General features: G+C 39.9%; 5 protein-coding genes across 7 annotated transcripts in view; 3 read left to right on the top strand and 2 right to left on the bottom strand.

Annotated features, from left to right (window-relative positions):
- Positions 1 to 3970: 3970 nt before the first annotated feature.
- Positions 3971 to 23231, bottom strand: ppp1r13l (protein phosphatase 1, regulatory subunit 13 like). 3 transcript variants are annotated; one of them, XM_080890257.1, is made up of 13 exons: positions 23009 to 23231; positions 12389 to 12452; positions 12157 to 12278; positions 11224 to 11779; positions 10634 to 10726; positions 10432 to 10520; positions 9706 to 10066; positions 9156 to 9616; positions 8897 to 9034; positions 8186 to 8319; positions 6045 to 6211; positions 5206 to 5399; positions 3971 to 5081 (listed from the first exon to the last, which is right to left on the bottom strand). In XM_080890257.1, exons 2-13 carry the CDS (start codon positions 12423 to 12425, stop codon positions 5046 to 5048), a joined length of 2388 nt encoding a protein of 795 aa, XP_080746383.1. In that variant the 5' UTR covers positions 12426 to 12452; positions 23009 to 23231; the 3' UTR covers positions 3971 to 5045. The 3 variants fall into 3 exon arrangements, with proteins under 3 accessions (XP_080746383.1, XP_080746381.1, XP_080746382.1); XM_080890255.1 differs by having other exon boundaries at positions 12389 to 12469; positions 23009 to 23230; XM_080890256.1 differs by having other exon boundaries at positions 12389 to 12469; positions 23074 to 23224.
- Positions 23232 to 23798: 567 nt separating this feature from the next.
- On the top strand, positions 23799 to 26148 carry opa3 (outer mitochondrial membrane lipid metabolism regulator OPA3). The gene is made up of 2 exons (XM_080890259.1): positions 23799 to 23956; positions 25356 to 26148. Exons 1-2 carry the CDS (start codon positions 23815 to 23817, stop codon positions 25682 to 25684), a joined length of 471 nt encoding a protein of 156 aa, XP_080746385.1. The 5' UTR covers positions 23799 to 23814; the 3' UTR covers positions 25685 to 26148.
- Positions 26149 to 27225: 1077 nt separating this feature from the next.
- hnrnpul1 (heterogeneous nuclear ribonucleoprotein U-like 1) lies at positions 27226 to 35833 on the top strand (the record flags this gene model as incomplete). Its single annotated transcript, XM_080890254.1, has 15 exons — positions 27226 to 27463; positions 27684 to 27971; positions 28295 to 28505; positions 28605 to 28678; positions 28971 to 29110; positions 29463 to 29562; positions 29649 to 29761; positions 29945 to 30211; positions 30401 to 30523; positions 30641 to 30769; positions 32820 to 32988; positions 33698 to 33961; positions 34180 to 34328; positions 34418 to 34621; positions 34933 to 35833. 15 exons carry the CDS (start codon positions 27226 to 27228, stop codon positions 35047 to 35049), a joined length of 2586 nt encoding a protein of 861 aa, XP_080746380.1. The 3' UTR covers positions 35050 to 35833.
- Positions 35626 to 42357, bottom strand: rasgrp4 (RAS guanyl releasing protein 4). Its single transcript, XM_080890258.1, has 14 exons — positions 42062 to 42357; positions 41821 to 41955; positions 41517 to 41658; positions 40431 to 40604; positions 40179 to 40295; positions 39331 to 39606; positions 39157 to 39237; positions 38786 to 38890; positions 38547 to 38656; positions 38286 to 38436; positions 38151 to 38187; positions 37663 to 37794; positions 37365 to 37558; positions 35626 to 36900 (listed from the first exon to the last, which is right to left on the bottom strand). Exons 1-14 carry the CDS (start codon positions 42229 to 42231, stop codon positions 36793 to 36795), a joined length of 1932 nt encoding a protein of 643 aa, XP_080746384.1. The 5' UTR covers positions 42232 to 42357; the 3' UTR covers positions 35626 to 36792.
- An 11339-nt stretch (positions 42358 to 53696) lies between these two features.
- Positions 53697 to 60948, top strand: part of ryr1b (ryanodine receptor 1b (skeletal)) — a 63451-nt gene continuing 56199 nt past the window's right edge. The window contains exon 1 of the mRNA XM_080889102.1: positions 53697 to 54008. Coding sequence (XP_080745228.1) covers positions 53961 to 54008 — 48 coding nt within the window. The 5' untranslated portion in view covers positions 53697 to 53960. The remainder of the gene's footprint in view (positions 54009 to 60948) is intronic.

The following is a 60948-nucleotide window of genomic DNA, read 5'->3' as shown; positions in this document are numbered from 1 at the left end:
CACTGAATCAACTGCTTGACTGACGCAGCATCTTAGTTTTATTTGTTGTATTCATAGCAGACTCAATCCCAGTGGATTAATGGATGTAATCTGAGTGTGCTCCAGGCTAGTTGGTGATGTCATCCTGACTCCTCTTCTTCTTGCTTGTCTCCTTAGGGAGGCCACAGAAAATCATCTGCCTCCATCTCATCCTATCCCCAGCATTCTCCTCTGTCACATCTACCTTCTGCATGTCTTCTTTCATTACATCCATGAATTTTCTCTGCATTCTGTCTTTTTTTTCTATTCCCTAGCAGCTCCATCTTCAACATCCTCTATCCAGTTAATCTACTATCCCTCCTCTACACATGTCCAAACACTCACAGCCTTACCTCTCTGACTGACCTCACCTGTCAGTCTGCTCATCACCACTGCAACCAGCAAGGGTCTCAGAGCTGATCCCTGATGTAATTCCACTCCCACTTTGAACCCATATGTTACTTGTACACACCCCACCACTGTCTTGCTGCCCTCATACATGTTCTGTATCACCCTCAGTTACTTCTCTGCCACTCCTCACTCCCTCATACAGAACCACGGTTCCTCTCTTGGCACCCTATTATATGTTTTCTCTAGATCCATAAAGACACAGTGCAACTGTGACCTTCTCTATACTTCTCCATCAACACTCTCAAAGCAGACATCAGATCTGTAATGCTCTTTCTCAGCATTAAGTCACACTTCTGCTAGCTGATCATCACCTTCCTTCCATCTTTTTGATAAAGGGTCCCAACAACTCTTTTATCAAAATACATCTGAGGATCTAATGCGGCTGAAAATATTCACTAACTCAACTTCTTCCTATAATGGAGTTCAACAGGCACCTTCCCAAATTAGGTTTTCTCAACTGTATCATATGATTGGATATTTAATATGAAAAGGGATATTACACTTTCACTGCACATCCTTCAATTCATGATTGTCTTGTTGTTTTTTATCCATTCCATTTATGACCCTTTATGCAGCATTACCACTTCATATTTATGTGACGTCATGCCAGTAGGGAATTTCTGCTCAGGCAGTGAGGGCAGACAAAGGGAACGGAGGAAGAAGGGGGAGGAAAGAGATGAGGAATGAGAACAATATGTGTTAGGTTGGACCTCGCTGGAGTGAGAGCTGAAGTGAAATGCTTCCCCGTGGGAGAGAGAAAGTGAAAAGAGGACTTGCTTGTCTTGTAAATAAAAAATTTGTAAAAAAATGTGAAAGAATGGATGGGGTGACTGAAAAAATAAAGGACACACATAGGTAAGAGAGACGATAGTGAGAGAGGGTTGTTCCTGGTTTGGAGCAAAGGAGATATAGGTTGTTGTAAGAGAGGGTTTTTACCACTGCAACCCTTGCTTATAGCTTCCTCTGACGTACTTGTCGTCCTGAAGGCCTGAATGATTTATTAAAGTGAGGAGTGGCAGAGAAGAGGGCAGCCAGGCGAGCTCTGATTAACTAGGGGAGCAAGGGAGGACAAGCACTCCTCTATTATTCATTACTCCACAGGAGCACAGAGTGGGAACACAGGAAGAATGGATGTGGTAGGGAAAGAATGAAAGAAAAAGGCGGAGTGGACATATTTGCATGGATCTGTCTGCTCACCTCAGTGTCTGATTGAGAAAGAATGCAGAAATACAGGCACATGTGCGTGCATGCATGCAAACAAGTCCACATGCCAACAGACACTAACATGATGTCCCTTGAAGGCAGTTGGCTGGCTGTCACACATAATTTTCACAGAATACGAGAAGACGTCAGTACAGTTCTGATAGCTGAAAAACAGATATGCATATTTGTTGCTGCACTGTAGTGCTAGAAAAGCAAATGTATACTCGTTTGTTGTTCTTAAATAATGAAGCAAAGCGTTCCCCAAGTTCACGCTGAAGATGCTTTCCTGCCCTAAGTCACCCAAAAGACTAACAAAGAAGGGCATCTGATTAATACCTCAAAGGTAAAAACATATAATATTGATGCCCTTTGGGTCAACTGGTTGCTCTGGTTGAAAACTGTGTGTTTGTGGGTATGTGTGTTCTTATAAATGATTTTATACTTTTTTCGCAAGTAAAAGTGATTTATTCTATATATTTTTTCTCTTTTGGACATTATCGGAACAGATTTTAGATTATATCTGTTGACTCAACATACTCTCAATCACTCAGGGTATGAATCACATTTTTCATGGCTAGTTGCTCTATAGATAATCGCTACATTTCTCCGCAAACAGAAAACTGCCTGCTGTGTCGTTTTACACCTTTTATGTCTCTTCATTTAATTTTTTCATCCAGTTCTAACATTTATTGTCCCTATTTTTAGTAGATTTCCTTCAGCTTTCTACTTCACTTTGTGACAGTAAAGCTCACTTTCTCTCTGTGTGATTACGTTCTTATATGTCTGCAGCAGTAAAGGGCCAGCCTGCTATGTCAAGTAGTGTTGCCAGACACCGATTGGGAAATATGCTCTCTGAGAAAGCCAGCTTGTCTGAAACCATTATATGTGTGTGTGCAGGTGTGCCACACTCCTCCGACAGCAGGCCACGGCACTAACAGTTCATTTTGGTCCATCGTGGTTATAATGGGGTTTAAATGAGGCAGCAAATGAGTTCTGCTTGAAGAGAATTACTGTTCTGCAAAGAAGTCTTCACAACGTCAGATGCAGTTCTTTTACCAGTGCAGGTCTTGCAAAGAGATATGGGTTTGACTGAAGACTTGTGATTATATGCAAAAGAAAAAAAGGGGGTTTTAGACTTTTCAGAAACAGAAATTACTGCAGAAAATGTTGTGCTTTGTAAACCAAAGCATTGGCTGCAGAGGAAGGCAGTGTTTAACCATTAGGTTCAAACTTTCAGATTATAATTACTACACTGAACTGTGCTGGGTTTAACAATGATGGGGACTATTAGTTTATGTGACAAGAACTCATTATTTATAAAATAGCAGTATCAATTTTAAATGTAAAGAACAAAACAAAACCGCGATTATGAAAACTGATGAAATGGCTCAACTTGCTCATCAGCTTGCTGCAATTTTATCTTTCTAGAAACCAAAAGAGTGAAACAGCTTACAACAACATCTTACCTCATTGAGTTGCTGACTTAAACAGCTTCTTGTTTTTTAATTTAAGACGAAATGATTTTTCACTGCATCATGTGTTCCTGCTCTATACCATGGCCTTCTAGCTGAGTTGAAGATCTATTTCAGTGAAACATTATGTATTCTGCCACAGGCCACTGGACATTTCAGTTCACTTAAATCACCTGAATTATTCACCAGACACACAGCATTAGATCATCACAGCTGTGTGTGTGTGAGAGAGTTAACAGTGATGCTGTATATCCACTAACTGTATGTCATTATTATCATGTTTGTATAATCTGCATAACATGAAACATTTAAAGAAAACAGCAGTCAGCTTCAATCAGTGTTGGCAGTAATTGTCCTCAGGGATTGTGTTGAAGAATACAAGCGTTGGTGTTAATATCAGTGCAGATAGTCTGTAGATCAAAAGATGCAAATCAGAGTTAATTTAAAAAAAAAAAACCTGTTCATCATGCGTGTAGCTTTTTCGGTAATTACACTTATTCATAAGAATACAGTTAACTAATTCATTAAATATCACAGCAGTCCTGTGGGTGCTCTGTGGTGTAAAAGCAAAAAGACTGAAAAAGATCAGGGAAATGAATGCAACTTCAAATAAGAAGAAATAAAAGAAATTAGCAGATGTTTTTCCATGTATAATGTACAGTGTGGGATAATGCTGCAGACCAGCCTTGAATGGTGCTTTGTCATATATTACTATATACAGTTTTTGCTTGCAAAACATGCAGCTGTTGAAATACTTAATAATACAATGCCATCTGTTGGTCAGTAAGGGACATTTCAAAATGGTATTTTCAAGTAACAAAACTCCAAATACAGCACATTTTAAAGAAAAGGCAAAAACAAAAACACGATTTTCATCTTTTTATTCAGTATTCAAAAATTTGATCACTATGTGCTCCGTAGAAGCCTAAAGGTTAGATGCACAGAGGGCCCTAGTAACACGTGAAACTTGTGTGGAAACAAAAAAATATATAATAAAACCAGTTTTTGTCACCACATGCACTACACCACTGTGAGTACACACACAAACACATCCACCCGGAAAACACTTTCAAAAAAGACACACTTATTTAGTGAGCATAAACATACAACACAAACCTGAAGGCAAAAAGAAAATACTGAGGTTGAAAATACTATGGTAAACCTACTACCACTGTAATGATAGGAGAACACAACTCCTGACATTCAAAAAAAATCACAGATATTTCAAGAATATTGTTGTTATTAGGATTTAACAGCCACTGTAGCCAGAAAAAGTTACAGTTAAATACTAGTACTAATATCTGAGAAACTATTTGCAAAGACTGTGATATCTGAGTACATTTCTGAAATATTATGTAAAGTAAAACATTCCCTGCTAACTGCTCTCTTTTACTGTGGTGCTTCCTTTCTGCAAACTTTTCCAGGAATGGAAACTTAGATTTTACTTTGATTGAAGCAAAGCATTTCTAAACTGAGCAGTCACAAGATTTCACACACCTGCCATGACTTTGCTGATAAGTTGACTGAACATCAAAAGCCAGTGTTTGCATTCTGATTAGTAACCTTACCAACTTTTTACTCATTGTATGGTGAACCCTTGACTGAAGCCTAAGTAATCCGAACAACATGGACCTTCACCCCTTTGTAACATTTGGATAGACAACAAAACTTGACTATCTGTTATAGAGTTGTAACATAGATAATTATTCTACAGCCAAGCCGGTACAAACGTAAAAAGATTTATCCTTGTCAGTACAGCCAAAAGGAGTATAGAGACTTCCCCTTTGCCTCTCCTTCCCTGACAGATCACAAAAAATCTTTTAGGTCTGCAGTCTTTTTATGGCCGTACAGACAGTTTGTTCAACTAAAAGTCTGAAGCTATAAAGCATCTGAGAATATTCCCTGCATCAGTTTGACCAGACCTGATAATCAGGATGCCACTTAACACAGAGATTTCGGCCGAACCTTCGGGAAAAGCTAGAAAAAGAAAAAACAAACATGAAAACAATTAAAAGTCATGTTTTGTTGCAAAATGAAAATCATGAAATCAGGAGAAAAGGACTGAATTGATGTTTTCTTTATTTAGAAAGTGGTGTCTTACCCCAAAGTAGTTGTTTGGAACAAAGCCTTCCCTGCCACACAGTGAGGCCCACCACCAGTCTGACCCCTCAGGTTTCTGGAGGATGGTGACCATGTCTCCGTCTTTAAAGCTCAGTTCATCTGCTGCCTGAGCTGGGTAGCTCCACAGAGCATAAAGCACTCCGCTGTTGTCCACCCCCATGGCCTCCTCCGCAGCTGAAGAAAGAAAACAGGATACATATAACTATAAAAACTGCTGTACCAGAAAGCAGTAGTTTGGAATAGTGTTCATTGAGAGGCTAGAGGTCACTATATTTGCTTTTGATTTCATAATAATTAAAGAAATTATAGTTCACTATAGCTTTATTTTAAAACGCCACCTTAAAGTGTTCCTACGCTGTATTCTTAAAATCATTTTTTAAAAAAGAAAGAAAGAAAGAAAGAAAGAAAGAAAGAAAGAAAGAAAGAAAGAAAGAAAGAAAGAAAGAAAGAAAGAAAGAAAGAAAGAAAGAAAGAAAGAAAGAAAGAAAGAAAGAAAGAAAGAAAGAAAGAAAGAAAGAAAGAAAGAAAGAAAGAAAACTTGTAATCCTCCTAACATTTCTTTGGGAGTAGATTTTGAACAAAACTATTTAATTATGATTATTATTTTTCTTACTATTATTTATATTACAACATACAATATATATACATATTCTGTACATGTCTGTGAATGGCTGAATGCTATTTAACAAAACAATTGACACTGAGGTTAAACATGCAGCATATTACATCAGTAGAAAATATCATATGATACGTTATAAGTACTATTTGACTAATTAAACAGTTCATAGTACAGTTTACATGTGGGAGTTGTTGTCTCACCCCTCAGGAAGGTTTCACACTCCTCATATCCAGGAGCATAAGGGTCACACTTCTGGGAGGCAGTAGCTCTGTCTCTTTCTGTAACGGCCATGACGGCAGCCCCACTCCTCACCAAAAACTCACAAAGAGGACGGTCATTACAAGAGGCTGCACAATGAAGAGGAGTCCTGTGGGCCACATAAAGAGCTTTAATTATGTTGTATTTATAGATATGGATATATCCGTACACCGTCTTCCAGTTCCAGGGCTTTGGATACCAGGATATAACATTATATTAAAAAATAAAACATCTATTCCTTTGCAACTCCTTCAGATCAACTTCATCAAATGATAACTTAGACTGAAAAACCTTTATCCTTGTCAGCACAGCCAAAGGGAAATATTTACAAAACCAAAATGCAAAAAAAGAAAAGTTAAGCACACTACATGTTAACGTTTTCTGTATGACTTTATCAGACTCTCATGTCATTATGGTCGAACTATGGCCCACTTTTTTTTTAGCAACGTTGCTTGAGGTCATTGAGCTTTGCAGGCATTCATTTATGCACAGTTCACTTACGGTTCCACCACAGCATTTCAGTGAGGCTAATTCTTTTCTTTTTCAACCAGTCTGTTGTCGATTTACCAGTATGCTTAGAATCTTTGCCCTGTAGGACGGATGACCAAGTTTAGTCAAAAAGACTTCACATCTGATTCTAGAATACTTTTGTATATAAAGAAGTTTACAGTATACTCAAAAACTACATGTTGCCCTGGTCCTGTAGCTGCAAAATCAGTCCAGACATTACCGCTCCATCACTGTGTTTGACAGTTGGTATGAGGTGTTTGTGTTTGGTTTTCACCAAATGTGAGGTAGTGCATCTCCACTTCGGGCATGTCTGCCCAAAAAGACATTCTTTAGATATTAAAGATATTCTTTAGAGAGCTGTTTACTAATATGTGCATGGAAATGTTCAAGTATACATTTCTTTTGTGCAAAAGTTATGTGTATACACAAAATTAATATGGAATTTATTAAACATGAGAAAAGTGGTCGATGTTGTAAGACAAAAGTCTACGCATCTATGGCAAGAAAGCAGGGCCAACTGAAAATGGAAACAATTGCACCCAAAGAGAAAGCCAGAAAAGTTGAAAAAGCTTTCCAAAGTTAGGCCTTCATCACTTTGTTCTAACTGTGTTCATACATTTTGAACCAATTTGGTATAAAAGACTGATTTGGCATGATATGTTTGAATGAATTTGTGTGCAGGCATTCTTACTAAATGAGAACCTTTGTTCCAGAGGCCTTGTGATTTGTTCAGATGCAGGTTTTCAAACCTAAGCCATGCTGCCATGTTATTTTTAGAGAGAACAGGCTTTCTCCTGGCAACCCTTCAAAACAATCATACTTGTTCAGTCTTTGTCCAATTGTACTGCCATGAACTGTAACATTTAACATGCTGAGGAATGAAATGTAACATTTAACAGGCTGAGGACTGGTGTATTTTGAATGGTGCTTTTTTTTATCTCAATTTTAATTTGTCTTAACATTGACGTTGGGGTGAATGTACTGGAACATTTACTGGCAGCTGTCTTCAATGTTTTCCTTTTGCGAATACGGTAATCTTTCTCCTAGTAGAATGATGGATTTCATCTTGTTTGGAAATAGCTTCATAACTCTTTCCAGAACAGTAGGAAACAATAATTGCTTCTCTGAGATCATTGGTGCACGCACCTGAATGCACCAGACCTGCAAACTACCAAAACCTCTGCTTTTATAGAGGTGGTCACACTTATTGATGATCAGTTAATCAAGTGTATTTGATCAGCAGCTCCTGTGTGCTACTTACCCTCTTAAGCCTTATGGAAATATTAAGGCTGTATTTAATTTTTCCTTCTGCATTTTGGTTGAGTTTTGGTTAAAAAAATAATAATAACACTATGCCATGTAATGTTCATCTATCCAAATGTAAGACCAATTTTATGTAAATCTTTTGAACTGAAATAGGCTGTACCTTTTGTCCACATGGCTGTGCAAACAAGGAGTAATGTTGTGTTCTGAAATAAGTTATATGAACTAGTTACACAAAGGCTTTTACAGGAGACAAACATAAGAGGAAATAAGAGAAAGAGGATGTATACAACAGTAAACAAATATTTACCAGCCATGGCTGTCAGGTGCACTGACATTAACTCCAATCCGAACCAGGAAGTCCACGATATCGTGATGCCTAAAGCAGACGGCATTATGAAGGGCAGTGATGCCTTCTTCATTTGGTTGGCTGGGATCACTCATCTTGGAAAAGCATTTTACACACAGTAGATTTGTCAGATTAAATGTGATTTATTTCCACCCACCATTTAAACAAATTGCAGACATAAAACAAATAAGATTTGCATTTGTTGTAACCAGTTTATCCACTCTGACATTCGTTTAGCATGACTGTCAGCATTTCTTTCTAAAATAGGAGTTGAAGCTATTGTGCTGACTGGAAGACTCAGAGTTGAGCTGAAAAACAGAACGCATACTCAGCATGTGTTCCTTCAGAAAACTAAAGTTAAACATAAAACATTTTTTCACAATTTTCAGTACTTCTTAATGTCTAAATACGGCACTGGAGCAGGAAGTCTGTCACTTCACTGTTGCAGTCCAATAAACTGTATTTAGGCTGCTGATGTAAACTAAAGAAGTGGAAAAAAATATATATAACTATTATGGGCAGCCCTCGGAGATCATGCTATTTTCTTGAAATACATCCAAACCTTGCTGCCTGCACAGTTTATGTCTGGACTTTGCTAAGTGAAGTTCTCTTTAAATTCTTAACATAATTAAGCTAGCGATAGAGATAGAGAGATAGAGCTAGTATACATACCTCCTGGACAGCTTTCTGCACTGTGTCCAGGTCTCCAGCTAAAGCTCCATCAAGTACAAGCACCAGCGGGCTAAGCCGAGCCCGCCTGCCAGAATTTTTGCGCTTTCGATTAGGTAGGCGCAAAATTGAACGGTAATTCTGCACAAAAAACAGAATATCAGTTTGTATAAAGCCAAACACTTGGCTGCAGAAGATTGCATTCCACCTTTTAAAACATTATACGCTATTGTTATAATTGTTATTGTTGTTAAATACTTACTTTGTCATTTTTAATGAGAGTGGGTGTCTTAGGTGGAGGGAGAGGGGGTAAAGCACTGTCCTCCCCATCTGATGAGCTGCTACTCTCACTACCTTTGTCCGCCTTGTTATGGTATTCCTTGCGAAAGAGCTTGTTGATAAGATGTTTGTACTGGTTTGGTTGGTAATGCGAGGGCTTCTTCAGGGGCTTTGAAAGGTTCACAGAGCCCCTCCTCTTCAGGGCTCTGGGAATTTCTGCCCTGATGCGCAGGACCTCCTCTATGACAGGGGTCACATGGCTCTGGGCATCAGGCGCCACCACTGGTTGCAGCGTGGTGGGGCTTAGGGGCCGAGGAGGTTGCTGATTGGTGCCCTCGGTCTCCACACTACCCTCTGATATGGCAGGATTCTCCAAATTTACAGGATTCTGCTGAGCAGATACCAACCGCTCTAACTCTGCATCTATATCCGCTGGGTTCAGCACTACAATCATGGATAAAAATCACCATTTATAAGACAGAGATTCATAAACCATAGTGAGGAAGTGTTTGCTAATGTAAAATGTGTTTTACCGTCACTGTATAGAGCTGGCTGCCACAGCTCAGGTGGCTTCAGTTGTGGCTGAACTGCAGGAGGCTGGAAGAATTCCTTTGGGACGGGTACAGCAGGTTGGTAAGGTGACATGTCACTTTGTCCTCCAACCACTCTGGGTTGGGGGGCTATCATTGCTCCCCAATAAGGATTTTGAAGGCGCATGATGACAGAAAGAGGAATGGGTTTATGCTGGCGGGACTGAGTTGAATTGGGAGGAATAGAAATACGGGAGATGGGCTGAGACTGGTAAGGGGAGTGAGACTGAGATGGTGGTACTGCAATACGTGCATTACGGGGGAGGGATCCACTGGAAAACTGAAGAGTATTAGAGAGACGATCCTGTAACAGAAGAAACAAAAAAGGGACACTTTTTTTCCTTTTATTTCAATGGAGGAAGTAATTTGGGGGGTTTTCGTGTTCTTTTTCATTAAACTGGACATTTTTCTGTCCCACAGAAGACAAAAAATGCAGCATTACAAAAAACATGCTCTGAATTGAGATCAAGATTTTTAGGAAAGGTGCATCCTGTTCACTAATGTTGGGATCAACTTTTTCTTATCTATGAAAAAACAAGGAAATAGAGTAATTTACATATCTGAAGTTTCTCATGAACTGCAGGGAGTCTGGAAGCAGATTCATTGGAATTAAAGCGTTGAGATACACAAAAGCCATACAAACAAGTTTCATCTTGTATTACAATTTACTTTTATGGGGCTTGGAGCTGGAGAAGGGCCATCGAGGTTGGATTCTTTCCAATTTGGATTTGGCATAGTTGACCGCAGCCACTCTGTCTCTGCAACAGCAAGGTTAAAAAACAAAAAGAACAACAACAAAAAAAACTTGCTTAGATTAACTTGCAGAGACTCATTCCAGAAATTCACTTTAAATGGTCATAAAACCACTAACTGTCATAAGTGTGATGAGGCTTCCTTTCATAAGACATGTCCAGATCTGTCTCATTCCACTTGCCAGGACTCTTCTGCCATTGCACAGCCTCGTCTGAGATTGTGGGAGATAAAGCAACAAAAATATGAGCAAAGGAAAAACAAAAATAGAGCAAGTGTGCTAGAAAGTTAATAAGCTTACAGACCAGTATTATTTTTTATAACATTTTCATGCGTTTGTTTTTTATAACTGAAAGAACACTGTGACACGTCTACTTTTAGATTTGCTTTCATGTTCAGAAAGTGAGTCTGTTTTTTATCTATTTATCTATCTATTTTTTTTTTATCTTGTTGACTAAGAAGCACTTTTTCAGCCACACTTTAATAACATCTCTACCCAACACACCCCTTTATTTAATCAGACAATATTTGAATTGTTACATCTCAAATCCTGACTTATATCCAGATATGTTGAGGTAATTTAATTTGACTTGTTGGGTAGTTGCTCACCTAGTTTCTTAATAAAAATGTATTAAAATTACTACAAAGGTAATAAAGTAAAATGAATTTCATGATAATTAAGTTTAAATGTCCTGAAAATGAAAACTTTACCTTGTTGCCTGGAACTGCTAAAATTTCTGGGAAGCGTGCTGGACATTGGATAATTGGCAGACAATGGAGAAGGGCTTCTGTCGAATCGAGGCGACCTTGGACGCATCTGGCTGCTGTCATAAGGTCTGAGCAAATTGGAATGGGCTGAAGCTGATGGTTCCAAAGTAACAGCCTTTGAGTTTGGAGCAGGGCTTCTATCAGTGGAGCTAACTGAGCTTCGTGGGCTCTTGTCATAATGAGGCAAAGAATTATACTTCGTGTTTTGAGCTGAATGGCTGTAACTATGGTGGACGATGTCAGATCCAGCTCGGACTGGAGCATGTGCACTTCTTTGGAGCTTTGGGGATGATAGTGGGCTTGGTGGGAATACGGGGGAGGATCTGGTATTATTATTGTTAGAACTGACAGAGTCAATGGGACGGAGGGATGCTGAGCTTGTGGAGTAAGCTGAAGAGCTGGGAGATCCATTACTGCTGCCACCGGATGCCTGTTTAGTAGTGGAAGTGCTGGAAGACCAACTGGACTGAGGCTGCTCTCTGGAGATACTGGAGGTGGCCTACAGAAAAAAAGAGATATGGATATCACTGCGTTTTGTTTTGTTTTAAACACAAACATGTCAACATGTTTTTGTTGGCATTCAACTACATCTGTACAAGGGTGTGTTTGAAAGAGTGCAAGTGAATTTGAATGAAAGTTTTTATTTTGGTCTGTGTTCACACATTTACAAAAAAATCAGGACAAGGAAAGCCCCTCACTGGCAAATTTAATTTAGAAACAGAGGAAAGGAAAAAACAAATAAATCAACCACTGCCTTGATATTTCCACCCATGTTGCACACTTTGAAGGACTACAAAATGTAACTATTATAAACTAGTGCAAATTAACAGCTAAAAGAGGGAAACTAGTACTACATGTGTGTGTATGAGTGAGTACCTGTGACTTAGACTCTGTGTTGTTATTGCTGGTGGAGGCCTCCTGCAGCAAGGAGTTAAACTCTTTGGATAACTCGTCTGCTGTAGCGAGTGATGCGCTCAGATCATCATTCATGGTCTGGACTGAATATAAACCGCAAATGTACAAAACTCAATTAGCAGAGGATATTATTCCCACATGTACAAATATACACAGAGCCAAGTGGAAAAGTTAAACATTAGTGGAAACTCACACAGCATGCTGCTCCCAAAACTTGTTTGAGAACTCATGACTCATCAGATAGCAATAACTTGCTCCTGAAAACAAACGCCACCTGTTAGGACAGAAAAAAAAATCCAAAAAACAAAACACTTCCATCAGCTTACAAGCTTTTTATCATCTTTTTAGAAGAATTAACATTTTACAGGAAATGTTTCTCCTAATACTGAACTACACACAGACTTCCTCGAACCCTAATTCACTTTAAATCAACCTTGAAAGTTAGGTTTCATGCAAGATTTACTTTGCTTAGCTCTTCCCTTTCAGCTCCAAGCTGAAATTACCTTCAGGCAATTTCCAAATAAGCCGAATGCCTGTCATGTCTAAACAAGTCACAATTTCCTGATTACTGAAAGTTCAAAAACAGAAATATGACATAGTGCACAATTGCAAACATTTATAATGACGTTATAGACATTTGAGCGCCCTTTTAAGTGCTGGTTGCAGGTGTTCATCATACCTACTGACTCAACCAAGTTATCTGAGATACCAGGTGCTCAAGCTTAACATCACTTATGACTTATGTTGGAGTGTCAGTTTCAGACAGACAGGCCAGACAGACAGGTGCAGCACAGCTTCAAGTGTGTGACAAAGTATAGTAATACTAACAACCAGAGAGACGCCGATGCAAGCTGGGCTATTCTGTTAATGAGTTTAAGCCAATAAAAAAATACGAACAATGAGCTGCGCAGTAATAACCACTTTGCATAGAAGCCTTTGCAAAGGCTTTTTTGTGTATACATTTGGATGCACTACAAAAAGCTGAGAGTCACCACTGCATGTTTCTCAGTAAACTTAAAACATACATTTATAGTGCATCTTCAGCCTTTAGGTCCAGTAAATATTGTTCATGCAGTAGAAATCTTATGAAGACCCTTTAGTTCATGACATTTCTAAAAGTAACTCTGTCATGTTGAAAGCTTAACTTATCACCCTTATCTAATAATTTATATTGTGAGTTCCAGCAGATTTCCTTTGTGGTTTACGGTTCTTTGTATAGTTAGCCAACTACATTCTGCAGTAGGCAAGTAGATGTTACATGAGCCGCAATGGCTGCTTTCCAATCCATAGCTAGTATAAAGCTAGAATGACGGTGAAATTTGATGTTACTAAAGAACATTGTTCAAACTAGTTTACAGTAGTAAGGTGCCAAATTAGTGACACCTTCAAGAAGCAAGTCCTGTCAGTCAGCAGCCTACCAAAGAACATCAAGACATTTGGACATTTATTTTTGAAGTATTATAAAAATCAGCTTTTATTTCAATGCTCAGTAGACTTCTACCAACATCTTTGCTGTTGCAAAAGTCTCTCCTGCTATCCAGGACCTACAAGAGTTATAACCATGGAACCCAGTTTGCCCTGCAGGCAGTGCAACAGTACTGTAGACTGTAACACTATACTGCAAACCACCCAGTTTTACCTGTCCTTACCGTCCTATATTCAGTTTATTGCGACATCCCTAGTTTAGGCATAATGGGGGGAAAAGGTTGTGACAGAGGACAGATTTATTGAACCTCCTCACTTTCACTCAGATGCTGTTTCCTGATACTTTGATTTTTATTGTGTTAGACTAGACACAGATTACACATGTACATGACGATGAAAATGAATTTAATACGCATAATGTGTAGGAAAAAATATAAAACATTTTTGGAAATGTTCCTCGGTTCACTTTTAGTGGTTTAAAGGAGCCAAGCCACTTCCACTAGTCATGAAGAGAGATGCGAGATTGAGCTTCGTAGTCCCCGGTTGTTTAATATTGTTGTGTTTGTACATAAAGAAACCTTGTCTGGACCAATCTCAACCAGCATTGGTTATGCACACCCTACTCTACATAATTCTGATTAATTAGAATACCAACTGAAAATTAGCCCTGGCCAGAGCAAACAAGGGTTATATGAAGTAACCAATACTAAATTTACAGCAGAATCAGATAAGTGTTATTCATACTATTTGTCATGCTTTGTAGCAAGAACTTGTCACATCTCAGTCAGGCCTGGGTGCAGGCTCACATTCCTTACTCCTCCCAGTGAGACATTCTCACACATTAGCACACTTGAACGCTTACCACTGTCAACAGCAGCTCACACAAAAAGAGATTGCACTCTTGGTGACTCACAAAGGTCAGGCTGATCACTCATTCACTGAACTCTCTCTTTACTGCCCAGGATTTTATTCACCCCACCCTTTTTCTTCCTGTGAAACTCTGCATGCCGTTTGGCACCTTTGCTATTTTCTCTTGATTCCGACAATTTTGGCTTTGTGTTGCCAGAACACTTGAACTTCACTAAAACTAGAACGGAATCATAATTAGATGTTACGTAATTTATTTTTAGATGCATGTAAGAAGTCAAGTCAAGTTAAAGTTTATTTTTCTAGCCCACATAGAACAACCTTTGCTGACCTAAGTGCTGTACAAGGTTACAGAAAATATACACTGGACAAATCCATCACTAAATCAACAACAAATATACACTGAAAATGATCAAGTAAGACAAAGTAAACAAGACTGTATTTGCATAGAAAAGCCAGGCTACGCTGCTCAACTAGAAGTGAAAACAAGCAAAGATAAGCAATTTTTTTTTAAACAGTGTTTTAAAATGATTTAAATCAGCGGTCCCCAACCCCTGGGCCTCGGACCGGTATTGGTCCGTGAGTCGTTTGGTATCGGGCCGCGAGAGTTGAGGCTCAGGTGTGAAAAATATGGTTTTCAGGGTTTTTATCGGTTTTCAGCGTTATTTTGTTATCGTTTTTATCGTTAACTCGGTTTTCCTGGGTCTTTTCACGTGTGTTATGAATAAATCTTCTTTTTTTCAGTACCGGTACTAGTTTTACTTTGTTGTATTTATCCGCGACACCTTAAAGGCCGGTCCGTGAAAATATTGTCGGGCATAAACAGGTCTGTGGCGCAAAAAAGGTTGGGGACCGCAGATTTTAATTACTCTTTTGGGTGTGTTTACGACATTAACTTTTCTTATAACTTAGTTTATTGCAAACTAATAAAGCACATTACTGCAGTTAATATAATGACAATATTGAATTATTTCTCTCCTTTCACTTTACTTTTATTTTGTGTTCTATCATCTTCCATGACATACCTATCATAATAACATTTAGATTCTGGATTTGCCTTTGTTTTTGTGCTATTTTAGTGTTTGTTTTGAGATAATCTCTTTCATTTATTTCTCCTTGTTTGTTTCTTTTTAATCACAATAGGTTTCATTTGTTTACTTAACACTTTTATCTTATGCAAGTGTATGAATCTAAAAAAATAATAAAAAATCTAGACAACTCTGTGTAAAGAAAAAAATGTTTTTAGAAGTGAAGACAGAGATATATAGTCAATAACTTTGTTTGTTGGAACAGCCAATATCCTTTCAGTTATCACATATAGTATCTCTTGAGGCAATTGTTCCACATTTTAATAGACGTGCTACAGTAAATAAAGATAGAAGCATATGCAAATATGGAAGCGAAAAAACATCAATCATCTAGACGTTTAAAGTGAACTGACAGCTTGTGGCTACTGCAGCTGTGCTGTCGTCTATTTCTGGTTTTGTGTCATGGTTAGTTTCTTGGAAAACCACATTTTGATTTTCTTGCCAGTGCTTAGACTAGAATGTAGTACAATACAGCAACAATTAGCTCTTTCAAGTGGTGAAGCCAACATAAAAGCCACAGGAATAAAATATAAAATGGCACTTGACAAAACTACTGTCCCCAAAACTACTGGCAGTGCAAAATGTTAAAATTCTGTTAGGACACCCTGAAAAACAGAGAGAAACTATGGGAAGCACAATGGAAATTTAGAGATTAAAGACAACTAGAAAGCGAAAATTTCTGAAGAAATTTTAAGTGTGCCTATGCCGCCGCTAATCAGTATAGTTTGCCATTCAAACAGCTACAGAGAGCAAAACTCAGCAGAGCAGCCATTCTCCACCATGAACTATGGTAAAACCAAACACCGCTTGCGCCTCACAGATGACAGCTTACAGTTTTGTGTAAAGATGAGGTGACTTCGTACAGCCCCAATTTGTAGACGCTGTGCGCAGAGGTTCATAAGCAGACCCAACAATGTTTGCATGAACACACTTTGAAGCATTACGTTATGGACCACTTTTCACACATAGTTGCTGTACCTACACAGCCGGCTGTAGCTTTTCATCTCATAGCCCGACACATACACCAAAAAAAAAAAAAAAAAAAAAGCAGAGAGAGCACAGACTTTACACCTGAGAGGCGTGATTGCAGATGCCGCTGAGGTGGGTCCACCTCCCCTGCAGCGGCACTGCAGACCACGCCCTGCCACACACATCAAACACGTAAAATAAATATTTATGCACTTTTCATTCACTTTGTTTTTTGTTATTTTTACAGAGTGTTCTGAATGATTAACAATGGTCTACAGCCAATCTTGTGTATTATTATACAAACTTTGGTTGTAAGATTCAGATAACTATTTAATAAAAGCTAAATATTTTATATGAGAGTAAGAAAGAAAAGTATATCTTTGTCTCATACTCTCATCAGACAATATATGAACCTCTCAATAAACAAAATATATGCTCAGCTTAAATGACAAACCGCTATTTTACACAGTGGAACACTTATTTTTAAACAAAACCAATGCAGTTCGCCACTGACAGTGCTTACCTTTGCACATCACAGTAAACACTGAACTACGGTGTCCTGCAGAGGACAAATGGTCAAAATTGCTAAAATTTACAACATATATGCAGCTCAACAGCGACACCTTGTGACTTATTCCAGTCACTACCTTACATATACATAACGTCTTACCTGACATTCAGTTCACCGGACACTCATACTGAATCACCAGCCCATATAAATGAAAAATAAGTCCAGCAGCCAACCAAGAGTCATCACGAAAGACTAGGGGTGACACGACAGCGTGAGCGGGCCTGGGTGTCAGCCAGCCCAGCCTGGGTGGCAGCCAAGCCGCCCTAGCCAGCTAGCCGCCATGCGGCGGTGAAACGAGAGCGTGAGCCGGCCTGGGTATCAGTCAGCCCGGCCTAGGTGTCAGCCAAGCCGCCCTAGCCAGCTAGCTGCCATGCGGCGCTAGCAGTAACATCGTGAGAGATATGGGACTTCTTGATAAAATATGGGACTTCTTGATAAAACGAGCAGATATTTGAAGTTTACACCCCTACATTCTCGCCTGAAAATAGGGGAGGCTGTCATAAAGTTCAAAATCAGTAACTTAGCGCGCACAGCTGTATAGAAACTCCGTCGTGCTAGCTAGCACGCAGTACAGTTATTGTAACTGTCAGCACAACGAAAATAAACTACACCTAAACTCGGTTTATATCTGACCCAAATAGAGTGCAGTTAATAACGTCTTACCTGAAATTCAGTTCACCAGCCGCCTGCTTCTCCTGCATTGGGTTTCCCTTATCCACGATTGAGCTCCGCGTTAGCCACCACCGGTCGATCGGTGTTTCTTTCCCGCATACGAGGGGAAGAGACATATACCGGTGGCTAACGCGGAGCTAGCTAGCCACCGGTATATGAACAACTCAGTTATTTTTTCCACATCGACCAGCATCATCGGCCCATATAAACGAAAAATAAGTCCAGCTAAGACAAAGACTGTTTGCGGAGCGATCGGGGGTGAAAGGAGTTAGAGACGCCTCACTGAAAGCCAAGCCTGGGTGCTTTTGAGCGAAGCGGCGCTAGCTAGCCGAGCTAGCTAGCCGGCCGGCCAAACTAGCTAGCCGGCTAGCAGCAACATCGTGAGAAATCTGTTGCTAATATGGGATGTTTTGACAAAACGAGCAGATATTTGACGTTTACACACCTACATTCTCACCTGAAAACCGGTCGATCGGCGGCCGCCTCACATGTTTCTTTCCCCACATATGAGGGGAAAGAGACACATACCGGTGGCTAGCTAGCTCCGCGTTAGCCACCACCAAACAACTCAGTTAGTTTTTCCTCATCGACCAGCATCATCGGCCCATATAAACGAAAAATAAGTCCAGTGTGAAACAGTCGCTTGGCGAGCGATCGGGTGGTTTAGCGAGTGTCAGCCTCTTAAGTTTAAGACAAGCCCGGCTGCTTTTTAAGCGACGCGGCGCTAGCTACCCAGCTAGCGTCAGTACACAGGAACTACTTCCGGTAGTTATACAAAATAAAAGCGTCCACAGGGACACAGCGGCCGCCTCGCATTACTCCCGACATACCACTAGAGTGAGCCAGCACACCACAAATGAAGTTTTCTTGTTCTCCATTCATTTCAATGGGAAAAAACTTGCATTAAAATATTCATATTTAAAAAACTATAGAAGTAATAAACACCAAAAGTCATAGCAACTCATTCCAGCTCCAGCCGCACACAATGATATATCATATGTGAACCTTGTCTCAAAACTGTGGGGCGAGTTAAGGTCCAAAATTTCAGGCGGAAAAAGAATAATAATAATAATAATAATAATAATAATAAATCCGAGCAATAGTAATAAGTGTGCCTTCGCATAGGCACACTTAATAATCATTAGCTTTGCAAAATGCTAGGGTGTGTCTAACCAAGACTACGAGCAGTCTCTCCCTTTCCCACTCCTTTTAAGTCTTTCGCTAGAAGTTCATGATTACACATCCAATTCTTTAGTTTTATCCTAACTACATATTTCTATCTAGGTACTAATTTCCTGCCTGTTCTCTTTCACAATTGTCGGTCCCTCCTTCATATCCTTCCTCCAGAACTTTGGCTTTGTGCTGGCAGAAAACTTGCAACAGCATGATAAAGCATTCCCTTTATACAACTTCCCTTTGTGGCCTGCTTTTCATTTTTGTTTATCATAAAGTCCTAAAGCAAACATTACCTGTAAGTCATCATCAATGAACATACATTTCAATTGCTCTTGCATAGTAAGATTTTAAATACCAAGGCCCTATTTCAGGAAGCCGGTTTAGAAAACTCAGAGTGAAAAACGATACTCAGGGTTGAGTAACCCCGAACTGTCCAACTCGGAATATTCGGTTTCAGAAAGGCTGATAACAATTAGTTCAGTCAACGCTGAGTTGCTTTAACCCCAAGTTAAGCGCGCGCACGAGGATACATAAAGCCCTGATTAGTGGAGCACAGATTAAGCAAGTCACCATGGAGACGGAGGGAAATAAGGCGCGGTCAATGTATTTTACAGCGCTTGAGGCCGAAATTCTGATGGCAGCATATGCCGATAACATGCAAATTTTGCGGAAAAAAAGTAACACAGCCTCAGCTGCAAAAGAAAGGGAGCATGCATGGCAAAACATAGCCGACAGAGTCAATGCGTGAGTGTTAATTTAAACATTGATCTAGGGATTTCCACCCATTCAACACGTTATTTTATTATATTTATTTTATTTTTTATTTTATACATTTGATTTTGTGATGTGATGTGAGCGCAGGTGCAACCCAACAGGCCCCAAACGTTCCTGGCAGCAAGTAAAAATGAAATATAAAAATATAGTCCAAACAGGTAAGGTGTAATTGTATTATGAGCCATAGTGCTTGGTCTGTTTGTCCGATGTAAATCGATTGCAGTTAGAGGCTACATTAATTTCCCCTCTGTAAGCACTTATTGAAATTATCTGAGCACATACAAGTACATATTTGCTTACTCTGTATGCTCAAATGTGACCCGTTATAGCCAACAGAACAAAAAGCGGAGGCCCGAAAAACAGGTGGGGGTCCTCCACCACCACCACTCACAGAGGCTGAGCAGTTGGCTTCTACATTTGTGATAATGTTGGCAGCATCACATATGATCTTCACAGTGCAGAGAACACAAATTAGCATCCATTACTATAATGAAATAATTTGTTAGTTTGAAATGCTACAGGGAACTATGTACCTGTACATTAATGCTGTGGAAAGACTTCCTGTTCACATAGTCTCCTTCATTTACTGAAGGAGCAATGATTGGAATGTGAGTGCCATCTATACAGCCAATCACGCCTGGGAACCGTGAGAATAAATGTAACATTTAAGTAGTAGTTCAAGTATCACCACATCATGAATTAAGTTTCGTTCATCCTGATACCTGCAATTTTGTGGAATCCCTCTTTGATAAATCTTGTGGGTCTGTGACCGGGGAACACCACAAACGAGTACAGGAGACGTTTCAGTGCAACTGTAACATTCCTGACTGCCCGACAGACGGTAGCCTTGGAAACGTGCTCAGCGTCACCAATATTATACAGAAAGCTCCCGTTTGCAAAAAACCGAAGTGCAATACGAATAATATGTACAGAACTGAGAGAATGTCCGTGATGTGTCACATGAGCAATATTAGGCCTGAGGATGTTATTCAAATAAATTATAGATTGTGCTGAAAAACGTAACGTTCACACAGGAAATCATCAGGAAATGATAAAATGTCCGAACGCGCTCTAATCACTCTCTCCCGGCGGAGAGCTCTGCGGAGAATTTGGGCTTCAACATCTACTGGCTCTTCAAGGAAGGGGCACGCCATGTCTGACACTTCCTACAGTCAGGTTTCTGACTAAGAGGCGGAGAACGTCAGGGTTAGTTGAAGTAAACCTGCTAGGGGGCAGGTTAGCTTCACGGAGTGTGTCGTCATAGTAACTCACTCAGAATTAATCTAAACTCGCTTTGTGAAACCGAAAACCCAGAGTTTTCGTTAACTCAGGGTATACTTACTCAGAGTTTGCACTAAACCGGCTTCCTGAAATAGGGCCCAAGAGTCCAAAGTCCAACATCCAGCATAATGTTTACACTGGCTCATCACTGTTTCATGTAGTAAGAATGTTTGAAAACATGGCGAGAAAGGAGAATAAACCCAAGGATAATTATGCAGATTCATGTGGGAGGTGCTGTGTAATTACTGTGAGAATGACCAGGAATCTGTGTTGCAGAATTCTGAGATCTTCATGCACTGATAGGCTTTATCATTATCTGAGATCTTCATGCACTGATAGGCTTTATCATTAGTATTAGCATTCTTGCATCAACAGATACCGGCAACACTTGAGCTGTTTATGTGAAAGGTCATGTCAAGGCTTGTAAAACTAATTTCAAAAACCGCTATGACTTTGTGCTGACCTAGTTACATGAGAAGTTTAGTTAAATTTGACTATGACCCCATGCTGACATTAGACTAATCGTAAAGGGCTCACTGATTAAAACATGGCATGTACTTGGATAACAGTGAGATAACGAGTTGGAAAAACCCCACCCAAAGAACTCTGTTTTGTTTTTTTACAGTGCTTTCACCTGCACAGCAGACTTAGTTAGTCACTGAAAGCCAAACCTACATAATTACACAAACAAGAGTTCACACTAATACGCTCTATTCACGATAGCAACTGTCACTTCCAAAGACTTTACACAATACATGACTATTATACTTCTCAAGCTTGGGATAAAAGCAGTCACTGCAGACACAAGAGCACATAAACTATGGATAGACCAGAGACATGCTGAGGTGATGATTACTAATCCAGAACAAGAGTATATCTTTCCTTCCTTTTGTCCCATAATGTGGACAACTGTTTTTTAGCATAGCCTCGTGTCTCTGTGGTGGTAATTCATTTCACTTCTAGCATAATACTGTTCTCCACAGCATATGACACAGGAATCTCTCAGTGCTATATGACATTTCTGGGAAGTTACATGCCAGATCCATTCATCCAATGCCTGCTTTGTAACATTCTCAAGCTGTGGTGCAAAGCAGGGCCACTACCAAGAAGTAAATATCAGCTGGTATATGCGTATGTACATGAATTCGACCACAATTTTCTTTTTTTAAATTGCTGAATTCTGCTTGGTTTTAAGGATTTTTTGCAACAGGTTGCAGCAAGTACAACAAATGCAGCCAAACTTGTTTTGATAGAGAAACCATGTAAAGCACACGTTCTGGATAAATACCATTTCATCCCTGTTCCAACAGGAAGGTTTGCTTTGCTTGTAAATTAGAGTTGTGTATAGATCCAACATGCAGTTCAATTAAGCAAAAAATTGGCACAGTTGAATTTGTGATGTAAAATTGACTGAAATAGTGGTTATACTAACACCAAATGTTATGAATGAATTTCTTGCTTATCCTAACACTAAAAACAACAATTAATACATTTCATCCCGGACCCAGTGTAGTAACAATCCAATAATAATGCACATCAAAAAATAAAAAGAATAGAAGCACAAAACTGATAGAAAAGACACCCTGGATATTGTGTTTCTACATAGCTATATTAGACTATATATATATACATAACTGTAAATAAACGATTGTTTTACTGGTTGCACATCAATGTCCAGCCAGCAGCTCGCTTTTGCACTTCAGCTTTTCTTTGTGGTTTTGGACAGAGTGGCATGCCAGGCACGGTTGGTAACATCTGATTTTCATTACGGTACACGCTCTTCCTCAAATAGAAGAAACCTCACAATCAACTAGAAATGAAAGGAGATACGCTGTGAAAAAGAGTTTTCATAACTTCAGTTGAGGTGCGAACAGATAACTAATCCGACGCTGCACAAATCCGTAATGCAGGCACCATCTTAAACCGCAACTTAGTTTTCGACCATGAAGACGGGCAAACTTGCATTACGGAACAAATTAAAAGTTCATACCTCAACAAATCAGAGCCTGTCCTTTTGTCCTAAACTGAAGAGAAGAGAATGCGTTGCGTCCAAACCTTCTTGTCTTCCTGAAGTTGGGATCAGCCTGAGTCGCTCTCTTGTGGCGGCGGCTCCAGACATTTAGTCATAGCTGCGTACCGAGTTGAGTTATTTTGGCTGATAGTCCAGCCCCTCGGCTTTCTTCACTGCTGTAACCCGAGCCAGGTGTTCCTGCCACAGCTGTTCCAGGTGAAGTATATAATCCGTGAGGGAAGAGTTGCGTATTATTTAGTAAATTGCGGACAGGTAATTGTCGATTTTTTTTATTCACACCCTCACTTTTGAATAGATTTTTTTTAGTTTATGAACTGTGTTACATGCATAATAATAGACTATTGTTTTACACAATTATGTATTTTTAAAAACATATAACTGTATTAATTTGTTGGGCCTATAGGCCCATCATATACTTCCGATACACAAGTCTCTCTCATTTTAAGAAAAAATAGAACCATAAAATAGTACCTTACTTTTGTTTATAGTTTATAATGCTTGTGCATTGTGCAATAATCTAACATGCACCAATGCAATATGATGCCACGCAAAAAAATTGTTTTTCATTTTATGAACTTAATTAATTACATATTCAGTTCATTTTTAAAGAGAAAATTAATGTCAAACATCAATAATGTTATTTAAATTGGGAAAGATGGGACCAAATAAGTAAGGAAATCAGGGCGTTTCAGTTCACGAGACTTGGACACGTGGTCGGATTTGTGACTGGGCTTGTCAATCAATTGAGAAGCGTTTCCGCCAAGATGGTTGTTGGTGCCTTTCCTATCGCCAAGCTCCTCTACCTCGGAGTGAGGCAGTTGAGCAAGCCTGTGGCTAACCGGATAAAAGCTGGAGCCCGGAGGAGCGAGTTCTTTAAAACTTACATTTGCCTGCCGCCGGCACAGAGTGAGTAATTTGAGCTAACGGCTGCTAAAGGCTTAGAGTTCAGTCCAGTCACCTCTGACGGTTGATAAGCATGGGGAGGCGCAACAACCAATGATAATGAACCTGAAATGACTGTTATCCAATCATCTTTCAAGATATATTTCTTCGACCAATAGCAGCCAGGCAATGTGTAAAGGGCGGGTCTTGTCTGTCATTGAAACAGATTGTATTAGCCTTTGCTATGAGGGCACGGCAGGACAATTGTTGTCCAAACGCCCTATTCAGAATGTGACACTGACTTTAATTAGACAGAAATATGCTAAGTGGACACTTAGCTCTATTGTTTAGTCATTCAAAATACTTCCCAAGTAAAGATTACTGTGTATATCATGTTGTGTTTGTTACTGTGTGCAAATTAAAAAGAAGTCACAGTTTTTCTTTAAAGATAGCAAATTTAAGTAAATTAATGCATCAAATCGAGCTTTTATGAAAAGGCGCTGCAGAAAAAAGGGCACGGTATTATTTGTTGACTGAGTAGATAAAATGCAATTAAAGTTTGATTAGATTTAAAGGTGGTCTTATCTTCATATATGATGGCTGAGTGAAGCAGAAAGGATTTTACTCCGAATTGTGAAGGTGTAGTCATACTTAGAGCTGTCAAGGGGTGGAGGAGGGCCAGAAGCAAGAAGGTGAAATGGAGGACACACCAGCTTTTGAGGAGTCTGAGCAGGGGCAAAATGACAACACACAAAATTTGTTATGGACAAGAAATATTATGTAAGCTAAGGCTCTGAGGGATTTGGCTTCTCAGTTGCTATACAGGACACCAGTGACTGTGAAGGGATTCATCTTTACGTGGCAGCCTTCTTGCATTCTGTTTAAGAGACTTCTCACTTTGCAGGGGGCTTTATTCTTTTCCCACTTATAACTGACATCAAGATAATTTGTCTCCTTGATGGACTGCTGAATCTTGGAGAGTCTCTTGAATTATTAACTAGTAAATGTGGATCCTAAGTCATGTGGTGACCACAGATATACGGAAGAATGTTTCAGTTTTAATGAACCTGGTTGCCTAATTTCTGTGTAATGTACCAAGAGCACCACTGATTCTGTGGTTTTGGGCAGTGTTGTCCTGTTTTCATGTTTTATTCTAAAAAAAATTCTAAAAAATTTCAACCCAATTTCAGTATGGTATTAAGGCTACTTTCTCAGCTGGGTAGAAGATTATAATAAATCAAATCAAATCACTTTTGTAAATGATAGTGCAATGATGACATGCATCTTTAACTATAAATGCAGTTTCTCCTGTATTCACAACCTTTGACCAGATTAGCTGATCCTTTTGATGAAAAATTGAACAGGACCCAAACATATTCAAAGTCTTCTTTCCTTATATACTGTATGCTCCTTGTTCCAACAGTTTATCACTGGATTGAGATGAGAACAAAGATGCGGATCATGGGCTTCAGGGGAGCCACCATTAAGCCGCTGAACGAGGAAGCGGCAGCAGAGCTGGGCGCCGAGTTACTGGGGGAATCAATCATCTTCCTCATTGGTGGTGGATGCATGGTGTTAGAGTACAGCAGACAGGCGGCTAACTCTCGCCGTAAAGAGGAAGAGCTGAACGAGACCCTCATAAGCCTACAGACGCAACTAGCAGAATTATCCCTAACGACAGAGACTCTAAGTGCGCAGCTGAGAGAGGTCAACAGGCAAATGCTGTCATTTCCTGTTCCCACCAAAAAGTAACAAATTTAGTTGTTTGCTATACAGCAAGGCACAATGTCGGGTTGTGGGATGAAGGAGTGAGTGCAGGTGTACATGTACAGCCTCATAGCTTTGAGCTGGGTGGAAGAGGTTGATATAAGTATATCACTGCAATGCGGATTTGGGTGCTATTGTTTGCTCGTGTTCTGAGCAACTAGTTGTAAAAAAAGGAATTGCTATGATATTCATAGTGAATTTCACTGGCTGACCTTGTATGTTCATTGTAAAGTTGACTGAGTGTATATAAAAACTTACAGTACAATAAAGTGGTGACCTTAAAGTTGATATATACATATATATTTTTAACAGCTTCAGCATATTCCTTTATTTGTAATTCAGTGATCCTCGTAGACCTTAATCACTTTGGAAATACTGAATTATATGATTTTTTTAAATACTAATTATGAGTTACTATTAATGGAAAAAAACAAAAAACAAAACAGAACCAGCTCATATCACTGGATAGTTTTTGAGAGAATCTGCCCCTGTACTGTCCATAAAATTCCATGTTGTAATTGCTGGTTTTTAATTGGATATATGGTGACAATTGGAAAAAAAATTGAAATAAAATGATATGTTGGCTGTTGATAGCGTTTTTGTTATGTTTAATACGAAACAAGAGAACAAAACTGAAAGCACCTCCAGAGTGGATAATGTCCCGCGTGTCTTCACATTACTGTAAAACTACAGTACCCAAGATGACGTCAACTTAAACACTTCCTGCTTTGGAACGCTCCAAGTGCTTAACGCGTATCATACAGAACTTTGTTTTTTTCATCTAAGATTATATGGTACAAATTAGTTAATGGTAAACTCGCGCTATTTGGTAGCTCAAAGAAGTGCACCCCAGTGTTTTTGCAGTAGAATAATAAATTCAACCAAGCGGCTCTGGTTAACTTCCGGTTCTGAGTTTGGGCCACTTTGTGGCGCCAGGGGGCGGTAGCAACTCTTTCAGTCTTCTAACACGACTTGCCCGCGCAACTTGGGTGAAAGGAGGTAGGCCTCAACCTTGTTTTGTTAATATATTCCGCTTTAGTACTAAACTTTAAGCGGACTGCACAGTTCATTTTCTCCTGGACTTGCGTGCAGACATAAAGTATGGGTCGCAGCTTGCTTATTGTCTGAGTTAAAGTTTCTTCCCTTGCAGCGGCTGTCGGTGCGTTAGCTAATGCTAGGCTAAGAAGGTTAGGCGCTCAGCGAGATATTTAGATGAGTAATAGCATTAGCATCTATTTTAGGAATAGTTTTGTCTTGCAAAGGGTTGTATTGGTAACGGCTGCAATAAAACACGAGTTTAATTATTCACAGACGTGTAGTGGAACACTGTATATTCTTACAGAATCTGTCCAGCGTTGCTAGCTTAGCTAAACGGCTAACGCAGCCTATTTGGCTGTGGGCACGGTGCCGCGCAGCAGATAACATTTGAAAGTTATAGGCAGTGTTTTTAGCAGTACCTGAACATTTCCTCCCAATTTTTGTAGCAAATAAAGACAAGAAGCACCAAGCAGATATCCAAAATCACAATGAGTGTTGACGTGAAGAAACTGAAAGTCAATGAGTTAAAAGAAGAGCTCCAGCGCCGTGGCCTGGACACCAGAGGCCTGAAGGCAGACCTCGTAGAGAGGCTGAAAGCCGCTCTGGAGGCTGAAGCTCAGGCTGATGCTGGCGAGCAAGAGGATAAAGGGGATCAGCAGCAGGAAGAGGAATACGGTGATGACTACCAAGACAATGAAGATGAAACGGATGCACAAGAGCAGCAAGGTAAAGTATTATTTCATTAAACATTTCACTTCCATGAAACTAGTTTTATTACGTTGTTTTGGACTTTGATCCAGTTTCTGCCCTTTGCTGATATTACATTTTAAGCACTTCACTGTACTTAAGTATAAATTAAAGTTTCAAAGTTGGGAAATGTCAACAAACTTTTCACTTTACAAACTTTAGAACACCTAAACTAAGTTTAAAAATTTTACATTTCCAGATTCAGAAGCAGCTGAGGACTATGGTGGTGGTGATGAAGCTGAAGGTGATGCCCCTCAAGATGAAGATGAGGGCCGAGATTCAGGTGGTTACTATGAAGAAGAGGAGGCAGAAGGTAACCCCTACGAAAGTCAGACTCCTTCAGACTCGGGTCACAATGTGCCCGACTTCACAGCAGATGAGGATATTCAGAAAACTGACATGATGTCTGAGGAAGAGACCAAGCCTGCAACAAAGGAGGAAGTGGAGGAAGAGAATGAAGAGGAGGAGAATGAAGAGAATAGACAAGGTAATGTTTCATTACTTTTATTACTCAGTTGATTTTTATAGTCTTGTATTAATCTCTGATGGCACTGGTTGAGAATAGAAACGCTTTTCAGAGATTCAAGTTTTACTGCTATTTACTGCCGACATGCAGAGGTGGCACAATGACACAGTGATCTGCTTAAACTAAATGATGCTAAAGGTAGTGTAAAATTTTCCTCATGGACTTTGGCCATACAGTAAAGACATGTAAACCCAACACTCAAACTGCTCTCATACCTAGTAGAAAAAATTCAACAACTTGTTTTCATGTTAAAATGTGTTATGTTTGTTCATGTCTAATTATAGAAGTTAAAGTAGAGGTCAAAATGGAAGATGAATCTGAGGGTGCAGGTGAAAGGCAACAAGATAATCAGCATGACCAGCAGCATGGGCAAGATACCGCAGGCCAGCCAGAGCAAGTCAAAACTGAAGATGAGAGAGGTGGACACTATGGACGTAAGAGGCCGTATGAGGAGAACAGGGGCTACAGCTATTATGAGCACCGTGAGGAGAAGAGGTGGGCTTCTACATGTTTTTCTAAGTTAACTCAACTGTCTACACTCGGAATGGATAAGGCAAAGTGTATGACAATAAATACTCTGGTGTTATTGTACAGATCCCGAACACCTCAGCCTCCTGCTGAAGATGAAGAGGAGAACATAGATGACACTCTTGTTACAATTGATACATGTAAGTATGGTACATTAAATAGTGTGTGAACAAACTAGTGTCAGTGTGCTGTCTATGGTTGTTTATAAATATCAGAGACAATAGGAAGTTGGACTGTTGTAGCAGACACAGTCATTTATTCACTACATGCTTTTGTTGATGGATTACGTGTAACCTTTTAAATATATGTATGCTCTGCTCTAATCTACAGTGATAATTAGCGCCCACTATTGCTGCAGAGATGTAGACTACCATCTTATGACTGATATAGATGAAGTGTTTGATGCTTTGTGCTTAACTCTTTGGTTTTCAGACAATTGTGATTTGCACTTCAAAGTTTCCCGTGACCGCTACAGTGGTTATCCACTGACCATTGAAGGCTTTGCTTACCTTTGGGCTGGGGCACGAGCAACTCATGGAGTCACCCAGGGACGCGTGTGCTATGAGATGAAGGTAAATGGATGCGTTTGTCTAAAGGCTTAGTAGTTTTAAAGCTAGACAGATGATTCGTGCTGATGAGGTCAGACCTATTTTATGAAATTTTACCAATTTGGTATTGGGGAAACTTTACTATTAACAAGCATTATCGTCAAATGTAAGAATAGCATTAACCCTGTTGGCCTTTAAACCAATGTAGCTGAAAACACAATTTTTATAGAAGCTCTGGTTAACTTTTCTTTTGTTTTGTTTGTTTTTGAAATAATGTCAAGTAATCCTTCTGGTTCACACACACACGCACGCATATATGTATTAGGCAAACAAAAATCTTACTCTGATTGTGTTTGACTTTTGTTTTTTTTTAAAGATCAATGAAGAAATTCCTGTGAAGCACCTCCCCAGCAGTGAGCCTGATCCCCATGTGGTCAGAATTGGGTGGTCTCTCAACCACTGCAGCACTCAGCTTGGTGAGTGAAGCATCTGTCACAATACTCAACATGATGTTTGCTCGGTCAACTAATAAAACAATTGTTTTAATCCTGCAATGTTTTAGGCGAGGAGCCATTTTCCTTTGGATATGGAGGAACAGGAAAAAAATCCGTTGACTGTAAATTTTCAGACTTTGGTGAGAAGTTTGGCGAAAATGATGTCATCGGTTGTTACATTGTAAGTAATTGATTCATTTTCTCTAAAGCTTATCACATAAGAATTTCACACATTTCTTTAATAATGTATTCTTTATTTTAGTTATTGTGTTTTTATTCAGTAATTATGGTAGTAATCTATCATAATGCTCGCATTTTGCATATTTTACAAGTTGAGACGTTTTCTTTGCTTTGTCACTTTAAGGACTTTGACAGTGGTGACGAGGTGGAGATGGGCTTCTCTAAGAATGGAGTGCATTTGGGTGTGGCTTTCCGGACAACCAAAGAAGCCTTGGCAGGCCGTGCCCTGTTCCCTCACGTCCTGGTTAAGAATTGTGCGGTTGAGTTCAACTTTGGACAGAAGCGAGAGCCTTACTTCCCCCCACAAGAGGGATACACCTTCATCCACAATCTGGAGATGGAGGACAAGATCAGAGGTACTAAAGGACCTGCCAGCAAGTCTGAGTGTGAGGTAAGTTAGCAGTGAAATTGTACTATACAGTACATGAGGTTTTTGCCCCCAAATCTTCTGTTGTTTTGGGGAGACTAAATGCTTGATTGTTAATTGGAAGTTAGCCACAATTTGTAAATTTAATTGTAAGCAAAATAAAAAATTGATGTAGCACTGATCAGAGGTTTTTTGTTTTGTTTTCCCCCCCAGATTTTGATGATGGTTGGCCTCCCTGCCTGTGGAAAAACCACTTGGGCCTCAAAGCATGCAGAGAGTAACCCGGACAAGAAGTACAACATCCTGGGCACAAATGCTATCATGGACAAGATGAAGGTTGGTTTTGTTTGTTGTGGGGTTTTTTTTTCTTCATTACATTGTGAATGTTGGTTCTGTTCAAAGTCTTTATTTATTTTCAAACAAAGATTTTAAAATGTATTCCTTTTTCTCCAGGTCATGGGTCTGCGCCGCCAGAAGAACTACGCCGGGCGCTGGGATGTTCTGATACAGCAGGCCACCCAGTGTCTGAACCGGCTGATTGAGATCGCCGCCCGCAAGAGACGCAACTACATCCTCGATCAGGTACTGCCCCTCCAGTTACACTCTGCTTTAATACTCACCACAGTCAGTCAATGTGCCCTGATGATCACTCTCTCTCTAATGGACTATTTATTTATCTTTCAGGGGGTCTCTGTGTATTATAGAGTAGAAGAAGCATTGATCTCCCTCTTGTCACTTGCTTGTCATGCATTGTAAACGAAAATGATTAATGGCTCTCATAAGTGACAGAATATGTTATGTTTTCATCCCGCAGTATATTGCACTTGCTATTCCCTGTCATAATACAGTATTGTTTGTCTTGTGAATTTCAACAATGTACAAGTAAACCATGACTTTGTAAAGATGTTGAGAAACAAGTAAGCTCTGACTGGTGAGTAAGAAAAACACCTTCTGTTGCTAATTTAATAAGACAGAGTTGATAGCTTTTTAAAAGCTATTTTTTAAGTGAGATATATGGAACTTTTGAGTGTGTTTTTTAATAAATTGACCCCTAAGGTAAGTACTGACTAACAGCCTTTTAGATTTTCAGATCTTTGAGCTCAGGAAATGTGGGAAAAAGGTAGGTGGGTCTGATGGTGGACTGTGGCTTTTCTGTGGAAACTGTGAGTATTTGCAGGTAGGTTATATATGTGTTGTCTGGAATGGGACAAGAGCTCGTATGAAGAAAAGGTGAGTAAAGGTAAGTCTGAGGGACCCATGAGACTAGCAAGCGGTTTTTGAAGCAGCATGCTGTGGTAAATGGTGCTTTTCGGACATGTTTATATTCGATAAAAGTTGTAAAGTTGGCACTTTAGACACAGAGTGTTTTCTTTGAGGTATGTGATTTCTTTGTGTGTATATTAAGGAACCGAAATCCTATTTTTTCTTTTTTCTTTTTTTTTTCTTTTTAAGCTTTTGGCATATATTTAAAGCTAAATTGGTTACTAATAAGAACTTGTATAAGCTTCTCACTGTTAAATTGTGAGATCATATTCATTACAAATTTAACTGACATTGGCATTACTTAGTTGTTTGTTGGTCAGTGGAGACCCCACTGAGTTCTGCTGGATGAAGAGAGAGATTGTTTGAAGTTAATACTGTGAGCTGTTTGCTGTTTAAAGTGTCCTAACCGCAAGTCTTCTATTTGAATGTCATAGCATGGCGCAGTTTGATAATTGTGCTTTGGCAGTTTTAATGTCACCTAAAAGCCTAATTTAGATAAAGCGTAATTATTAAGTGTTTGTTATTTAGCTGTAGTCCTGATTTGAAACGAGGGTTTTTGAAGCATTTTCATTCGGTTTTGAGTTCTTACACAGGCAGCAAGGATTATGGAAAAAAATGTGATTTATAATGTGGCTACATTTGACAGTTGGCACTGTCATCAAAGCAAAATGTAACCATGAGTCGTTCCTGCTGATCAGTGCTATGGAATATTTTGGGAGAAAAATCTAACAGCAGTAGTTTATAATACTGAAATTAGGTTGTTCAGAGCAAGATATGAAATATTTATGTATTTGCTATTCCACCTGGTGACTACTGCAAACTATCTCTACATTTATAATCGCTACATCGCAATAGAAGAAGAATTAACTGAATTGAAAATCAATTCAATCGAAATGGTAACTGTAATATACCTTTCGGTATTGTAACTGTTCATCTAGGGCATATTTAAGTTCTTTTAATGTTTGAGGTAAATACAAAATACTCACAGCTTCTCTCAGTTACTGCTCTGCGTAATTGTAGCAGTGCTTTTGAAGCATATTTACAATCAGCACATAGTCATTGAATGAACACAGAATTGAGTGCGCGCATCTTGGCGTTGTCTGACAAAGCAGAAAGTTTAGTCAGCACGGGGTCCCTCTATTTACAATAACTTTCTTTAGCAGTCACTGGGTACCTGGACGCACAGACCGTGAGGTAAGTCTGTGGAGTGACGAGAGGCCAATAGTACCTGAGTAAAAACGTAGACTGACGTCCAAGCCAAACCTCTCTCACTTCATTATTGCAGGGTTCCAGCTTCCTTCCAGTGGAAAGCCATTACAAATAAACAATAACAAACAAGCTTCTACTTCTTTCTTGTCACCATTGCTAGACAAATGTTTATGGATCAGCAAGGAGACGAAAAATGCGTCCTTTTGAAGGTTTTCAACGCAAGGCTATTGTAATTTGTCCCACGGACGAGGATTTAAAAGAACGAACATTAAAGCAAACCAATGAGCAGGGGAAGGATGTGCCCGATCATGCTGTGTTAGAAATGAAAGGTAGGAACGCTGTGGAAACAATAAATAAAACACCAGATCTACTTTTTTTCTATGTGTTGTCTCTAAAATCAAACTTGGAAGATGCCCCCTCCCCCCTTCCCTCATCATAGCCTTTGGCCAGATATCAGACCTGGATATTTTTAAAAAAGTCAACATGAATCTGATTCTTATTTTTTGCCCTGTATCTACCACTTGCCATTCAGCTTACTTCTGATGCCCTGCAAACTGAGATTTCGGCTTTGTAATAGAACCAATACTGCGCAATTGGCTTCCATGAAACGAATGTTTCCAAATGACACATTTACATGCATATGTTTTTGTAAGTTAATTTGTAACACTCTCACATCAGCTGTCCTTGGTTTGCAGAGCTGTTTCCTCTTCTCACCAACTTTTTAGTTGTCCTTTGTCCCCCTCCCCACCTTTACTGAAGTCTCCCTCCTCTCCTGTGTCTGTTTAAACAAATGTTTCCTCCATGTTCCCTTGGAGGTAATTTTTGTTCCCTTTACCCTACCATCTGCTTCATTATCTGCTCTTAGTTTCTCTGATGTACTTTTCCCCTGTACAATAGTAATTAGTTTTCATTTTGTCTTCCGGTGGTGTGGCTGCTTTGGTCTTCACTACAACCCCCTCCCCCTCTTTCTCTCTCTCCCATCCTTTTTTTGCTGGATGGGCTGTCTCTTTCCTGTGGTCATCACTGCCACTCTTGAAGCCAACTTTACTCTCCCTGAGCCTTGCGACTTCCTGGAGGCAGTGACGTACGTCGAGCTGCAGCGCGACGAGGCTGAAAAGTTGATGAAGCAGTACAATGAGGAGGGCCGCAAAGCTGGCCCACCCCCTGAGAAACGCTTTGATAACAGGTCTGGTGGGTTCCGTGGCCGCGGAGGTGGTAGCTTCCAGCGGTATGACAACCGTGATGGAGCTCGTGGCAGCTACCAGAACCGCAGTGGGGATGGAGGCAGTGGATACAGAGGAGGTAAGAACTCTTAAATATTATTTATTTTTTGATAATTTCAAACTAGAAAGTTGGAACTTTCAGGTTAACATATTTTTCCTGAACACTTAATGATCTCAGTTTAACAAATGTTGCACCTGCTTTCTTCCTTTGACTTTTATGTTGGCACAGCATTTTTGTAAAATAAAATTGTTCAATAAATGTCTGTAGATATTTCATCTTTTTGTTGCGTTTTACAGGCTACAATCGTGGCAGCTATAACCAGAACAGGTGGGGCAACAGCTACCGTGACGGAGGCTCTGATGCACGAAGTGGATATAACCGCAGTCAGCAGTCAGGGGGAAGCTACAGAACTGCACCCTCTTACAACAAAGGAGGATACAACCAGGTACTTAATATGATTCATTTATGGATAAAACACCATAAATTATAAAATGGGGGAAAAAATTATATCATTGTATTCTTCTTCACCCTCAGGGCTACAGCCAGAGCTACAATCAAGGGTACAACCAGGGCAACTACAACCAGAATTACTACAGCAACTACAGTCAGTACCCAGCATACAGTCAGAGCTACAGCCAGACACCTGCCACTGGTCAGACGTACAACCACCAGCAGCAGCAACCACAACAGCAACCACAACAGCAGCCACAGCAGAGCTACAACCAGCAGTATCAGCAGGTACCACTAACGTCCATTTTTGGCCCTATGAACTCAGGCCGTTACTTCAATAGAGCCCAGTGGCAGAAATCCTAATGAATTCACTTTAGTAGTAATCGATCTGATGGTGGCCAAGTTTTATCCAAAGTTTTCACTGTAGAAAAACTGAATCACAAAGTTCACAACTTTAAAACAGTGTTCAGCCTTTTCTTTCTTTCTTTCTTTCTTTCTTTCTCCACCTTTAAGGCTTTGGAAAGGGTTTAATGATCATGAAGTATCTCAAACTTGTAAACATACTTTTAACTCTAAATGCTTCTTGCTTTGATTTACAGTATGCTCAGCAGTGGCAGCAGTACTACCAGAATCAGAACCAGTGGAATCAATATTACAGCCAGTATGGCAGCTATCCTGGACAAGGCAGCCAAGGCTCATCTTCTGGTTCCCAGTAGCTTCCTTCCTGCATCTGTACCTGCATCCACCTGTGTCCTGAACACCTCTGATAACTGCAGAAGATTGATTTTTGTACAGTCCCACATTGTGTCTCCAACCATAACATCCTCCATCTGATTTAACACAGTAGCCTTCATTTGCCATCAATCCGTGTACACCTAAATTACATACAGTTTGATGTCTTTTCATTATTTTTACTGAATTAAGTCTTATTCTAAGCAGTGACCGTGAAGTGGTAGATGATAGGTATCAAGACATTTAATGAATGTTATTGATAATGCATTCAGTATGGATGTATGAAATCCACATTTACTACAGATTGAAGAGGTAATTGTACATTTCATAGTGTGAAGAAGGCAGGAAAAGTACAGCAAACCCTGAATACTTTTGCTTGCTTTGAGAAGAACAAAATGCATGCTTTTTACATCCATGACCCTGTCCTGTCTTGCTTTTTAATTTTCAGTTACCGATTTTACATTTTATTTACTGCAATAGACACCAAGCATTATGAAACACGTTTTTTAAATAGGTGTTGATGCTGTAGTATTTAATCCAGTCTTTGATTGAGAAAAATATTTTGCCACTCTTGACTAGTTCTATGTGCAGGGTTGTTTTTTTTCTTTTCTTTTTTTCCATCCCTTTGTGATTGCGCATTTTGTCTTGTAGTTTAATCCTATTCTTTTCAAACAATTTGTTTTCTACCTGAAAATGAAAATCAGATTTTGATCAGTTACGCAAACTGTCTTGTCTTTATACAATAAATGCAGTTGTATATGCCTGTAATTGTTAATGTCCTTTTGTTCCCCTTCAGTGAAGTCAGACACAACACATACTGTCTGATTAATCATTGATATGTTTTTCGACTTTTTTTCCCAACATTTGTAAGTCATGGACAAAACAAAAGGAAGCGTTTAGCTAAAAACCATATGCCAAGTTTGGACCATATGCATGTGCAGTCAAAAACATTGGGAAGGAAATGAACATTTTAAACTGTAGTCATGATGGCCGATTAGGCTTAACAAGCTCCTTTTGCTATTCAAATGGGCAATATAGATGATGAAGTTTCAATAACAAATACTTTGTGATTTTCCACTAACTTTTTCTGACAGCTTAATTGAGTAAAAAACATATGAAATCCAATATTGCCATTTAGAATTTGATGTGCAAAACTCTACTACCAACTGGGCTAACAGATGCTAAGGTAAAACTCGATAATATAACTTTTTGACACGCGATAAATTGATACATTAGCTGTTTGTATATCAAATATCCAATCAACAGCCAAATAAATAACAGTTAAAATAGTTTTCCATTCTTTCCAAATTGACGAGTTGTCATATAGCTGCCAGTGTTACAATTAACCACAGTTTTGTTGAGGTTAGTGTTAATTTCCTACCCTGCATGTGTATATATTGTATGATCAGGAAAAGCCTGCCTATAGGTTGGCATAAATTAGGAAGTAAGGTGGTTTAGCACCAGAAAACCAAGGCACCAGTTCAAAACAATACGAGGTGTTCCTCAGTAGGAAAATCCATGTTTCTGAGCCGGATAACCAATAAAATAGCAGTGACAAAGATCAAATGAAAAACATCACACAACCATGCTTGAAACACAAATGAGTCCTTTGCTGGCCTTCTAAAATAAGTGGCCAGTAAATAGTATCAGTTCAACACGAGTCAGACACAGCTTTGTCCAAAAAATGTGTTTGTGTCTGTGCTTTGTCCATGTGGGGAAATGAGTGCTCAGTCTGGCTCCCTGCTTTTGTCTTTGTACAGATGCAGCTCCTCCATCTTCTCCTGCAGGAAGGAAACAGGCATGGAGCAGCGGGTTCTGTGTGGTAGAGTGCTGACCTGGAAAACAAATGTCAAATTAATCATAAAGAAACTAGTCACTGTTTGTTTTTCTCATTTCACAAAGTCTTGCAAAGTGTTTTAAACTGCACTTGTAATGCTTTAACTCTGAAAGTAGTGCCTAAAATATGAGGTAGTAAAGTCTCAGCAGTCAGATGGACAAGCTGGACACAAAAAAGGATTATTTTGCTGTTTTATAACAGCATGCATGAAAACGACAGTAGAGGGAGTCATTCAAAGTTGTACATATGGAGTCCAAGCTCACAGTATTCTTAACGGAGTTATCATTTTGTACTGTGTCTGGTAGCAACTCAAAGTTTTTAATCTTAAATGAATCCTTGCTGTATTATTTCATTATGCAATCATGGCATTTTTCACATATAAACAGGATCACAGAGAAGAAAAGGTTAAGAAACACTTCCTTTCTGAATGATCACTTTGCAGGAACTTGCACCATTTCTCACCTTTCTCAGTGATGGACGAGAGTGAAGGTGGTTTCCCTTTTTGTCCTTCTTCTCAGGTGTCCAAACTCCAGGATCCGTCTGAGTGGAGCGGTCGGACAGTACTGATTCACTGGTGTTACTTTTCCAGTCAGATGTACCCTTATGGTGCTCTGTTTCATTACTCAGGGGAAAAACAAAGGTCTCCTCTTCCGAACCTGACCAGAAAAAATAATAATATTAAATAATAATTTTAGAGACTTTTTACTGACAGAAGACAGTGTGTGCTTTGCGGACTGTATATGAAGAAGAAAGGACGCACTCCAGCTGTTGCCCTTGGTTCTTAAATCAGGTGCGGGGGTGCATGGACAGGACCCAGTCGTGTTTTTGTGTTTCTTCAAGCACTCAATACCCACCAGATCTCTACAGTGTCTGTGGCAGTTTATCCCACAGTCTGGAAGACAGAGAAAATGTTAAGCTTTTAAAGCACTACCACTTTAAGGATTCGTTCACTCAGATTAAGAAAACGTTTTGTGGATTATCCAGAGTAATCAGACCATTGTTTTTGGAACAACATAGCCTATTTCAGTGTTGACGTGTAATTTTGTAATGCTTTTAGCGTTACAAACTAAATTACTTCAATAGCAGAGGAAATGTCAAGAGGCCACATGTTCAGGGAATTGTCCTCTTAAACTCTGTCTTATTCTATTGGGCAAATTCTTGCTCAGATCAAGCTGATTACTCTTGACAGTTGATTAGAAGGTTAAGATCTCTGATCTTAGAGGTTTATTTTTGTGTTTCTGAGCCTACCTTTACAGTGGTAGCCCTGTTTGGTGACACCCCATAGCTGCAAGATATGACAAATTACAATTTGACTAAATTTCTACAAAACCCAAAACAATGAGAAAAAAGAAACAAACAACAAACAAAGCTAATGACACTCACAAAGCCTCTACATATATCACAGAATGTTGGTCGTTTGTATGTGGTTTCATGGAAGTTATGCGCGTCATTGAAGTTGTACCCCAACTTGGCACATACGGACATTCCCCTCATGAAGTAAGAGGTGATTTCTTCACGGCTGATTTGTCCCTCCCTAGGCAGAAAATTTTCCAAAGTGCAACATAGATGTAAGTAAGTTGTCCTTTCTCTGATTTGCATTTAGGTCATGACGAGAGGCCCGCGTGTGAGCTGCAGCTTCCTCACCTGTCAGTTTCTTGAGTACAGAAGGAGAAGGGGAAGTTGGCTGCTATTTTTTCAAATTCCTCCAGCGAAATGTAGCCATCCTGATTGTGGTCATAATTCTTCATTATGGACTGCAGGGGGCAACAGAACGATCAGATATTCAGTTCCACTTGTCAAGGAACAGTTTGCTAGTTCTGCTTTAGGCTGCCAAGTAATAAGGAAGTGAGAGACATCAGGTTGTTGCAAAGTCACATACTCACATCCACCATCTGTTTGACGTGTTTAGATATGGTGTCGGGGTCGAGCCTGGGGGTGACTCCTGAACCCCACTCTGCCACTACTGGGGGTTTAACTGGAGCTACAGGCTGTGGACAAACAGATGCAGCAATGAGACACGAAGACTGTCAGACAAGCAAAAATGCACACACCCACCACATAATACACTTCCCTAACGTACAGCGCTTTGATGTGGCTAACTTTGATGTATTTAAGCACTGCGTCTCTGCTTTTGTTTTGAAGAACACGTTACACCCACAGAAAGTGCGCAAATGTCCACCCGCTTATAAGAAGAGGTTAAAGTAAGTGTGAACCTGTGTACCGTTACAAAGAGCTTCACTTCAGCTCTACTGACCTGAACCTTGGGGTTCTTGGGTTCCTTGGCATATGAGAGTTCATATATCTCATCCTCAGTGTAGTATAAATCTAGGGAGAGCTGAAACATTAACACAGAACAGAATTTCAGATGTTTGTGACTTCGTGCTATCTAACTTTGTAAAAATCCCCTTCTTGTTTCTTGTTCTAGTACCGTGAGCAGATGCAGCAGGTCTTTGTTGGCCTCAAAGGGTGGTGTACAGCTGTGGAGGGCCAGCAGGTCATTAATGTTGCTATAGAGGTGCTGCAGCTTGCTCAGGTTGATTTTTTCCTCATCTATGTAGTCCGGCAAGGCCTCATTCAGCGAGATCAGATCCTTTAGATGGACACCCAAAATGGGAACCTTGAAGCCGGTGCACTCATTGTAAACCCGACGGTAGTTGCTGTAATTACTCCGCGACGAGAGCAGCTCTGTCATTTCACTGAGAGCCTGACAGAAAATAAAGATTGACAAATAGTGATTAAAAAATATATATTTTTAAAATATTTAACTAAGCCTTTTTTTTTTTGTTTAAATGGAAAACAGTGAATCGTCTAAGAGTAATCTAAGATATGGCAAACCTTTGCACACGTTTGTCTAGAAACAGCTGGCTAGCTGTGATGAGACCATACAGCTAAAAATGTAAAAAATCTATAAAAACTCTTCAGGATATGACAAAGCAACCCCAAGAGGGCAGTTGAAGGTGTTGTCCCACACAGGAAAAACAAGAGGTAAAAATGGAATGTGTACCAAACACTTCTCTGAGTTAATGTTACGCCCCAAAACATTCTTTCTCATATGTACAGTAAGTTTAGTTGATGTGTATGACATGCAAATATCACTTTTTGAATGCCACCATATCTAACAAAAGATAAAGAATTACCAGAAACACCACTTACTGGGTTAGCAGGTGAAGAAACAGACATTGCAATGATTAAGCAAAGCAATGTCTAAACGTTTACACCCTTGTGGCGTGACAGGCACTAACACTGACTCATGATTACACGCAATATTTAAAATACCTTAGTGACATCAGGAGGCAGCAGGTTAGAAGTGTCTTTGAGGCGGGAGATTGAACTGTGACAGAGGCCTCCAGTTACGGCCATGAGAGTGTTAAAGTTTTGCAGAGATCGAAGTTTCTAAATGGAAAAGAGCATAAGAAATAACTGTAAATTAGAAAAAGTGCACCTGAAACAGTAGACCTGGCAGCCAAACCAAAATGCGTCTTAGCTCTTATTTCAGTTTTTGTGATGTTGCCTCCCCAGGTACTTTACCTGAGCCACATGAATGAACTTGGTGAAGACCTGGGCTCTCTGCTGGGCTGTGTGTCTGCTAAGAATCATCAGCTGGACCCACTGGGAGACCCCATTACACATCATCACTGAACGCTCCAAAGCAGGATTGTCCCGGACTGAACCTCGTACTACATAGCTGCGGTAATCCAAGAACTGTCCGATTAGAAAAGAGTTCAAGCAATAAAGGTTATTCGTAATTTTAACATTTTGAATCATTTTCTCATAAAAATAAAACAATATTTTATCTTCTGATTGTGGCTTCAGAGTAAAAGAAAAAGTTGTGGCACAACTTTGCAATTTCACAAACCATCTGGAACATCTGGAGGGAGCCTGACTGTCAGTAAAACCAACAGATACGGTGACCACTATCGACTGTATGGCACCATTTACTAATACTTTGTAAAGGGACTGAGACTATAGATGTAGGTACTATTAGGCAAATTGATACACTGAAACCATTTCCCATAAAGTGTTCACACTTCCTATTGAAAGTTAGAAATGCCATCAACTACAATGCAAGTTACGCAACAGGATTTCTCACAATGTGGCAGAAAAACTTGTTCTTACAAATAACATATTACTGATAGTGTGATTAAAACAAAATGACCAATGTTCATGGAAAGTGTCACCATTTAAACTGTCAAAAATACAGTGAACCTTTAACATTTTTACAGTATAATATTTTTACTTTAACATACTTCATGCTCAGCTGTGTGTAGAATGAATGAAGATGCCATTAAACTACACTGTTTAGCAAAAAACCTCAAACGCTGACAAAGAATGCTTAACTAAAGAGCTTTAGCTTGAATCTTAGATGATTTTATGATTTATCCATTAATTTTGCTACTAGGCTATAATAGCATCTTTACAACAGGACTAATTATCATAACCACATAATGTACTGGTACTAATAATGATACCAAAAGTAAAACTTGTCTATGCATATTCATCAACTCTGAGTGCTTATTTCAGGACTAGGAACATCTCTGTGAGTCATGGCAACATGATGGTGTCTCATCGGGTGAAAAACCTAAGAAATAGTGAGAAGTTGTTTGGTGAACTTACTGATACATTACAGAAGTTTTTAAACTCAAGGTAGCTGAGATGCTCAGCCATCTCGTCTGGCTCCATGTGATCGAATATTAAAGACACCTTCCTCTTCTTCACAGAAGGTGAGGGTGCCTGTGATATGTTCAGGTGAGGGCTTCTAGGAAAGGCAACAGGACAAAAATCATCATTCTATTTATAGGATTGTTTATTGTTTATATATATATATATATATATATTTTTTTAAACTGTTTTTAGACATATTTATATATATGCAGTTTTTCCAGGGTACAACGGTAAATCAAACAGAAACATGACTCACAAGCAGGAGTTCTCGATGAGCTGCGAGTGTTTCTCCTCTCCTCCATCTGACCGGACCAGTGCCCACAGGTCCCCCATGGTCTGTTCAAGGTGGGGGTCCACCTCAAATACCGCTGGGAACTGGCTGATCCACTGCCTTGCCACAAAGCAAAACAGAAAACATGTTTACTACTCGCAAATAGAGCAGGATAACCAGTTCCGTCATACTCCATCATTCAACGGTCTCGAGTGTCCTTACTCACCTGGCAAGGTGGCGGATCTGTGTCCGCCTGAGTCCTCTCTTGTCGGAGGGACAGTCCTTATAAGTAAGAATAATAGTCAAGGCTCTAAACACACTGTGCAAATTATACCAAACAGTAGGGATATATACTTGAAATCTGCTTTGCAAACATGGAGTGCAAAACAAAGCCATGCTTGTTTCCTGATCTGATTAATCAACATGGGCATGTGATTGGGAGCAGTGCACCAGTGGAACCAGAGTATTACACTGAGTGGCAGTGGAGGATATAGAGTGAGAAGTTTCTGGGCAAATGCCTCAGATGGCACAACCCAGCTGTGCATCATCAGGGTCATGTGGACCAACTGGGTCCCTCTTGGGCTGGAAGTCTTGCCCTCTGAATCTGCAAGCAAAACGGAGCAGTGGATTCACAGGAGGAGGATTAATGTGATTAAAAACAACAAACAGTGCAATAGGCAACGAGTTTATGTCACACCAAGCAGCTCAGGTAGAGTGGAGATTTCAGACTTTCTCTAGGTATGCCTGTTTTTATCAACAGAAATATATATTAATTATAATTTAAAGGTTCAGTACAACCAAACTACCTAGTTTTATTTTACCCTAACATTTCCCTAGGAAAGCTTTATATTATGCCAGTTAACTAGATCATTATTTTGAGTTTTTCTACTGTCACATTTCAGGACCTTTAACAGTTGATATCCAAAAAATGTATTTGTGTAATTTTAATGAACTGACTGATACACCAACAGAGGAGGCGATAGAGATAGAGATAGAGAGATTTGTATAGTTTAACATTGCATGGGAATGACTGGCTGGCTTCTGTAACCCAACAGAACAAAGCTTGATTGTATGAGACTGCTCTTTGTCTCTCTCCATCCCACCCTGTCAGTTTCTCTCACCCCCACCCCCCACACTTTCCCTCATCCCTCAATTATATAACCTTGTTGTTGTTAAAGTGTAAAACCACATGGCAAACAGAGACTGACCAAAGCAGTTTAGGCAGCGCTGTATGAGGTCATCCAGGCTGGCAGCACTGGCACTGGGAGCAGAACTGGGGCTCTGCAGGGCCCGGGTGATGTCCTGAGGACTGGGACATGTATTCCTCCTCCGGGGGCCCAGGTTTTTGCCCTTTAGCACACCAGGACTCTCCACATTGGACTTCCTAAGAAAGTGAGACAGACAGAAAGGCAGATAGAGAGTGAAAGCGAGAGCGAGAGAGGGAGAGAAAAGGGGAGCATAAGTAGCCTAAAAAAGTAGAACAATGTGTGACGAGATAGTTCAAGCCAGCATTAGAGGAAACACAGCTCCCCACATCTGATAAGCTCTGCTACAGCTCTGCTGCTGTCTGAGCCATCATGCACAAGCAGACTAACTGCACGCAACAGCTCAGATGCTTCTCTAAATTTGTCAAATAAGTAAAAGACTTGAAGTAGTGGGGGACTTTTCATTACTGACATTAGATGGGTGGCCAGTTGTGTCACACATTTAAATGTTGTACTGTATTTTTACTCCCGTGCTTTTAGAAACTTTATAAGAATTAGTTTTGATCGGGATTTTTTTTTTCTTTAATTGCAGGTGCTAATGGTGACATAGGCCAGAGCAACTTTTATTTTTAAACTCCTATTAATGTCACGGAAAATCTGGAACAGACAACATGAGAGATTAAATAAGGCATAGTGACTGCTATAAGTCCTTTTGTTTTTGATAAGTGGTACTGAAGTTACAAAAAAATCTATAAGTCTAAAAAAGTAAAACATCAAAACATATTTGGATGCTGTTAGTATAAAAATACATCACCCATCAGTTTTTATAAGACACTGAAATTATGCTTTCTTGTTGTCGAAAACAAAATAGATTTACCACATCTCACAAGTAAACTAGGCAAGAACGGAAGATCTCTCTTTGATTCACCTCGCAGCCTATAGATACAGTATGTAACCACAAGACCCATTTGTTTTAGTAATCATACACTGGTGACTGGTGTCCTGCTACTGATGTGGCAGAACGCTGATGCAAATTTTCCCTTTTTTGGACTTCAATGGAAATTTGCAACTGAGGAGAATCCAGCCTAGTCATAGCATATAGGCCATCCCTTTGTGCATACTTTATGCTGAAGCTGGACTGATGCTAAGTGCGAGTAGAGTTACAAAAACAACTTTTTAGACAACAAAGATAAGGGAGAGATACTACATTTTATGCTTAAACACAACAGTTTTCTGTTTCATGATTATGTTGATGCTTCCTCTTCAGATCAGTGGCTCAGTTGTGCAATATCTGACCGTGTTTCACAATAACCAGTGAAATTCTTAACTTTTTTATTGGTTTCTATTCTTTGCTTTTTCATCTACATTTTAACTGGTATAGTTACCTCAGTTTTGCAAGAGACTTAAGAGAAGTCTAGATCCACAATTACCAAACATTAATGAAACTACATTTTGCAACAAACCTGCCCATTAAGAGTGTCTGTCATTTTTTTTTTAAAGGTGGTGAAGCTTTGTGTTGCACTTAAGACATTTTGTATTCGTGCATCTGAGCAAACACTGAGTAGTATGTAACCAATATGAAACTGTCAGTCTATACTGCAGATAATGTGATGAAATTGCCAGGAAACAACTGTGAGTTCAGAGAACTGGTGACAAGTTCCCTGAATGACCAGACCTACATCCCCTTCTTTTAACCTAAGCACTCAGCTTATTTCCCCAACCCACTCACCACATTGGTACATTCTCATATAGTTTATGCATTACTAAACATACACCTGCACCCACTGTCCAGACACTCAAAAACATATAAAATGGCAGAACACTTATAGATACACAGGAACATGTGGTGACATTCACTTATCTATTTATACCACAAGCTGCCTGTATGTGCTGTTCCATCTAGTCATCACGCAACATATTTCACTCTCAGAGACATCTAGACTCAAAACATTAGGGCAGGGGTGGGCAATCTCAGTCCACGAGGGCCGGTGTCCCTGCAGGTTTTAGATCTCACCTTGGGTCAACACACCTGAATCACATGATTAGTTCGTTACCAGGCCTCTGGAGAACTTCAGGACATGTTGAGGAACTAATTTAGCCATTTAAATCAGCTGTGTTGGTTCGAGGACACATCTATAACCTGCAGGGACACCGGCCCTCGTGGACTGAGATTGCCCACCCCTGCATTAGGGGGATGTCAGTGATGAACCAGACTCCATCACTCTTCTTCCTCGTACTCAGGCTCCAGGTGACTGGTTTGGAAACCTGCTGGGCAACAAAGATCTGCCTCTTGTGCTCCTCCCCTCTGCCTCATTACACAGTCTGGCTACTGAATTCAAAACACTAACATTAACAGCACAGCATGCAACATTTTCAACAAATATATTTTAAGGAGAGGAAAGCTTGTGAAATCAAGATGCCTCTGTCATTTTATCTATACTTAGCTGCCTTTTAGGTTTCTGCAAAAGTGTACTGTGAAACTTAAATCTCATGCTGGGTAAGGTCTTTGCTTTAAGTTAAGCTGTTACATTCTGTAGAGACTGTGAAGTCCATCGATTAAAAAAACAATGCAATTTGGGATTTTGACTATGCAGATAACACTGACTTAAAGATATTACCTGATCCAGATTGAAAATGAACCAATAATCACCTAATTCGTTAACAGTCTCAATAAATTATGAGAATATCTATTCTATGTTCTCAAGTGTTTCCAAGTCCGTTATTTCTTTTACGTGTTTGGATTGAAGTATGTACACTAATTTTGTACATTTAAAAACAAAACTGAGTGGTTTTCTAATCTCAATGTCCTTTGCAACATATCACCTTTCTCAGTGAATTCACCTGCTGTCAAAGCACTTGCACATACGTGAGACACGGCAACTACAAACAGAAATGCTGACGGGGAAATGTTGTTGATGTCATAACGTTATTCAGGGAATTTCCCCCGAGTGCTGAGTAGGTAACACACAAAACATCAGTCAAAGGTATGTTTTCTGTGTAGTGACACTGACCACCTTCAATGACAGAGAGCCATTTGAAAATAGAGTGTAGTGGATATGGATGCAAATTAGAACACAGTTACTGTTTGGGAATTTGCATTGACTTTTTCCAAAGCATAGGGCAACTTGAAAAGCACTCCCTTTATTTAGCATGTCATCTATAGGAACAACCTTTGTGTTGAAAAGAAAATCCTTGTGCGCATGACATGACATGACATACTTATTCATTTGGATCCTGCTCCATTGCATCACTGACTCTTTTTTCAGGAAGACCTTCCATTCCTCATTTTCCTCACTAACTCCTACTTTGCTCACTTTTTTCCTCTTCCTTCATCCTTGTTCTATTCATTCCATTCAGGAAACAGCTTCTCCTTTTCTCTCTGGAAATCCCCCTCACTCTCTTTCCCATCTGTGTTGAGACTCCTGGCTAAAGATCCAGTAACCCCCTCCCCTTGCTCCTGCTCTCACACTGGCGGGGGGATATGCAAATTCCTCTCTTTCTTTCCTTAATTGATTAATTGAAGCCCAGGCCCTTTGAAGGCCTTGTTTGTGTACTGCTCTTTTCCCCTGCTCTCCCCTCTCCCAACCCATATTCTTGTTTCCCTCTGCATCAAGAGGATGCATCTTCTGCAAGGAGCTATTGACCCCTCCCCTCCTTAGTACTGTATATAGTGCAATCATATAGTCCTGTGCAAAAGTCTTGAGAAATCCCCAAATTCTTTATATTTTGCTAGGAAAATGGGAGCTAGGGGCAGCCATTCATTAGAACATTCAAGTGTGCATCGAGATACAGTATAGAAACACTATTTTTTCAATTATAATGAGTAGTCAAGCTTTTTTGTAATTTCTTTAAATAGTCCTCAGGAATAGGTCACGCTGCCTCTTCAAGAACATTCAAAGTTCATTTTTGGATGCTGGCTGCCTTTTGTTCTGTTCTCTGTCAAGATCTTCCAGTGCTCCCTTAATATTGTTGAGCTCTGAGCTCTGGGGAGGCCAATCCATGACCTATAGTGTTCTGTTATGTGCTTTCAATCCAGGTATGTTTTTAATGAATTGGCAGTGTGTTTGGGATCATTGTCACATTGAAAAATGAAAAACCGGATATTCAGATGCTTTGGATGCTCAATCAAAATCTGATAGTACCTTTGTGTATTCAAAAGTAATTAATGGCAAGACCTCCAACAACACTACCAGAAAGGCAGCATCACACCATGACAGAGCTGCCACTGTGTTTTACAGATGGCTATAGACACTGACTGTTGTACCTCTCTCCTGACCTTCTCTGTGAATACTGAGGGCAATCCTCCACTGAGACCATTTCTGGTGAACCTTTAGCAGATAGTAGCTTGATCGACTGAAGGGTCAGATGTGTTTCTCATGCCTGTATCACATCTTTGAAATTCTTCTTCCTATTTCTTACAGACTTGACATTTAGATAATGTTTATCTGCTATAGATAGTTTGCTAGTCCTGGTACTTTGTCTTTTGCCCTTCATTTACCATAATTTCTAAGCACGCATTGCAATCCATGCCATTTTTAACTAGGTCTTTGGGAATCAAGCACAAATACTATATTATGTGTGTCAAAGTTCAACTAAAGAAACAGGAATAAATGATGTGCTTTTTTTGGTGACAGACTGCTAATAGCAAAATGCCTAAATATACAAATTAAAATGGATTCATTCCTTAGGTTATGTGCCTTTTTCATACTTGAATGATTCATAGGTTGGTGTTAAGTGGCTTAATGAAGAAATAACAATAACAAAAAACGGAACAAAATAGTCCCCTGAAAATGTTCAGGTAAAAGAGAGCCAATATCCCCCCAAAAAACCCCAAACACTGAAAGACCCTTAGGACGCTGTTCAAGAGCACTTTACAATTACAAGAAAGTCTGGCTGCTTGGAAGCAAACTATCAAGAAATGAGGAGTGGCTCAAGACTTTTACTCAGTACTGTACCTGTTCAACTAAGCACTACACTCTGTTCTCTCCAATTTTTGGAAATTCTCTCTCTGGTATACACACATGTATGTTTAACCTATAACAATAATTCTAATGTGACTTACTTCCCTAATTTTCCACTATTACAATTTAGTTCCACGTTGAGTTTGTTCCATGCTTCTCTTTAGGGGTTTTTTTTTTTTAGAGATTTTACAAAGATTTCTACATTTCAGGAATGTGTTATTTATTGTCTTACATATTGTTAAACTCATATGCATAACTGATAAAAATACAATGCTGACCTTATGTGATAGTTCTAGACAGTCTTGCCACTGAAGGGGAAACTCCATACCCTCAAACTCAGGTAACTAATTGGACAAAACTCACATTTGACTACCTCAACATTTAACATACAACCCTTTCATTCCAAGTAATCTGATAAGATCTGTGGTCACAACTGCAGCAGTAAAAAATGCCTCTGAAAACACAAACATATAGGTTCTCTGCTGTATCTAAAATCGAATGCAAAAAACGTCACTGCACTGACGTGAAAAAGGAGATTACTGGACAGAACAGAAAAGCAGAACGCATTTCCATGGAAAGGCAAGCAGGCAGCTCTCCACAGGCACGCACAACTGTTGAATGTTGGCTCTCACTTGTGTGCAGTACACACAAATAATTTGAGAAGTTGATAGTCTTCACTGATATGCAGGTCAAAACATTAACTGCAGCCTTTATTTTAACCCAAAGCCTCCATGTGCACAGTGTTGAATATGACAATAAATGGCAGAAGAGGCATACACTAGATGCAGAAATAAATGTCCTTGTTTCTCTTTGACTTTGTCAAGAACCTTTGCACAAACCACACCACATCTCAGTTACAACCTCAATGTTCACACATCACTGCTGCACTCAAAACACTTGCTGCTGACACATACTTAGACTTACACTTGTTAAGAAACTGAGGTGCAAATGGTTCTGCGAGCAGCGAACTCTCAGGTTTAACGCCCTGTCTCTTTTTTCTTATTTAATTACCTTTTGTTCTTGTTCATTGCAGAGTTCTTCTCCTCAGCAACACTCCTCCTCCACTGGTGATCCGTACAGGCATTTGAGCACGTCTCTACAGCTCCATGGTTGGCCTTGCTCCTCCTTTATCTCCTCTGTGTCCTCTATGTGTTACTGTGCACTGGACAGCAAGAGCAGGCACAGCAGGGAGGGCTGCTCGAGGTCAAAGGCTGCTCACCTACACTCATCGACTAAACTCCGCGCCTAAGTCCTGCTTATCAAACGACTCTATGAGTGAGTTAACCTCCTTCTCGCTTTATCTGTCAACCACAAATCAGTAACAAAGCAGACCTCATGCCTCCGTTTCCTGCAACAAAGCAGACATGCCAAGACAAAATGCCCCAAAGAAGCCTCGAAGTAGAGTGCAAAAACTCGCAACAGTCATTCACTCGTCCCCTCAACATAAACAAGTCAGCATCTTAAATGGAGGAACTGGCTCTGATAGATAGGGGAACTCACATCAGTTTCTGTGTGTGTGTTTGTGTGTGTGTGTGGCCGTGTGCAAGGGGGAGGGGAGAGCGAGTGAGAGAGAGAGAGTTAGAATTGTGAACACAAATGGAGTACCAATAGAGGAAGGAGGAGGAGAGTTAGAGAGAGATAGTGATGAGCAATCATATGAGCATCAGTGTACTTCAAGAGGGGAACTCTCGGGTTCTTTTTAAGTGTCAACACAGGAAAAAAAAATAGGCCACACCTTAAAGCCTCTTTCTGATACAGTTTTCTGTGTCACTGTCAAACCCTGGCAAAAGAATTAAGTTACTAAGGAGGAATCATCAAGGGCCTGGTGACACTGTTGAAACCGGACACGTGTCTCCCCACTGGATCTCCAGGGTGCCCCACATCACGTCTATCTTCCTGATTTCTCCTTTTCTTCTTTTTTTTAAACTGCCGCTGTCATTTCTCAGGGTAGCAAGTGATTACACAGGGAGGTAGTGTTTGTGCTTGTGAATGTCGCTGTGCAGCTGGACAGGGAGGCTCAAAGGAATCCTTGTTTTAACACCCCAAGAGGAAGAGGCAACCAAACAGGGGACATTAATGTCCCCAAGTCTGCAGAGGTGGCTTCTTTGCTGCAGGAAGCTGAGTGGCTGGCAGAGACAGTGAGTGGGCGACACTGCATTCAAAAGCAAAGAGAGATGCACAGGGCTCCCGCAGACCTTGCATGCCAAGTCAAAAACACCTAACATGCACTTGGATTTCGCTGAGAAGTTAGATTATTGAAGAGCTCCAGGGGCGTACATGCACATGTTGCAGAAAGACACAACACGCCATTTCCGGACAATGTGGTAAACTTACTGTAATCTTAAGCAATGCTTCTTTAAAACAGGAAGCGCCACTCAGCTGGTGAAGAACATTGGACAAAAGAACAGCTAGTGCCATTTTACTATAACTCAACACGCTGGCACGCCCACGTTACCTGCAGCGTTACCTGAGTTTTAAAGCCCCCATAAGACTTTTGTCGTAACCACTGCGTATATTTCTATATGTTTTTTTTTGTATCTATTATGTATGCAAAGTACATATTTTGAAAATTCGCAGCAAAACCACCAAACGTGATGCTTACAGTCTACGGAGCAGCCGTCCTGTTACGTGGAAGAGCTGAGAGTTTCATTACATCACATGTTTGCAGGGGATTCCTCCCTTTGCTTGAACCAGGTTTCAATAAAACAGTAAAATAACTCCATCTGAGTTAATTAATCAATTCCTTTAAACAACACCTATCTTATTTTGACTGTAATACTGTCATGACCTCTAATATATATCGTTAATTAATTATTTAGCTTGAGAGACACCTGTAAAGCCTTTTCCCATCAGTTCTCTGTATTATATTGCCTCCTTCAGGCGTACTGCAGCAACTGCACATAAAGCCAGCACGATTCGTGAGTTGGCAGAAAACGGGAGTCAGCAGGTTACTTCTGAATCGAGACTCATATTCCCAGAATTCATGTTAGTTCCGCCTCAGTGGCGTATCGCCTTCTTCACCGCCTCTTTTCCTCCTGCTCTCCGTTATCCGCTGAAAGGAGTTGTGTCCCGGCGAGCAGCGTCCTGAAACAGCTTTTCCGCTGCCAGCTGCGGTTGCAGTGGGAGATGGATGAGAAAGAAAGCATGCTCAAGGATGCCAGATGGAGACAGGGGAGGTAGGGATGTGTGCATGAGCACAGTGTCTGAAGGCTGGTCACCGTTGCTGTGAGAGTGTGATGTGCTTTTCTCCCCCCCAGCACTCAGACTTCCAGATTTATTGTCTGGTGCATCCCTTCTGCCTGTCAGGAGGGGTGTGACACGGACGCTCCTGCAGATCCACTGTTTCAATCAAAAGCAACTGTTGATTTTCTGAAAAGATGGCTTTTCAAGGGGAAAGCTTATGCCATGCAAAAAATATTTTTGGGAGGCCTACATAGTTGATTCACAGTAGAGCCAGCTGACAACATTGTGTCTAGATGCAATGCATTTTTTTCCAAGCTAAACTGCTATTTCTTTGCTTTTCAATGAATTATAAGATCCCTGAAATAAGATATAAAAATTAAAACAAATAAAAAATATCAATTGTCCTTACACCTATAGTACTGTTCACACTGATTGTTAAATTCAACCAGTCTGATCAGTCAACAGTTCAGGACCCAATGATAATGAAGTGATATTAAACATAAAAAGCAACAAATCCTTATATTTCACGACCAACGTTGCCAATTGTTTTACAGAGTAAATGAATAATAGATTAATTTACGGTGGAAATGAATGTGTTGTTCATCACTGAGTCAATTTCATTATGATTTTACCTGCTGGATTCTTCCCCAGTCACTGCTGAGTTCATCTCTTAAATGTTAAACCCAGGCAGCACTAAAACCATCTAGAGGCTGTTGGTAGAGGTATTGCTTCAGATAAGTGACAGGGAAACTCAAAATAATAGGCTGGTAATGAATCACTATTCTTAGGGGAAGTAGGAAGGTTGCTACTTTACCACTGAAGCATAAAACTGTAATTTTATGGAAGAGTGTAAAAGATCAAAGAGCTAATTAAAAGCCAGACAAAATATCTGTGCAGAGTGTCTCGTTCAGTTATCAATTGGGCTGTAAGACAGCTTCAGTGGTGTCCACCACACTGAAAGTGCCAAGCTGTAAGTTGAGCTGTACTTTGATCCAACAGATTACTTGATTACTTACTTACAAGGATGAGAGTTATATAATAGTATAGTATAGTGGTGAAAATAATCCTTGATCAACAACGAGTCACTCAACAACACCTGCATGTCAGGCAAGAATCTAAACCAGTTCTTTGTAACAGATCAGTTTTCTCTCTTCAACTATTGTTTAAAGAACACAAGCGATGTGATGACACAACTTCTCAGCATAAATGTGGGCTATGAAGTATTTATTATGTTTTCTGCCATTTCATTTCAAGGCCACGTTTAAAAAAAATAAAATGAAAACATTGCATCCTGTCAGAGTTTTTTTTTGTATAGTCAAAGTTGGACTGTGTTGGGAAAGTTATGAACCGTAGTGGTTTAGTTATTTGTCTAACAAGTTAAATATTTTGAGTAGAGCTACAAAGTCCTTTAGGGTTGTGTCAGGAAGATCATCTGGCATAAAAATCTGCCAGATCAAACATGCAGTGCTACAATTGTGGCTCTTGGGGGGATCGCCCTAATGGGGCGATCGTGGCTCAAGGGTTGGGAGGTCGCCTTGTAATCGGGAGGTTGCCGGTTCGAGCCCTGGCTTAGACAGTCTCGGTCGTTGTGTCCTTGGGCAACCACCGACTGGTGGTGGTCAGAGGGCCCGGTGGCGCCAGTGTCCGGCAGCCTCGCCTCTGTCAGTGCGCCCCAGGGTGGCTGTGGCTACAATGTAGCTTGCCATCACCAGTGTGTGGATGACTGGATGTGTAAAGCGCTTTGGGGTCCTTAGGGACTAGTAAAGCTATACAAATACAGGCCATTTACCAATAAAGGAACAGCTGAAAGTAGCTTCCAAATTGCAAATTCTGATCAAAACACACAGATGAGCTTTATGACTAAAGATGTTTGGTGTCTAACTTAGCTATTGTTGTATATAAGTTCATTTTGATTAAAAGATCAATCAGCACTAAAACGAATAATGAGCCATATATGGTAAATAATATAGCAAATTTCTTGTAAGTGTGACTTGCAATACTTCAAACATAAAACAAAGAACTAATGCAACCTGCTCGTCAAGTGATGCAGATATCTGAATTTCCAAATAGCTCATGTTGGGCCCAGAAGATCTAGTATGATGTTAATATACTGATACACTATTTATCCCAAATGGTTTTCTTGTGAAGAGCAGCTATCAGAATCAGAATACTTTATTGATCCCTGGGGGAAATTATTTTTTTGTTACAGTGCTCCAGTACAGCTACAGTAACTTACTCACTTTGAAGAGCTGAGGTGTGCTTTTGTGTGCTCTTATTGCACGCTCCCCAAAGGCTAGTCCTCACCCCTCTTTCCTTTTATAGCCTCAGACATGTGGAAGAAGGGGAGGGTGATGGAGGGGGGCAGCCTGTGTGAAGGAGTGGCCCACTTCTACAAACATGGCGCCACGGCTGGATGTGAACGGTGTAAATGTGTAACAAGGTGCCTGCCCCTCCCTCATCCACCCTCCATCCCTCCTACTCTCATCTGCTGTTGGGGATATGATCCAAAGAGGAGAGAGAAGCCGGGGAGAGCCTTGCCTCCTTGTCACTCTCTCACAACACCGTGAGAGCACAGGACGCATGCTGTCCTCCAGTACACCCACACACACTAGCACGGAGAGTGAGAGACACTGAGGCAGAGTGCGAAAGAGAAAGAGGGGTACAGGAACGAGGAAACTAAAAGAGGGAGGGACATAGCAAAGCCAAATCCTGACGGGAGAAAACTGAAGGGTTTTCTGTTTTCTCCTGAGGAGCTGCGAATAACCCTCGGTGAAAGATGGCAGAAGGGGGAGAGGGAGAGGAGGAGATTCAGTTCCTGCGAACGGTAAGTCCTACTTACTTTCCTATTGTGAAGGACTAACCTGCCCATCTGTTTGTAGACGAGTTCTAGAGATTAGTGGATGGAGAGTGAAGTCACGAGTTATTAAAGAAAAGAAGTGAGAAGAGAAACAAAACTATTTTTTTTATGTAGGAAAATCATTTGATTTAACTTTCAACCAGTCCTCATATTCCATCATCAGTTTCATGGCGCTTTCAGTGTTTCCTGGACGAATGGTTTCTTCACTTGTATCCCTTTTGCTCTCCTGGCATCGAATTTTTTAAAACTCAGATTTTGTAGTTGCAGTTCACAGAGCCAAGTCCCGCTTCTGTATATAGTTGACTATTTTTACGCCGCCCTCATTGTGCCATGACCTGCTTATTAGTTGATCTCTTTAAACCTAATAATTGATTATTTCAGTTTCGTAAGAGCTCAGAAATACATTACTCAGTCATATTTAGATCTTTCCACAATGCACCGCATATTGTCTTGCATAATCTCTTTTAAATTATCTTCATAATCTTCTAGATTTAAGAATAGGTGGTAACAGAGTATGTGTGCATATGTGTGTGTGAGCACAGATAGATAGACAGGGGCTGGTGCATCTGTTAGCATCGTTATCTATTTATATCTAAGGAAAGTAGAGCCTGTCAGAGTGGGGTGAGAAGGCAGAGCAACAAGCTAGCCAGAGTTTGCAGGGGACAGCTGCCCAAAAGCTATACATCTTCCTTAGTGACGCAAACAGACAGAGTGTTGCGATAGCCACTTCACAGTTTAAAACCTGTAGGAGAAGACCCCCCAGAACCATCTGCACCAGCTGAGAAGGCAAAATAGGTCTTTATAACCACAATATGTGAGAAAACACTCAATGAAACTGGTCTAGATGTCTGTATTGATCACTGTTTTTTATTTGAATCCACACTGCTTCTATCACTGCAACCTAAAACTTACCAATTTATATTAGGACCTACAAGAGATCTGGGCAAAATGTTTCCCAACCCCTTTCCTTTTACTTTATGTCAGCTGGGATAAACTCCAACCCCTACAATCATAAATTAGATGAAATATGTTTCCTGAACTCCCAATTAATGCTCAGTGCAGGGAACCTATTGTTAATTCTTCTCGTTATATCTTTGCCTGTGTGAAACGTAATAATTCCTTCGAAAAATTCATTTAGATATCGTATATTATTTTCACTGACACATATATTATGTGTCAGTGAAAAGTAATACTGACTTTTGAGCAGACTGTTTCCAGACGCTTGTGTGAGCTATCAAAGTGTTTCACTTGGTTTTCCTTTGCAAACAGCTTTAACAAAAACACTGCAGTGAAATGTGTTTCTGCTAGTTTGTGTAATTGCTATCATTGCTGAAATGTTTACCTAAGTGACACTGAATCTGTTTCGATGTGAATACCAAAGTGCAAGTACAAGTATAAAAGAGCGTAGACAGAGGCATACAGAACAACCAAAAGCAAATTATTGATGGACAGGATTCATTTCAAGCTTGTGAAGCCAGCTCACAATAACCACAAGAATTACAGAGTAACACAGCTGTTGCTGTCTCAAAAAAATGTTTTTTTCTATCTTAAGAAACTTACAAATGAATTGCAAGCCACACTTTGAATGCCTTCAGCAGGTTTGTCATTTGGTCCAAGAGGATCAGTTAGGATGAAACTATAGAACACCAACACTTCAAAAGAAAAATAAATAGTGTAGCTCTCTTTGAATTATTAATGTCTTGTGGACTTCAATGGGTTTATCTTTGACACTAACAGTGTCAGGGTCAGAGGTTCTGTCGACATTTTTTGCAGGAATACAGTACTAAAAATGTTGGTGCTCATGGCGCTGTTAGGCCTTTGGATTAAAGCATCCACCAAATGTTTCTGGTTATTACTCTTTTAAATACATGGGAGGCATTGTGTGAGTCAGCTGTCTCACTCTGTTGGGGTAGTTCCCTTGGTTATGTTGGAAGTGGGAGGTGTGAAGAAAATGAAGAGAGAGCACAGAGGAGGTTTTAACTCACCTGGACCAGCTGGGCAGCAGATTGTAGCTATGTCCAATGTTATCTTTTTGCCGTTATGTAATGAGACATGAAGGTTCATAGCCTGCACGTCAAGGCTTTCTTTTGAGCTCAGGGTTTTGGCTTATACCTAGAAAATACTTCTGTAAAACAATTTCAGGCAAATGAGCAAAGTCAACCTTTAAAGTTAAGAGAAATGCAGGTAATTATTTTCGTTATGAGCTAGCTGTTTAAGATATTAGTTCAAGTAAAGCATAAGTTATATCTTACTAACGCCTGTAGGTCATAGAAGTAAAATTTTGGGACTCACAAGTAATGTGTTATATGCAGTTACGGTTAACTTGACTGCCGGTGTTTTTTTCTCTTTTATTCAAGGTCCTAATTTTATAAAGTTCAAATGCCCCCTCATGTCCATCATCGGGACTACAAGTCATAATTTGGACTTCCCTACTCCCCTGTGGAAATCACTGAACCCTTTTGTTGTTTGTTTATTAAAGCAGCTGAAAGAAAAAGCATTGTAATCTCATTGGTCCCTTTGTTTTTATCATTTTCTCTGTTACTCTATTGTTTTTCACCCCTGCTGGGAATCCTCCAAGTAACAAGAAAAGCCGTGGGAGTTTTAGCGTAAGGCAATGCATTTAGTGCTGCATTTAGTGATTTGGGGGTTAGGGGTGGGGGATGTTTAATAGTGAGGGAGGAAAAGAAGACAAGATGAGATCCGTTAAATTGTAAATGCTGTTCAGTGTGGGACATGGGGAACACTTCAGCACATCTCCAGTGACTGTTTTTACATCACGAAAAGCCACTTATAGATTACTCAGCAGTCCTTCTCTATTTGGTTCTGGTTTATGGTGTTCTTGTAATACAGCCCTGGCCTGTGACTCATACAGCGGTGACTGATCGCAGTGTGGCTTGAATAGTTGTACATTCAGAAGTGAGCTTAGCCTTTCCACCTGCTCTGCAGTAGCAGGTTATTTAAAATCGGTCTCCACTCAAACAAAGTGGATGCCCTTCGGTGAACTACAGGTATCTCGTACTCAGCCTGCCCCCTAAAAAATGTGCAAGCACTTCAGCCCCCGCATTTACTGTCAGAGCAGAGACTGTCTTTACTTGCAGTAGCTAGCAGACTTTTCTTTTCTCTTCAGTGGTAGCCACAGCCTGCACTGATGTCTCACATAAACGTGAAAGATCCCAGACAGCGGTGCTGTTTCTCTGTTGGTGAAACTAAAAGCTGTGTCACTGTTTCACGATGCCACATTTGCCATTTTAAAGCACACAAGCAAGTGAGTTTAAGGGGCAGTCGAGTTCCAGTCTATAACAGCAGTTTCTTTTTATAGTGTGCCACTATAAGTGCACACGTTCAGGAGGGAGAAACCAGAGGAGCCAGTGTCCTATTTGCCAGCATCCTTTGGGAGAAGTGGTATGTGTACATGTGTAGACATGGGTGTCTTTCTCTGTGCATCAAGCGAACAGAGACACTGTACATTGTTTTGACAGTTATGACATTTACGGTCAATACAGGCCTGAATATCGCCTTTAAACCAGAACACTATGGGCTGTTGAATTATGTTTGCAGTGAACACTGAATTGGTATTTTGCTGGGTAAAAGGAGAGAGTTAAGAAATCCTCTAAAACAATAGATTGTTTTGTAAGTCATTAAAATGTAAAAAAAAATAAAAATAAAGATATTGTTGGGAAAAAGAAACAATAGATTGTAACTATAAAATCAAGGCCTTTGTTTTTATCTTTATAATTTTCATTTTTATTCATCCATCTATTTTCCTCAGCTTATTCAAGCCAGGGTCATGGGGGGGGGGGGGGGGGGGGGGGGGGGGGGTTACTCATCTGCAGATGAGATGAGGCTGACTGAGGAAGGCCAAAACTGTTGATACATATTTTGTTTGATGGTGTTCCTGTATAACTGTACTGAGATACGGAGTCTCCATATTTCACCCTGAACGACTGTGTCCCTTCTCCTTTGATATCTCTCTCTCTTTTCTAACACACACACATACACTGAGCACATCTGTGAGCTACAGTAGCAGCAGATATTGTACTGACAGCAGATGACAGACGGGGTAATGGGGATAGGGAGAGTGCAAGCAAAACACCGCTTTAGAAGTGCTGAGCCTAGGAGATAACCACATCCACATTGGAATAGCAACACATATAAAGCTGCTCTCTCTCTCACACACACACACACACACACACAAACACACAAACACACACACCCAGCACCTGTCATTCTGCCTGCTTTGGTCACAGCAGTTTACACAATAAACAGGTGGTCCGCTTTGCTCTTGGGCACGAGACAGACATAGGGGTGTGGGGGGTTCTGTACAAGCGTTGCAAAGTGACACAACTGTCTTGTTATGCTTGTGTGTGTTTGTTTACACTTAAATAGTCCAAACAAAGTGAAGTGAGGGGAACTGTAAAGAGTTAAATACTTACAAACTTAAGGCAAACACAACTTGTTTTGGCATTGCTATGCCTCATTCCAGTTGTTATCATACAGCCTGTATTTAACCAAAAAACAAAAATAATGTCTTCTACTGTTCTGTAGCTGGTAAACAAATAAACCGAACACTCCTAATACTTCATATACAGTCATGGATATATTCTAGTTCATGGTATAAAACTCAATAATCAGACACATGCTGTTAGAGACTGTATTCATAACGCACACATCAAAATTTATGAGTTGTTACGTCATCATTGTCTAGCACTGTATCACAGTTTAACAACATAACCCATTTTAACAGGAAAACATTGTAGAACCAGTGTCATTGTGATAGATTACATTAATTCTGTCATTGAATATCTTATAGAAATGAATGGAACATAGAAACATGGTGTGCAAATGTTTAGTGTTTTTGTCTTTTCAGTCCTTGTATTTTTGGGTATTTTGCTGTATGTTCATTTTTAACATGTAACACTTGTCTTGTCATCTTGCTGTGCCGTGACTCTTAATGCTGCGTGTAACTTCAAAATTTCACATCTGTCTTACATTGGCTTGCTGATCAGCAAAATATTTTGCATAGACTTAAAGCAAATGAACTTTTTTGAAGAATGGAACATGGATTTAGGCCAGCTAAAATAACTGATTTATATAAAATTGCTTTCCATTCATTTGCTAATGTCTGTCAGGATTATCATCTTTCAAAGGGCAGAGGCAGTTTAGCGTCATTTCTGGTAGTTTGTAGCTGTTTTTCTAACCTGGATGAAAATAAAGCCTGTGTGGGCTTTCAAAACTTTTATTTAAAATTCAACTTAGATCTTCCTGAGCACTGGATTTGAGAGTTAACACAGCTTTAGCTAAGTTGTGTTTTCTAAATGTGCAACCCACTAAGCTTTTAGAGAATTTGCAATGATTAATTACTGCCTGTCATCTAAACTAACATCTCCAGTAGCTCTAATATAAACTGCTTTTTTGTAACATTAGTTTAGGTTTGTTTTCCTTCTTCTTTATGTTCTTCAGTAGCAGAAGATGTCTGATAGTTTCCTATGTGTTCAGTATCTTGCCTGTGAGCAAGAGAATCTCTTTTGGCTCTTTCTTCAAGTAAGACCTCCAAGTATCTGCTGGTCAGCAGAAGGAGGGAATGGGATAGTGACAGGTGCAGCCAACTAAAATAGGAGTGGAGTGGAAGGGGAAGGCCCAGAGCAGGGTTGGTAGAGGTAACGGAGAAAGAAGGAAAGGGATGAAAGGACAGAGAGAATAAAACGGGTGAGAAATGCACATTGAAACAAATAGCTTAGAGAAAATTAGTAAGAATAAAAGAGAAAGCTCTTAATGTTCACAACATTGCGTCCCGTCTATTATGAAAGATTTATCTGCAATAGTTTAATGTAGCATAACAGCTTCCCTGCCTTTGTTCTTTGCCTATCTCAGCTAACTTTCATTCTTTATGAGCTATCTGCAAAACCAAGTCATCATTCCACATTAGATATCTCACCTAAAGCAGACACATACATTTACAGCATTGTAATTACTCCTTAGATCACTGCATCAATAGGAAGTTTCTTATTTTTCCTGTCATTTCTCTTCTGACCTGTAATATTTACTCTGCAGTTGTGTAAAAATGGGTTTAATGCTTAGTATCCCACTGTCAGCCAATATGCTTTTCTCTAATGCTGCAAATACAAAAAACAGCTCAGAGGAGGAAGCCTCTCACTTTAGCAGATGGAAACATTTTTTGGTATTTCCAATTCACCTAGGGAGGATTTAAATTTGCTCTAATGTGGTGCTAACTGAAAGGGAAAGAAGCTTCGCATTTAAGTAGATATTGTAATGTGTGCATGACTTTCTCTGAATCTTTTCAATCAGTGTTGAATGACGTTTATGACGTTTCACTATCGAGTGTCATACAAGTATTAACACCGTAATATAGTTAGAGGAGTTATATGTACCATTAGCAGTAAGAGAAAAAGAAAAGAAACTTCTGTTGAGCTGTTTAACGACAAATTGAGATTTGAAAATTTTTCTAAAATTCACACAGTTTTTCAAAGAAGGTACAAAGTAGGATGAGCCAAACCATAATGGATTACTTGCCACAGCTCTTCTGTAGATTTGGCCACTCTCATTTGGTTCTGTGTCTTCATGTAAGTGCACAATGACTCAGATCAGGGCTCTGTGGGGGCTATACCATCTGTTAATAGAGTGTTTTTCTTATTCTTGCTGCTGAAGAAAGTTCTTAATTAATCTGCTTGCAGGTCTGGGGCTGCAGTTTCACATGCTGCAGATTGAGTTTAGGTCAGATGCCTCCTAATGATATTATGCTGTGGAGAAGAATCCCATAAATCCAGATACTTCCAAAAAATGCACTTAAATATTTTTTTAACCCACTTACAGTTAATCCCAGAAAAAAGTGCAACTGATGCTATGACATGGTTTCAGAGGTGTTATGGTAAATTATAGGGTTTTTATC

The sequence above is a fragment of the Rhamphochromis sp. 'chilingali' genome (assembly GCF_963969265.1).
Source record: "Rhamphochromis sp. 'chilingali' genome assembly, chromosome: 8".
Classification (NCBI taxonomy): Eukaryota; Metazoa; Chordata; class Actinopteri; order Cichliformes; family Cichlidae; genus Rhamphochromis; species Rhamphochromis sp. 'chilingali'.
The sequence above is the reverse complement of the archived record's forward strand: the minus strand, read 5'-3'. Positions and strand labels throughout refer to the sequence as shown.

Excerpts from the sequence above, each read along its gene's own strand:
- ppp1r13l (XM_080890257.1), bottom strand. The coding sequence starts at position 12,425 with ATGAGTTCTCAAACAAGTTTTGGGAGCAGCATGCTGT. Across the intron at positions 10,521-10,633 it reads GCCTCATCACACTTATGACA|AGACAGAGTGGCTGCGGTCA; the intron begins GTTAGTGGTTTT and ends TTGCTGTTGCAG. Across the intron at positions 9,617-9,705 it reads GCCAGCTCTATACAGTGACG|TGCTGAACCCAGCGGATATA; the intron begins GTAAAACACATT and ends CCATGATTGTAG.
- opa3 (XM_080890259.1), top strand. The coding sequence starts at position 23,815 with ATGGTTGTTGGTGCCTTTCCTATCGCCAAGCTCCTCTACCTCGGAGTG. Across the intron at positions 23,957-25,355 it reads TTGCCTGCCGCCGGCACAGA|TTTATCACTGGATTGAGATG; the intron begins GTGAGTAATTTG and ends TTGTTCCAACAG.
- rasgrp4 (XM_080890258.1), bottom strand. The coding sequence starts at position 42,231 with ATGGCTTTGTTTTGCACTCCATGTTTGCAAAGCAGATTTCAAGTATAT. Across the intron at positions 38,657-38,785 it reads ACGTCAAACAGATGGTGGAT|TCCATAATGAAGAATTATGA; the intron begins GTGAGTATGTGA and ends TGCCCCCTGCAG. Across the intron at positions 37,559-37,662 it reads AACCAAGGGCAACAGCTGGA|GTTCGGAAGAGGAGACCTTT; the intron begins GTGCGTCCTTTC and ends TTTTCTGGTCAG.